Below are 70,268 nucleotides of genomic sequence, written 5' to 3'. Positions count from 1 at the left end.
ATTCAATCCTACACCTGGCCCCAGGGCTCTTAGCACTCTGTGGTGTCCAGGCTCTGCGTAAAGCTGCCTACTTAAGGAGCCCCACCTATATGGAAATACACCTTTACCAGAGGATCACCTGTGCACCTCCTCGTATACAGCCCCCAAAAGATGCTTTTTGTTGCTCTGATGCAGGCGAGAGTCCCCTTTCCCCCAGACCAAAGAGAGAACACTGGGAAATAAGGCAAGATGTCAATGTGTGCCATCCAGATCCAGCCATGAAAGCATCCGCGACGCAGGTTTCCTTGGGCTTTCCTTGTCCTGAGAGGCAAACCCAACCCAATTAATGCTGAAGGGGGTTCACGAGAGCCCGTGCCTGGTGCCCCAGGAAACCTCCGCGCCTGCCTGGCTGCTCCCACCGGGCCATGGCAATCCCATAAAGGCCAGGTAACATAATAACATCATTCCCTCAGGCCCTGGGTCAGGAATGCACTTAAGCACTCATTAAACCTTAGGCATATACTTAAATCTCCCAGGTCTGATTCCTTTAAGCCCTGTGTGCTTTCTCCAGGTGCTGAGCAGGGATGCTCACGCTTAGGGTGGGAAAATGTTGCTTCAGCCAGCTTATACCTCTGACAGGGGCTCAATACCCGAGCAGAGCATCTCTCATGGAGGATGCTGGTGTAGCTCTTCTACACAGGACAGAGCGAAGCAGGTTCGGCTCAACCGTTCCACTAACACGATCCATCGTGTAAGATCAGACCACAAACAACTGCCCAGACAGATGCTGCATTATTTATGAGAGCAGGCTACTGATATTAGGCACAGGGCCAAGAAGGAGGGGGAGTAGATGGCAAAGAAGATAAAAAGATAATATTTCTTAACCTCCAGAATAAAAGAACATGAGAAAGAGGGAGCAAACAGAGCATCTGGAGAATTTATGCCTACAGGAAAGACATCAGACATATGTCTTTTGTAAGTGTTTTCCTACTTTGCAGTGAGGGAAGGGGACCCCTCAGCACATCATATTATGCAATGTTTCCCTGCTCAGAGGTGCTGGGACTCCTCGAGAGACAGGCAAGCCCCGAGCGCTGCTGTACCGGTGCCCAAATTTGCTAAGCGCTGAGCCACAAGCTGCTGGTGAGGAGCTAGGGCTTTTTTGCTGAGTTTTCAGATGCAACAGCAGGACAGGAGGCAAAACCCTCGCTGCTGCTGTTCAAAGCCAAAGAGAAACCCAGCAGTGAAGCTTCATTCTGGGTGCCTCGCTCATGTCGTGGCCGCTGGAGCATCTTGAACCCCCACCTGCATACATGGGTGTATCAGCCTGTGGGGACCCTGGAGGCAACAGCCTGTCCCCAAGGAAGGCTGTGTCCAGCATGTCCCACCAGTGGCACTGCCGGGCACCCCAACCCAGCTCCCAGCACCCATCGGCTGCAGCAGAGGTGGTCCACGAGGGAGGTGCCCGCAATGCCAAGACATTGTGAGGTGACAGGTAGTGATGCACTGGCAAAGTGGCATTATTCTTAGACTTATAATAATATAATATTAATAATTATCAGTAATATATAATAATTATTATAGCTGACTGAAGCATTCAAGCAAGGGGGAGCAAATTCTCCTTCTCAGAAGAGAATCTGCTAATTTTTCTCAAACACAGTGGCTGCTGCTGCCACCCCGCTGCCACTGCTCCTACAGGGCTTAGCTCTTTGCGCTGCAGCCCGGCTGAGGCGGTGGTGGGTGGGCAACTGGGGGCTGCCATGGGTGCTGCCCCCTCCCAGCAGCTCCAGGTGCATGGCTGGGGTGCAGCGCAGCTGCGGTTCCTTCCACTGGTGGGCTGGAGAAACAGGCCACCGGGGTGGAGGCAAGGACAAAAAAGTCAGAGTAGAGAGGAAAAGCAGCACGGGGAGGTCTTGGTGTATGGTTTCAAACGGCTTTGGAGTAGCTGGAAATAACTGGAGGGGCCTGTTTCTAAACAACATTGTGCAGCTTTTTTCTTGCATCGGTGCAAACCAGATTAGGTTTGGGGCAGGCGAGGCTGGAGGAGGTGATGGGGAGCTGCACTCTGCTCGCTGCCATCGAGGAGGGGTCGGGCAGGGAAAAAGTCTCGAGGGTTGATGAACAGATTATGGGGAATTAACTCAAGGGCTGATGAATTAACCTCTGGGGACTGGAAACTGGGGCAGTTTCCCAGCTCTGTCGCAGGCATGAGGAGCAGCAGGAAACAGAGACGGCCGTGGACCTCACTTGCTCTTTTGACCCAGGCAGCTGTCTGGACACCAGGAGTCTCAGCACAGCCAGTGAGGGCAAGGACTAATTGCAATTTACATTTTTAGATGGGCAAGCTAATGTCCTGCTTCCCCCAAGGCCACCAGCTCCTCTGGAGCGCTCCCCCATGCAGCAACGGATTCCCTGCCTCTTCTCTCCCCACAAAAAGCCTCCCTTGGAAAACATTTCTGGCAACTTCTTCAGGTCACATGGAATTTGTCTCCATCCATTTTTATTCACACACCAGTTTGCTCACTCTCCTCCTTCCTCTACATGTTCTTCTTCTCCCCAGCAAAGCCCCCTGCCCAAAAATCCCAAGAGCGATGGTCTAATCCTGCTGACGGTTGTCTGAATGACGGTGTTTACACCACTGACCCAGCCACAGGACTGTGTTCACTCCACCTGCAGCCTCAGCCACCCACGTCCCTAAATCTGCCTTGTGAGGACCTGTCATCTCACCGTGAGCGCACAATCTTGCCGCTGCTGTCCTCCCGCTTCCTCCTCCCCATCACAGCCACATCACCTGCTCCTACACCAGGGTATGAGCTGTGCCCACGGGCCCATGGGCCCCACGTTGCCTTGGGCACCACAGCTCACCTTCTTCATGGTCAAAGAAATTATCCCTTCAGCTACCACGTATCTATTTAACTTTCCAACACTGCTGCGTGAAAAAATGAGTGCTTTCCGTAGCTGGCATCGTATAGCTAGGGATTGCATTGCTACACATCCTGAACCCTTTTCTCAAGGGTGTCACCCCCAAAATTCACACGAGGAGGTAGGATGTGTGTGTGAGAATAGAAACGACAGACAGGAACGATGCACAGATGTGTCGGTAGGAAGGGAAGGGGAGCGGGGATGGGGCAGCTTTGGGTTGGGGGTACCCCGACTGCGGTCACCCCCTCCACCACCAAAGCAGAGCCTCAGGCCGGATCCCCGCTGTGCACCCAGGGTGGTGCAGGAGGGCTCTCGCCTGCTGCACCCTTTAACCAAAGGTCTCTTTTGGGTGCTGGAGGTCCTCTCTCTCCCTGGGTGCCCTCTTCTCCTTGCCTGCACTGGTGCCATGGCAGCGGGAGCTGCCGCCACGTGCCCAGGCACGATCAAAGCGCTGTAACACAGAGTTATCTCCGTGCACATTAAGGACCAGACAAGCCCATCGCATTAACGCGCTGAATGCAAATTTTGGGGTTTTAATTAGCTGACAGGGTAACATCGCTAAATCTTTAAAAGCAATCTATGTGTGTTTAAAGGGAGGGGGGAAGCGCTTTGAAATCAGATGCTTAGAAAGAATAAAAGAAAACAGAGCTCGAAAACATTGTATTGCTTAGTATTGAACCAAAAGTATTTTTGGAAAAAAATCTATCCTGCCTCTAGAAGTCAGATCTTGGAGGCATCAGAGCTCACAGTCGCGGGAGGCTCCAGCTTGCCAGGGCACTAGGAATTGCAGAACAGGTAGGTAGGCATGAAGCGACATCCCTCAGAGGAAATCTTCCCGGGCGCTGCTGGACCACTGCCTCCATCACCTCCTGAGCTCTCCACCACCCGCACGTCTGGCACCAGAGCCCGCCGGGAGGCTGCCCAGTGTCACGAGTGCTACACCAGTGCCTCAGGAAAGGCTTTCATCCTGGTTTTGGTACCTTCCCAGGGATGGGCTTTTTCCAGTGTAATAGCTCATTTATTCATGTGTTCCTCATACATTAGTGACTGAGGGATCAGTTGTGCCATCCACCATAATTAAATGTATCAAATCAAATCTCGGCTGTTATTACAGATGAGGCAGGCAAGCTTTTTTTTTTTCTTCTTTTTTTTTTGCATTGAGCATATAAGAAAATAACTATATTAAGATCTACACCCAACAGGATGCACACCTGAAACTGGAAGCTGCACTGCAGAGAGGCTCAGCAGATCAAAGGGTTTTCTACCTTCCTTGAAGCTGTGCTTGAAACAAACAACTATTTTTTTCAAAATCCTGCATTTTATTTAAAGCTAAATATGCACTGATGTCTTGCTTGTTTATTTTCAGTTGCTAGTGGTTTGCCTGCAATCAAAATAAGTCTTTTCTTAACCCCTTCTTTGCAACATCACTCGAGGGATGGGAGCTGTATGTGTTCTCAGGTCAGACCCTCATGGTGCCATGGGCTCATTCTGCCCAGGACAGCCCTGAAATCTTTCATGCAAAATCCTAAGCTGCATTTTTGGGATGTGCTTTGAGCTTTTACTGCTGCAATGCCTCATTGCTGTTGCTGAGCTGAATTTCATTGGCTCACAAGGCTCTGCCGGAGGGAGCCCAGCCCTTGATGTAACCTTGTACAGTTTGATTTTTAGCACCAAGTCCCATTTTAGGCAGAACCCATTAAAATTGTTACGTGATACCACATGAATCTCCATCTGCCACATCACATGGTGAATGACATGTCCTGACAGTGCGCTCCATCACCACGGGACCTATTTTTAAAGCACTGGTTTGAAGTTGTAAAGAGCATCAGTGATTGGCACGTGGCTGAAACCATCTCTATGTCCAGACCCCAAAGGTCTTGACTCTTTTATTTGACCTGTCTTGGGAGGGACTGCACCACTCGCTATTTTGCAGGGCTTCAAGTCCAGGGGAACATCAGCCTTCACCTTCATTTTTGGTTGCAAAGGCTTCTTTGAAGAGTCATGGCTTCCCTGGTGTGTACCCCCTGCACAGGCTGGCTGTCCCCATCAAGTTGGTGGACTTCTTGCTTGACTTCAGCAAGCCTATGCCGAGAGTAGCGTTTGTTATTATTAACAATTATATTAATGATATATTAACAATTGCTATTAAAGCTCCACAGGTTTTCACCGGGAGCGGTGTGTGGTTATTAAATTCAAAAATAACCCTACTGATAGCTCTGCTGGGGGAAAGGCTGTAGGTTAGTACAGCCCATATCAGGCATCAGAGAATCCACCTGAGCAAGCTGCTGAAGACCAGGCTTTTAGGTATACTGAGCAGCTTGCTACTGAAAAGCATCTCAAGCTCTGATTTACACTTCTACTCCATTTTCTTTCCAAGATTGTTTATAAAAATGATGGAGGATAGAGAGGGTCTGAAATGCAGCCTCACCCTCGTGTGCCATGTTTCTCCAGCATTTCGCTCCAGGTCCTTCTCTTGCCTCCTTGCTTCGCCTTTCTCATTATTTACTATTACTATTATTATTATTATTGATTTCCATTTCAGATACAAACTCCAGCCATGCTGGAGCCGCGGCATGGCCTCCAGGTGCCCTCGCAGAGCAGAGGTGTGATGCAGATGCAATGGGGGGAGAAACAGATGGGAAAAGGGAGGGTTGGCTGGTGTCCTTATCAGCTACAGCAGGGCAAAGCTTGGGGGCCAGACCATCCGCCAAACCCCCCAGAACAGGGGTTTGGTGTGTTCCCGTGTGACACCTTCTTTACATAAAGAAAGTATAACAAAGGGAAGCAATAAATGAAAGTTTCCTCCTATGCAAGGGAGCAGGGTGAGTCATGGAGCACTCAGCTTTCATTCAGACAGCTAAAAATGAGGAGAAGCTGTATGTGTGGGTCCCAGCCCTGTCTAGACTCCATAAATGTTCTCAAAAGGAGGATAACAGGCAAAGCAGGCGAAGGGACAGGCTCCTTTCTCTATAAGCATCCCAGTAATTAAGCAGAGACATCGTTAAGCTATGATGCTCTGGCACCTCAAAGCTGCACTGGTGCCTTGCACTGACCTGCCCAGGTGGGAAGCAACTCCTCTGGTGTAACCCACGCTGCCTTTCCCTTCGGTCTCCGCAGGACACAGCCAAAAGGCTTTCCTGATGATGCCTTAAAATCAGAAGCCACCAAATAACACTGCTGGGATGGCCCAACGGCACAGGCACCAACCACCCGGGTAGGTACCAAGGTCCCGCTGATTTCAGTGCAAGTGCTCAAGAGATGTCTGCAGAAAGCTCAGCCCTCTGGTTTGGAAAAGACAGCAATTTCATGCACCACAACAAAGAGAAGTAAAACTGATCCACAAGATCCACAAGAGGGAGGGAAAAGAAATGAGTCGGCCTCAGGAGTCCTAAACTCTTCTTTGACCATCATGTGCAAAGCCGCCACCGTCTCCCAAAAGGCTTGCACAGGAGTCCTGTCTGCTGCCAGGAGGTGCTGGTGGATGAGACCTAGGAATGGGATGAAACCTGCTGCCTTTGCAATTTTGCCAAAAAATCAAGGAAAATGTTTAGAGCAGCCTGTTCAATGGGGTAGCAAGGTTGGGCAAGGCAGAGGTAGGCACAAGGGTGCTGTGGTGGCCCCCCACAAACCTGTCCCAACCATGGGGGGACAGTTTGGGGTAAGAAGAGGTGAGGTCATATATCCAGCACATGGAAGAGTCTTTGTCAATGAAGAAATGAGAAGATGATGGGTTTTAATTCCATCAAAATGCATTTGTTTCTATTTTAGCAGATTCCTGTCGACCTCTGGGCTACAGAAACAAAACAGTCCAGTTTAAAAGACAAATCAAGTGAATCTTTTGCTGTCTTATAACATGACAGACATTTTGGCAATTACATGGCTTCAAATAGTCATCTCCATGAGCAGGAACAGAAAACATCCAACCTAAAGAGGTGAGCAGCCTTTACTTTAAGTCATTACTGACTGGTGAGATCCACTGTGCCCTTATTAAAAACTAGAGGGCAAGCTTAGCGTTTGCTTACGTACAGCCTCCTATTGCTGCTTCAAATCACGGCACAATTCCAAAAGCAATCATTTTTCCTCGAAAAACCAGCCAGGTCTGTGTGGCAAGGCTGTGTATCTATGCTGTCGTAAGATTTCCTCTGCGTAAGAGGGGGAGCCCTTTTGACCCAAGGGACTTTGCTTCCTACGGAGGAAACGAGGAGAGAACAAAGTTCACTGGGGCTAAGAGCAAGTTTGCACAGACACAGGCCCGCCCGTGTGCAAGGAGGGGACACACAGCCCCGCCAGCCCATCGCCAGGATGGCCGGTGGGAGGTGGGATGTAAAACCACGGCCCAGGCTGCCGCCTGAGGAACCGGAGGGTTTCCTAAAGCGCTTAGTCACTTCTGATGACTTCTGCATCAGCTGCGGGCTTAGGAGTGACTCATCCGCATGGGGCTGGAGAAGCGCTGAGGAAGATGGCAGGGAAGCATCCACAGCTCTGCGTGCGCTGGCTGCTGGACCTGGCGCCCAAGTGGCAGCCGGCAATACTCAATAACTGCGTGATACCCGAAGTGGTAAGACACAGTGATGCAGTGGCATGGCAGATCACAAAGGAAGAAGCCAGCAAACCTTTGTGATGGTTCCTTTTTGCTCGGATGCCTTCAATTGAGCACAAAAGGGATGCTCGCTACAAGCAGCCATGGGACCTGCTCAAATGCAGCAGCTGATCCAAAAAGATATTTTCACCAGGACTTCACATTTACTCTGTTTCAAGGTTGTCTCCCAGCAGAAGCAAGCCGTCACGGCACCGCAATTTGGTGCAGACCATTAGGGTAGCCCCAACCACAGCATAGCCCTGATGCTCTTGGACACCAGCAGCCAGGGAGAGTAGAGGCTGCTCTTGTGGTTGCTTGTTTTTCTGAGATCCTGTGGGCTATTTTGGGGAAAATGACTTGGTTCCTGCTGCCTACAGCCAGCTGCAAGGCTCTGCTATGAGCATTAGTTTCTATCACCCTGGTGTTTGGGTTACTGGGGCCACCACTTTAGTGCCTGGGGCAGCATCTCTGCTCACATCCCCATATCCATAGAAGTCTGGGCGGGTATCAAAGGGAAGATGGACTGGAGAGAAAGAGGTCTGGGGAGGGGGAAATCAGGATGTGCTCCTCTCGCCTTCCCACCCTGCCAGCCAACAGAGCAGAAAGCAAAAAGGCACAAGGCTGTGGGAAAGGAAGGGAGTTCAAGGGTATGTGTTGCATTCACTCTGCTTTCCCATGCTGTCTGGAAGCGGACAAGCAGCAAGACGAGACTGCCTGCTGTTCCGTGGGGAGAGGACACCCATTTCCCCCCCAGAAGTGAGAGCGGTTACCCAGAATTTTGAGAAGCAGAAAAAACGTGCAGCATATTCGCACGCCTGCCTGGCATGGATTAGTGATGGGGGGCAGCAGAGCCCTTGGCAGAACGGGAGGGACGGGAGAGCAGCCCCTTTTATTGGCACTGGCTGCTGTATTCCCCCACTTTCAGAGCAGAGAGTTGAGCAGCCGCTGTCACCGGGACTGCAGGGAAGCATCTCAGTGCCACTTGGCACAAAGGGAGGGGAGCGGGTTCATCCCCGGGCGAGTCCTGGAAGGAGCCCGGCTCTACTTGTCAACCTTTTTATTTTGCTTCCTTTCAAGGGAAGGAGGGAGGCAGGACCAGGAAAACTCGGTCTGAAAGGGAAAAAAACCCAACCAAACCATCAAGCAAGCTAAAGATGTGGAGGGCTTGGCAGAGACCCAAAGCACAAGAGCACAGAGACCGTGAGAAAAATGTCAGTTTACTGTCCAACTGGATGGAAATCAGATGTCGTGTTGGGACTTCACAGGACTTGTAAATGAATAAAGGACTAGGCAGGAAAGGAGGGAAGATCCAGCCGGGCTGGAGGAGGCAATCCAGCAGGGCCTTGATCCCAATATGGTTAATATCTGTGGGACTTAATTCTACAGGCAGCAGTAGGCTCCTGTCATGGTGTAAATCCTTCACCAATGGCTAAATCAGATCTCCTGAGAAAGAACAGTGGAGACTTCAGGGCTTTGATGTTGTAAGTAGCTGAGGAGGAGGAGGAAGGCATGAGGATGGGGAAGAAAGTCATTGCAAGCCTTGTGGAAAGCTACGGTGGGCAGAGCCCGGCTGGAATGGAGAGCCGCTCCAGTGGCACTGAGCAGCACCCATTGCTCTTCCCAGTTCATCCAGTGGGTGCTTGGGTGCACAGCCTGGGGATGCTGTGGTGTCTGCTGGGCATGGATGACCCTGAAGCCCAGAGCAGCAGGAGGAGGACAGAGGGGTGGCGGAAGAGATGTGACATTGCCTGGGGATGGCTTGCAGCAGGATGGGCACACACAGCCTTCAGAGCTCGAGCGACTTTTGCCATTCAGTGCGCCATCAGACCACATCACGTGCACTAGTGTTAATGGAAGAAGTGCCCACGCTTTAATTACACACATGCATGCACAGGTCCTGCCCTGGCTATTTCCCTCAGGGTACCACTAGATCCAGCATCTCCCTCTGGACCTCTTGTTTGCACCCACCTGGGAAAAGGTGAAACTGATGCAAGCAGCAGCTGGGACAGCCTTCGTAAGCCCTGTTTCAAGCATGACCAGCAGGGAACACTTACAGGCTTCTGCTTGGAACTCCTCACTGCTGCTCTTAGCCCAACACCCGTATGGGACCTGGCTCACACATGCTCCTGCACAGCCACTCAAGCAGTCCACGATGACATATCGCCAGGGTGAGCGGGCAGCTGGATGGTGGGCAGTGGCTGGAAACACAGTGTTTCAGAGCATCGTTTCTCATGCACCTCGCTCTGCCTGGTAAGCAGGGAGAAAAGGCTGGTCCCACCATTTCCCAGCAGCTCGCTGCGGGAAGTTCATTGGTGCTTGCCCTTGGGCTGGCTGTCAGCATGGGCTGGGAACGCAGCCACTGCACTGAGATCCGCAGGGCACCTTTCTGGAAGGGAACAAAGCCGTGCTCCTTGCACAGGAGTGTGGCGGGGCTCCCTCATAGCTAGCCATGGACCAGGGCCCTGCTGTGCAAAGAGCTATAAATACCAATAATGCCCCAGAATGCTCAGAGTCCCACTTCGGCATGAGATGGGCATCACATCTGCTTGCTGGAGAGTTTTCCATGTCAATTGATGCAGCAACATCTCCTGCTACCTCCACCCTGTGCGGGTTGTGGCCATGTGCAACCTCTGTTGTTAGCACTTGAGTGCAGCACAAGGAGCATCGTTCCTGCGCAGTAGAGGTCCTCCATCTCTCTGGGGAGCAGCCCTAGTACAAAGGGACAAACACGTTTTAGGACATGGCTTATGATACAAGTAGTTATGGGAAATCTAACCACAGGCGAGGGTGGTCACCCCAATAATCAGCTTCAATCCGCAAAATTAAAGATGGCTTTAAAGATTTAACAGCTTCATCAGCATCCTCAGTTGCAGCAAGCACACAGCCATGGTGAGCATGTTTGCTCCACAGTGCACGTGTTGTGCACTACCTAGACGCTGGCTGGTGGCAAGAAATCCAAGCAAGCTGAGCGCCCAGTCTTGCTATTTAGCAGAGTGCTCCTTGTTTGTCCTCCTTCTCCAAAATATGCAACAGCACCTAGATTTTAAAGCCAGAGTAAGCAGCTAGCAAGGATGATATCCAAGGAAGCATGGGGTGGACTTTGCACCCTCTTTGCTCTTCCTCGTGGGGTCCCATAGGGAATCCCGTGGGGGTGGAGGCCCAAGGAGGGGTTACGCTTACAGGGAGGACATTTAGCTGAGCCTTTCTTCAGGTCAAGGCATGCACAGGGACATGCCTCCTTCCAGAGAGGAACCTGGGTGCTTTGGAGGCAGGGAGGGGAAAGGGGAAAAAGCATAAACTATTAGAAAATGCAATTGGGCCCTAATGGGATTTACTTTGTGCCTATGGTCTCCCCAAAGCAATAACACCACCTAACAGATTGGAATTCATTAAAGGTAGAACAAAGCTTGAGGGGAAAAAAACCCCCCACCTTTAGGCAGAGCAGAGGAGCCCATGCAGTGTGCTGCCAGGCTCAGGAGGGGAAGAATGTGCAGCAGAGCAGATTTTGGGCACGGGGAATCAGCTAAGCAACCAGTAAGCAAAGAAAAAGGGCGTTTCTCAGGCTATTTCAGTGCCACCGAACTGCACGACTGGCCAGAGAGGATGCTATGCATGGTATGGAACTGGCAGGTCTCTGCAGAGGTCTGGTCACATCTGTGTTTGGGGCTGCAGGAACCAGAAAGCGTCAGCACATCCCATTACCATCAAGCCAGGAGAAGTTCCCTTTGCCCCCCATGCTCAGGGGTAGGTTTCAAGAGGCTCATTGACACACAGGCTGGAGAAACAGCCTGATGAGCAGAGACACCTGGATTCCCTTGGTCTTGGGGGGGGGGGGGGGGGGGGGGGCACGGTGCAGGGGATATGCACAGCCAGCAGCACCCAGGGGGTGGCTGAAGCTGCTGCAAACACCACAGCTGGCTTTTGGGGCCAGGGCAGCATAGTGCCAGCCCTCTGCAAGTGCAGTGCCCTTGGAGGTCATCATGGGAGGAGGCTTTCGCATGCAATGGTGGCATCAACCCCACAGGTTTCACCCCACCTTCAGTGAGGTGTAAGGGACTGTCAGAGCACTATCAAAGCTTGCTAGCTGCAACAAGGCTTTTACCAGCACATCCCAGGTTAACTTCAATAAGTAGTTCCCGTGCTCTGCCCTGGCATGGCCGCCAATCCCCCACAAGGTTTCAACAGTTTGTGCTGTTTCTTCAGCCTCTTCAGGCCAGTCCACCCTGCTTCTTGCCTCTGCTACGTCCAGAGTCTTCTTTCTCTGGGCTTTTCTTCCAGCCAGCCTCTCCTGACCCAGGCCCCCTGCTCTGCTTCTCTTGGGGGCCTCTCCTACAGCCAGGGTGTTCTCTCTCCTCCCTCTGCTTCTTCCAGGTCTCTCTTTGTCCAGTGCTCCTCTTCATACAGTCCTTAGAGCTATTTAACTACTTAGCAGGAACCAGCCACAGCTGCACCTTATCCACACCAGCCAACCCACCGGCCCTGAAGCCAGCCCACAGCTGTATATTATCAATGCTAATTAACCTAACCCAGCTTCATTATTGTATAATTCCTTTGCAACGGACAGAGATACTGGAGGTGAGTGAGGAGGCAGGAACATGCAGAAATGTTCAGAGTGGGCAAGCGAGCCCATAGCTGTGACCAGTGAGGGCATTACGGTGGGGTCGAGCCTTAATATAACCAACCAACCAACCCTACTCACCCCCCAACAAACAAACAAAAAAAAAACCCCAAACCAAAACAAGCACACACACACCCCCCCCAACCTGCAACTGGGCATCCGGACAGCATCTTCGTGGCCGCGTGGCCCTTGGCCAGGGATGGCTGGGATCGGGGCTCCCTCTAGAGGGTTTTGCACAGGCAGCAAATGGCCATGGCCGTGGCCTTGGGGGCGGGATGCGGTGGAACCCCAGGGCACAGGCCTTCCTGCCCCTGAGGTTCTGCTTTGCACGAGGTGGCTTTCAGAGCATCCCCAAATTGCCCTGAGACAGCACGAGCATCTTCAGCTCTGCCAAGGGGGGTGGCAGGGGCAGACACTCAGTGTGCCCCTTGGCGTTTGCCAGCAGAGCGGCCACCTGCCGGGGGGCACTGGTGCTATGTGTGGCAGGAGCTGCCGGCCGGCCCTCCGGGAAGGCTGTGGCACTGGCAGCGCTGATGCCATGGGTGCTCCTGGTCAGACAGAGGTCTCTCAGCAGAGCCTGTGAGGTGACGTATCTGGCAGCCACACATCGCTCGGGTTTGCAAGAAGGTTGGTTGTGTCGACTGTTTAAGCCAGGATTTGGGGATAGGGGTGTGGGAAGCGACTTTGCTTCATTGGTGCCGGCAGGGCTGAATCCATGCCTGGCAATCCTGCTGAGGGGCTGGAATGATTTAGGGCCAAGCACCGTGTCCCGAGCTCAGAGGAGCAGGACTACAGCCAGAAGATGCTTAAAGACAACTGGCCTGTGCCTCCAGGGGAGGAAAGCTTAGATGGGCAAGGGAACCCAGAGCAGGGGTGACCACCATGAGACACTGCCCACCATGAAGCTCCCAGTTTCAGGCACCAGGATAAACTCAGCGTCAGAGCGGTGCTGTGCTGCTGTGAAGGAGCAGCCTTGGAGGGTGACCCAGGCACCAACTGGTGCAGCTCATCACCAGCCGGGCTGCTCCTGGCTGGGTGGTGGTGGCAGTAATTTACTGTTACTGACGTGTCCTTGGCCACCTATGGCTGCTCCTGTGTCAAAAGGTGTTTTCACTTTCTAATAAACCTGCTCGACAGCCCTCTGAGATATTTTGTCATAAAGGGTGATCGTAAAGCTTAAGTTTCATTGCTAATAGCTTCATTACAGCACAGACTGCCCAAAGCAAGGAGGCACTTCAAACACTTCCATTCAAAAAAAAAAAAAAAAAAAAAAAAGAGAGATGTTCACTCACCCTTGAGGTTTTAATTAGAGCAGCTGCAGGTGGCAGGTAGGCAGGTCTGCAGCATCCCGCAGCCTTTGCGAGGGGATCTCAGCTCTCCAGCTGCTCGGGCCAAAGCTGCAGATAGAGAGAGGTCATACATCAAAAAAGAGCATTGGGAAAGGGGGTTTGGGTGCTTTTAAGGTCTTGTGGAATGAAAATCCTCCCCTACAATGCGAGGTCCAAGCACACGAAGCAGCGGGACACCTGGAATTCTCCCCAGCTTCTTTCACAAAGGACTTTCTGTCAGCTACGGCAGAGCCAGGGGGGACCGTTTGGAGGCCGGGTAACACTTCGGGTTGCCAGCCGGCACGCACGTCCCAGCTCTTCGCTCGGGGGGGGACAGGAGGAAGCTGGAAAAGGAAGACCCACAAGAAGTCGCGCTCCTGATTTGCCCCCTCTCTGCTGCTGGGACCAGTTTCCCCCAGGCAGGCACCGGGAGAAGACAGCAGGACGGAGCCCGCCCCCCGCCCCCCGCAGCCCGGCTGCCCCACCAGCCCTCACTAGATGGTGCTCGACACCCGCCCTTGGAGGCCCCGCGGCAGCCACCGCGGCTCCCGCGCAGCGTTTGCCGCCGTAGGCTCGGGGGGAGCTGGGGGTGCGGTGGGTGGGAAGGGTCCTTCAGGCCAGGTTTCCTGCAGGGGTAAAGCAGCTGCGGGGTGGCAGCAGGGTCTGCAGAAGCAGCCGTCTCTCCGGTGGTGTTGAAATGCAACGGGAAGTGCTTCGAGGAAGAGTTTTTGCAGCCGGAGCGAAGGGCAAGACCGTTTGCCCTCTGCCTGGAAAGTCTTGGTTGCACTGGTTTGCCCTCCACAGAGGCATCACACCCCAGCAGAGGATGTCCAAGCCTGCCCTGACCAGGATTTAGCTGTAGGAGAACATGTCACCCCTCTCCAACCATGTGGGCACAGGGGTTATGGGCAACTGCTTCCCAAAGTGTCCTGGGAGCTTCAGCACCTTTGCTCACAGCAGAGGACCCCAGTGCTCGTGTCCCATCCTTCCCCCTTCAAAACCCTCCTGCAGCCAAAGCCACAGGCTCAGGCAAGTTGTCATATCAAATGAAGCGCGATCTCTGCTGCCTCGGCTGGAGATCCTGGTGCTGAGGCTAAAAGGGGGCTGAACGATGGGCTTTGCCCCTGTGGAGCGTCAGATGCTCTCCAGCACCCTCCTGGCATCAGCCTGGAGAGCCAGCCAGGACAGGGGACGCCTCTTTTGAGCTTAGCAAACTAAGCTCTTAAGTGGAGCTTGTCAGCCAGCTGATAAACACACTTAGAGAGTGTTTATCACCCTCTGATAGGGAATGTGGCGTGTTTATGTAGCGTGTGGAGGTGGAGAGGCTTTCTGACTGTGCAAGAGAGCTACCCAGCAACAGAGATGGGGCTGCTTCGGGTGGAGAAAGGATTTTCAGTGTTAAGTGACGACTTTTCTCACCTGGTTGCTGTCTCCTGTGTTTCCTTTGCTAAGCGGGGGCTCCTCATCTTGAAACCTCCAACCCACAAGTCAACATTTTTGCATTTATTGCCTTTTTTGATGCCTGCTCAAGGTTCAACGAGTTTTTCTGAACACCAGTTTTCAAGGCTAGCCCCCTGGAGAGGCTGCCTGTACTCCGTGCCGTGGATACTCTCAGCACACACCGCGTAAGGCATCTCCTTTGGCAAGCTGTCAAGAGCTTTCAGGAGGCTCTTTATTGCTCTGCACACCCTGGCTGGGAAAGCTGGAGCAAGCAGATCAGCTTTGTGACAGTCAAAGGCCAGTCCTCTGCTCAGACACGGGGTTTCAGGCACTGCCACCCTCCCAACCTTCGTTAGCACCATTTCAGTGTAACAAAATAATTGGGCCCAGCCTTAAAGGCAACTCAAGCCATATCTTAAGCAGGCATTGCTGCCACGAGGGAACGTTGGTTGGGTTGGGTTTTTTGCAAGGTTGCAGGTAGGTCTTTCTTCTAAAGCAACAGGTCCCTGGGTTGTCCAGGTCTCCCTGTGCACTCCCTTCCAGCCTTGGCACTGTCCAGGCCTCCTAAAAATAATTTTCTGTGCACACAGAGGAGAAGCAAACAAGGCTTGGGAACCACAGTCAAAGTTATGGGCTGTGAGCTCACCTAGCCTTGCGCAGGCACCACGTTCAACCCAGAGCAGGTCCTGGGTTCTGGTGCAGAGCTGATCTAAGGAACACAGATAATGTCTGGAGATGTCACTCGCAGCAACCAGCAGTGGCAGCAAGCTGAAGCCCCAGCATCACTTTGATTTGTGAGCGGTCGGTGTTGAAAGATGGGAGACCCTATCACAGTAGTGGAAGGGAGCTGCCTTTCTATCAGAGGATGGAAAAGGGAAAATAAAAAAAAATAAATACTTGTTTCACCAGCTGTGTTGGAGTCATTGCCCTGACCGTCTCCATCCCAACGCCGTGGAAGGCAGCATGCTGGCAACCATTCCAGTCTTGCCCGACACCAAGTGTTACTTGCCTTTTGAGAGGTGTTTGAAGATCAAGAGGATTACAGAGGGGTGTGAGGAGATGAGTAATGAAGAAACAGCCTTCAGGAGGCTGCTGGGACCAGCGAGGAAGCTATCCGAGCCTTTATACCAAGCCTTGCTTCTTCCAAGAGGCTCAGCCGCTTCTGCATCTGGACAGCATCAGTGGAAGAGGGCGAGAGTGAGAAGCTCCTTTCCCCGCTGGCTTCTCTGCCCTACACATCTCCATGGTTTAATCCCAGCTGGCAACTCAGCCCCTTGCAGGCGCTCACTCACTGCCCCCCGGTGTGATGGGGGAGAGTAAAAGTGAGAAAACTCGTGGGTTGAGATAAAGACAGTGTAACGGGTAAAGCAAAAGCCACGTGTGCAAACAAAGCAAAACAAGGAATTAATTTGCCACTTCTCATGGACATGTAATGGTTATTTGGGAAGACAAATGCCATCACTCCAAATGTTCCCCCCTTCCTTCTTCTTCCCCCGGCTCCATACGCTGAGCATGATGCCATATGGTATGGAACATCCCTCGGGTCAGTGGGGGTCAGCTGTCCCGGCCACGTCCCCTCCTAGCTCCTCATGCCTCCCAGCCTGCTTGCTGCTGGGGTGGGATGAGGAGCAGAAAAGCCCTTGGTTCTGTGTAAGCCCTGCTCAGCAAAAACATTGAATTATCAACAATCTTTCCAGCACAAATCCAAAACGTAGTCCCATACTGGCTGCTAAGGCAAAAATTAACTCTACTCCAGCCAAAGCCAGCACTTTCTCTACCTCTTGTGCCATACCCTTTGTGTCATGCTCGTGTTCCGCACTATCCAATACATCCTCATTACCCACCATGATCCTTCCCATCCTTTGATACACAGATACCATTCCCTTGGTCCATAGACCACCCTTGTGAAATACCTGTAAAATGTCCATAAATGTCCACAAATATCCACAAAATGTCCATGGAGCTCGTTTAGCCCATGGCTTTGGGCTCCATCTGTTCGGGAGGTCACTCAGGGCAGGGGAGGTCATGGGCTGCACGGAGTTACTGGTCACCAAAGCAGCTCAGGTCAGGTCACTGCTGTACTTGCACTGCTTCTTGTGAAGCCTGTCCTCATTGCTTCAGGTGGTTCCTGCTATAGTCATTCCTATAGCATGCAACTCAAGTCATGGGCTACTACAATTTAAAGGTATTTTTACCACAATCTCCACCCCTGGTCCCTTTGGACCAGCCCATAGGGTTTTTAACACTGCAATGAACTCCTGAACTCCCCAAAGGCAATATCATGGGAAACCCCACCAGTCTCATCCCAGAGATGCTCTAGGTCTTCCCTGGACCCCCTCTGTGACAGCCCCAGGTCCAAGGCTTGCTGGGGGTTGTTTCCCTGCCCTCAAGCATCAGCTAGCCCCGTTGGCTTGGCGCAGCCCATGAAGGTGTTGCAGCAGGCTGCCTGTGTGTCCCACCAACACATCTGCATTCCCTGAGGCAGGTGGGAGGAAAGCACTCTTTAACTTCACACTGGAGATGTTAGGTGGGACTAAAATTAATCTCACCAGCACTTGAGTTTCATGTAGCGTGAGAGCTGATGTGAGCTAGCCTGGGGACACTTCAGGGTACTCGCTTCCCCCCATTTAACAGACATGGAACATATAAGTGTTCATTAATATTGGAAAAAAACCCATCTCACTGCACTGTCATGCCAATTCAAATCATCTCGACTGACTGCAGCCAGCTCTCTGCACACATGAGTGGATGTCTACATGCAAGCCGCCCTCGATATGCAGCCAGCACATTAAAAGCTGGCAGGATTTTAAGGCAGGCTCCGTGGGGCAATACCTGGGGCGTGCACCCCAGGGCCCAGGCTGCAATTCCTGGCTGCTCTAAGACCTGCGTGTTTGTAATGCAGCAACATCTCTGCCTGGATTATGCCCCAGGGACAGATTTGCAGGCAAAAAACAGGGTGATGAGCTTGGCTGCCATCCCATGCAGAGACATGGGCACGAGCATCTGAGCCAGATAGCCAGGGCAGATCAGATGTTGCATCCCTGTATCATGGGCATTTTGGGGATGGCTGTTTGCTTTGCTTTGGCTCCTCTCTATACAAGCTGATAACGTGCAACTGGTATCACGCTCAAAAACTTGCTGCAGAGAGCAGAGAAATCCATAAGCAGCCATGGCTGGCTCTGCAGGATTTGATTTTGGTGTGGGGTCAGGAGGCAGCTGCTGCCTGGCATCAGTGTCCTCAATGCCACTGCAGGCTGGAGCTGCTCCAGCACTGGAGACACCTCAGTCTGGTGGCAGCTGTGAGGCCAAATCTCCTTCTGCAGCAGGGATACGGGCAGGAGCATCACATTGCTGAGAGTTCTCAGCCGTCATCTTCCTTCTCCCATTCTATGTGGTGCTGGTGCTGGAAGAAAAGGGAGAAGCATCAGATGCTGCAGAAGTCCTGACCTCATTGCTGTGCTGCCTGCATAGGCTTTGTGGTAATGCTGTGATAATTATCAAATGCTTCCTTTCCACTTTCCCAGCCAAGCAGCAGCATTATTGCCGTCGCCCCATTTCCTTGTCTCTGCAGCAGTGCCCTCAAGGACTGCCTTTGCATTTGGCTGAACAAGATGTTCTTGTCTGAGGAACCACAACAGTGTTTTTTCCTGATTTTCCACCCATCCTCATAAACCACACCAGCAGCTTTTCATCCAACTATTCTGAGTAGGGTGCATTCTTCTGGCTAGTGTTATATACAAGAATGACATGTCTGTCATTTCCCGTCATAAATACAGTATCCCCAAGCAGATTGGGTGGTGTCCTCCCAAGGAGAGGTCAGAAGCATCCAGACAGTGTCTTCTTGCATAGAGGTTGAAATGTCCACAGCATCACTGGTGTGTAGGGCCCATCCTGGGTATCAAGGAGCGATCAGGCAATAGCGCCCCGTGCAACACCTCTGCCTGCTCAGTGGGTGATGGAGGACACATGCAGCCCTAAGCCAGTCTGGCCATGGCAGGTCAGTGGCAATCAGTCCTTGCACAAGGGCTTGAGTAGGTCATGCATGAGCACCGATTTAATCTGTGCATGAACATCCAATTAATCCATGCATGAGGGCCCAATTAATTTGTGCACAAGAGCCCGAGTAGCTCATGCATAAGCACTCAATTCATACATGAGAACCCAACTAGAAACACATGAGCACATGATTAATTTATGCATGAGGGCCACATCAGTTCACAAATAAGCACCCAATTAATTTATGCATGAGCACCCAACTACTTCATGCATGAGCACCCAAACAACTCAAACATGAGCAAACCATTAATTCATGCGTAGGTGCTCAAGAAGTTCATGCATTAGTGCTCAATCTGTGCACACCTGAGCTCCCTCTTTGCTCATGCATAAGCACCCACTGAAGTCACGCACAGGCACCCAGTTAGTCCATGCATCGATGTCTGCACAGCTCATGCAACACTGTTTACCTGAGTACATAATCGCTTAGGGTTTTTTTTTCCTCATTACCAAACCAGTGACCAGAAGTTTGTGTTAGGTGGCAATAAATTAAATTAAGTAAAAATTCCTCCCCTGTCCACAAATAGCATTTTGCCGGCTGGTGTGGAGGTGGGAGGGGGCTGCCCTGGGGATGGGGCTGGTGTGGTTGGGTGCTGTGGCCAGGGCCTCTGCTGGCAGCAGTTGCTGTGTTTCAACAACCCTCACAGCTCCCCTGCGCTGTGCTTGGCGTGTGCTCTCTGTGCGTTTTCTGCTTTTCTTGTTTTGCCATTTAAATGAAGGCAATGTGGTGCTCGCACCCAAGGGGCGCTCACATCTCATGCGAAAGCAGGGACCGAGCCCTTAGCGCTCATCACACTTTGAAGACCGCAGGGCTACGCCTGCATTATTCTGAGCTACCAGGGCAAAGCCGTGCAACCCTCCTGTGAACGAGGACAATCATGCTCTTCTGCTCTAGAGAGCCTACAGAGCAGCAGGACTCCCAGGCCCACTGCTCTGCCTCTCACAGACCCAGCCGACGGCTACATGGTGCCTGTGGTGGTGACCATCTCCTGCCCCTGCCAGGAGACAGGCACAAAACCCAGCACACTGCTCTCTTCCAGCGCACCCAGTTCAAAGGATAAAAAATATTAGGGTATGCTGGGAATGGACCATGACTTTGTACCTGCTGTTGCTATCAGGCATGCAGTGGGTGGTGTCTTCTTACGATTTCTTGTCTTCTTCAAAGGCATCTGGGATGAGCTTTTGTCCAATGGGACTTTTCATACCAAGTCCATCGCCACACCTGGTGGGAACTCTTTCATGCCAAGGGCAGTAGGATGGAGCAGAAACACATCTGCAGGGGGCAAAGTGCCCCCTGAACAAGGGGACACACAGTGGGTCTTCTAGGAGGTTGCATTTTTGGCCAGGACCGTGGCCCAAAGCAGTGACAGCACACGTGTTTTCTCCATGCTGTTTTTAATGGGCTTAAGGTAAAGCATTGGGGCGAGAAGCCCAGGCTTGAGTTCCTGTACCAGCCTGGCACAGCTCTTGGACATCTCTGCTCGACCCCTCTGCTCTCCTTTCAGCCCTGGGGCCATCTCATGGCAAATGATTCCGTTATTCTGCTCCTGCAGAACACGTGGCAAAGTACACATTGTCTCCAGGGGAAGCAACAGCAACCACAGGCACAAACACACACACATTTTTTTTTTTTCTCTCTTGGAAGTAATTCATGCCATGGGTCACTTAAGCTACGTACTTCCCAGTAATGCCCATTTTTTTTTTAATCTCAAGTTTTTATTAGAACAACTTGCAGACAAACTGTCACCAGCTAATGTCACTGTTGCTTCCAGCATTCCCTAACCCTAATGAGTCCCACCCTGAGCAGGCAACATCCCCTTTTGGTTGGTTGAACATCACATTTTACCAGCTGTCTGGGCAAAAGTCTTCAAGACCCTTCCTCCCCAGAGAGGAGGGAGCAAACGCAGCATCCTTGTGTGGCTATTCATGGGGTTTGAGTCAAAGTTTCCAATGGGGAATGCCCATCATGCTATCACACGGCTGATGCATGCTCTGGCTGGCGTTCCAGCTCTGCCGGGAGCAGGGTCAGGCTCTTGGGCTGCTCCAACATTTTTTTCCCATGTTTTCAGCCCATGCATAAGTCCTGCCTGAGCCCGTAACTTTTTGCTGAGATGCCTTTGACAGAGGGAGCTGAGCTAATGTCCCGACAGGGGGCCGTCTTGGCTCTACGCAAATAAAATAAATATTTAGCTTGAAAACATCTAACAGTTTTCAAAGAGCCCAGGATGGCCCGAGCGTGTTTAGACTGTGTGCATAGCAAAGGGTGCTGATGCCTTTAATCATCGTCATATGTATTTGATGCTTTTATCTGGAGATCTTCACAGTCCTGTACAGAGAGGCTTGTCCTGTTCAGCTTTGCTTTACAGATAAGGAACGGGAGGTGCAGCCAGCGAGGGCTGGATTTGCCCCAACCCTCAAACCCCTCAAAACCAAAAAAGACGACGAGTGTTTGGGGCCGCTGCATTCCGAGCCAGCCCCCGTTGTGTTTCCTCTCCAAGGCCAATGCTCCTCTGATGAGATGCCTTGAGGAGTGACAAGGTACCAGCAAGAGTTTCATCCACATTCTGCTGCTGGTGGCCATGGTGGCCAGTGTGGCCAGTGCCACTTCTGCCTGTATCCCAGCATTGCTGACTGTATCTCGCCCTGCCCATTGCCCCTGGCTGCAGCCGGGCAATGGGTTTGCAGAATTGCTTTGAACTGCAGATGGAAAGCAATCCTGCTTTGCAACATGACGCAACATCTCTTCTCTCCAGCGGGCTCAGTTTTATTTATTTATTATTCCATTTCATAGATGCTTTAATATAAAGTAATTAGTACTGAGGGTTTTAGTACTCAATTAGTCAAGCCGAGAACAAATTAGGTCACAACACAATGTCTCCTCTGCCTGGGTGCTCTGGTTTTCGGGAGCCCGGCAGGAAAGGCTGTGCTGTGGAGCCAGGAGGATGGTGAGGAAAGCGCTGTGCCCTGGGGCTGTGGGCAGGCTGGTCTCTGGGGACCCTGCCCAGAGCACCGAATGCCCCCTCGAAGGAAAGCCTGCCCTGGTCCCAGCACCCAAATCAGCTGCTCTCACGGTGGCTGAGGAGGAGCTGGCTGAGCCCTAACCCAAGAAGTGAGGCATGTTTTTCTCTGGAAGCCACATGGGCTTTAATGAGAGCCTGCTCCAGGGCCTCACAACCCTATTTTTTCTAAAAAAATTCCTTTTGAATTAACACATTTGCTCTCTCTGTTCAAATGCATATTTGTCCTGACCCACAACTTCTTTCATGCAACATTCTTCTGAACCAGATTTTCCCAGGAACCTTTTTTTACTGAAAACAACTCTCTTGTAGCATCAGCAGCACCCAGCCCAGCTGATGCAGCCCTCTGGAGTAAATATTGCTGAACTGATGGGTCATCCTCAGATGCAGGCAGCCAGGCACAGAGCAGGGGCTGTCCCCAGCCAGGAGAAGGAGGCATCCCCAAGCACCCCTGCATTCAGCACTGGGGTGGTCCATCCATCACCTTGCTTGTCGCTATGCCCCCATTTAGCCACAGAGCAAATCCCTTCAGAGGGTGACAAGTATAAACCTAGTTTTTGGTATTAGAAAGCAAAGTATGTTGTCATGTCCTGGGTACCACATCATGCCTGGCTTTGCCAGCCCCATCCATCTTCCAGCCCCCCAGGGAGTTGAGGAAGCCCAGGCGACCCGGGTGGCATCCTGGGCTGGGCTATGAGACACCTGAGCATTTGCCAGGGCCCTGGATTGCCTTTTCAGAAATGACAATAATTTTTCAAGCTTTGGGTTTTTAAGGCCACCAGCTTTCCAAGAAATTTTAATCTGGTAAAATTCACCCAAATCCTATAATCACTCATGGAAACAAATGCTGGACTGATTATTTTTTGCTAAGAAGCTGGCAGGCTTCCAGCTTCATGAAATGCAGCTTTGCTGAAACTAAAAAAAAAATCTCTTGTGGGCAAAACTACGTATCAGTGTGTTTTGAAAACAAATGAAAACCAAACATTTCAGGAAAAAAGACAAAATGAAATAAAAAAAATCTTTATAAATAGCTTCAAGGCTATCTTTAGCCCCAAGGCTGGAAGAGGAAGGTTCACATTTATTTTTCATCTGTTTCTCTCCACCCCAGCTAAAAGAAAAGGGGGCAGGGGGAGTATTTTTAGGCTCCTGTTCCAGCTGCAGATGTGAGGAAAGCCACTTTCCCTAAAGCTGGCCGGAGTTCTGTGTGCTGGGACAGCTATGGGAACCTATGCCTGCCCCAGCTCCGGGGAGACAGTGCTTGGGGGGTGGCCTTTGGGGACCAGGAGCTTATTTATGGGTGGCCAAACAGGTGCTGGGGTTAGCTCAACATAATCATTTGGGGGCAGTTGTCAGGGAGGTCTGCAAAAGATTAACTGTGCGCTGCTGCAGTACCTCATCACTGCTCAGCAAAAAGCCTTTAAGCCTCTTCTGGCTGCTGGCTCCCCTGCACCACGTGTGAGGTGGCCGGGGACAGGGGCTCACACACCTCCTTGCCTGAGCTGCTCAGCTCTGGGGTGCACAGGTGGGCAAGGAGACATCTTGCTTCCTGATGCCAATGCTCTTCTCCAAACCTTTCCCAAACTCTTAATAACCTCCTGGACGCACAAGGACCAGAACTGCACACAGCCCTCAAGATGTGGGTGCACAGCAGCTTTAGAGAGGGGCGAGGGTATTCTCAATTTTAATCTTTTCCTAACCACCCCCGAGATACAATTTGCCTTTGCTGCTGCCACATGTGGAAATACTGGGGTGGGACTGGCTACCATAGCTCCAAGCTCTTGCATCCAAGTGGCAGGGACCAGCTCAGAGCACACCACTCGAAAGGTGACACGCAGCCTGGTTTTCCCCTTAGGCATCCTTTGGTACATGCCCACAATGTTATTTATTCATCATTTGCACTGCCCACCTTTGGTTTCCTAAGAGCTTTTTGCAATTCCTCAGTCAGCCTTCTCCTTTAGCGTCCTAAATAATCGTCCATCATTGAATTGCCTCTTGGGTTTTAATGACTACATTAGCCAGCCTAGGCTTAATGACACGTGCCCCCAGCAACCTCTCTTCCTGGAGAAAAACATCCCTTCTATTTCCCAGCTTCAATCACCTACGATGTCTTTTATGCCATAGTTCTTCAGCTTTTTAGGGGCCAGCGGCCACATAAAAGAAGTTCGTTTTACCTATGTGTTTTCCGAGTACTTTGGAGAACTCAGAGTAGGAGACATGACTTCCCTCTACAGAAGCCCTATTGACTTTCCGAAGCTAATTAATACATTAATTGTGTCATGTGGTATATAGTTCCTCATCATTTGGCCAGCACAGACACAGCAAAAGCCCTGAAGGCTTTGCTTAACCTCCTGTGGAAGGGCCGTGCAGACGCCCTGGTCCAGAAGCTCTTCCTTGGGAGAATGACAAACCTTCCAGAGCTTCCTGCACATCAGAGGCTGTCCAGCCTCACACCAACTGCCCACCCCACCTGGACCCCTTAATCCACACGCCAGGGGATTTAATACCGCTGTATTAAAGGCAGCAGCTTACAGGGAAGCTGCTGGGAGTTTACTAGCTGGGCCCTTGGGACGCAGAGCTTATAAAATGGAAGTTTAATGAACAGGGTGCTGGGCAGAGGAGTTTAAGTCGTACATAGGAATGTGCATCGTCCAAGTCTTCACCTCCAAGGTTGATGAAGGCGTGATGGGTGAGAGAAGCTGTACCCAGGAGCATCCCAGGGCAGGGGGGCAGCTGGCTCAAGCAAGGGACCAGAGTCACCACGGAGCCCAGGGGACAAGTGAAAGAGAAGCTAGGACAGTTGCACTAGATCTACAGAGTTAGTAGAGAAGTGGTGGAATTAGCTGATTTATCTGAAAAGAAAACACACCGGAGTGACAAAAATTACATTAGACTGATTTTTGCTCTTTAAGTGTAAACAATAGCATGTGTTATTTTAGAAAAAATTACCTTTGTAATAGTATTGAAAAATATTCAGCATCTGAATGCGCCTGTCATGTAGAGACACTGTCCAGACACCAGTGAGGCACCATCACCTCTTAGGTAGGCACAGGAACAGAGGCAGTGGCCCAACAACTCAGTCAATCTGCTTTTAAGCTTCCTAACACCAGCTCAGAAGCAGTGAAGCCACATGAGAAAGCGCTGATCCAGGATGAACTCGCCCTACCGGTTCAAATTATTATTATTATTTTTTTTAAATTCAACAAGTTTCCTTTGAAGCAGCAGGCTTTACCCCAGATCAGGTATCACCTCACCTGTACACCCAGCCTCCTGCCAGAGCAGCTACAAAGCCTGCCCAGCTGGAGGCACGCAGCCAGCGCAAGCTGCTGGCCCTGCACAGCCAGGGAAAGGCAGCCCAGCGCTCCCATCTGGCCCAGATCCTGTCTGATCCCAGGTGGAGCAGGAACAGCACAAAGCTGTGTTACTGTGGGTCCACAGGGGTGCTGACAGTGACCAACTTCACTCAGAATGTCAGGGAAAACCAGGGCAGAGACTCAGATACCTTACTGCATGCTGAAAAGCAAACATGTCTTCGGTTTCTGAAGCTACAACAAGCTGGAAGAGGTTTGAGGGCTTGCAATTGTCAGAATTATTCAGTGTCTCCTCTTCTCCCCCTTGGACATCAAGCATCAAAGCTGACACCACGAAGGTAGAGCCCCAGAGCTGTGGTACCTGCTCCCATCACAAAGAGAAGCAGGAATGGGAGCAGCCCCTGCCTGCAGATGGGCTCACGCCGCCGGGGCTTGCCGGTACCTAGCACTCGGTGGCCAAGGCAGCGCCGGACCAACGGCTCACCTTCACCCCTGGGGACAGCTCACTGACAGCTACACTCCAAGATAAATAAACTCTCCAGGATAGAATACGAACATCTGTTCACACAAGCCTGCCCAGCGGCTGTTGAGAGCCCATCCCTGCGCTGGTCCAGAATCAAACCTAATGCAGGAGGGTGCAGAGTCAAGGTGGGGCTGCGAGGAGCTAATCTAAAGGAACATGGCTTGTAGACGCAAGCCATCCGCATTTACAATGGAAAGAAATAGAGAAAAGCACAAGGGAATCAATACTGGAAGGAAGGACCAGCATACACCTAATTATTCCCTCCCCCCCCACCCCCCCACCCCCCGCCCTTTGAAGTATCTGTCACATTACACCAGAGGTCTCAGGCCACTGTGCCTGATGGGTCTGGGGTTTCTGATGCTTCCAGTGGTCTCCGACAGTGTCTGCACGTGACTAGTCCCAGCCGAACAGCAAAGATCAAGCAAGTCATTGCCAGCAGGACAACTAGAAAAGAAACACAGAATGTGTCAGCACAACATCAGGGTTGTATTTCAGAGTCCAGACTTTCACTGGTATCCAAACTCACCTGATGCTTCCAGGTCAAGGGATGTCTAAAAGGGGGGTGGTGGTGGTGCTTTTTCTTGGAGTGTGTTATTATTTTTTTTATGAAGAATCATGCATGAGTTTGAGAAAACCACATTCTTGCCCTACCAGTCAAACAAGCCGGAGCACTTAGAATGAAGTTTTGCTGGCAAAAACATACCTCCTGGAGGAACACAGCTGCCTACCGGGGATCACACATACCCTCAGCATTCCTGGTGGCCGCAACCATCAGGTGATGGGTCTCCAGTGCCCTCAGACCCCTGACAGACAAGCTCTGCTGGGTCCTGGTTGGGTGCTTTTAGGCACCGCCAGGCTCCAGCTGCCCTTACAGCAAAAGGGAATGCATACTGGAGTGGTCGCAATGGTGGTGCCAGCCTAAAAATTAACTTTAGCCACTTGTATGTGGCAGCAGGAAGGCTGAAGGGTGGGAACTTGCTCCCTCCCGCCGGCCCTGAGGCAAGGGTAGGCATCTCAAAGTGCTGCAGCAGGATTCACACAGCTCGGTCCCTTTCATGCCAGCTACTCATGATGGTACAGCTTGCACCAGACTGTGACTGTTCAGTATTCGGATGGATTAAGCCCTTTTACAATGGGTGACTGCACTCTGCTACAGTGGCCTGCAGCAACCAAATAATCCCAGGAAAACTTGTTAAGGCTAGCCCGAGCTCTGCATAGGAAAGCAGCACGCGCAGCGTTTTGCTTTGTGAAATTTAGATGCAACCCCTGCTTGGGTCAGAAACGGATGCACTACTGTCTCCAATACAGATCCCAAATAACGTAGGGCAAATGGAAATCCACAGCCTCTATCCCAGCACTGCCTCAGATGGAGCTACCAGCAGAGGATCCAGGTAGATGATGGAGAATCACAGGGCAAACCCATTGCACCGGGAAGCGAACCTGGGGCAACGCAGGGTTTAAACCCAGTCCCAGCACTCGTGGACAGTGATTTCTGCCCTACTCTGCTCTGCAAAGTGAATACCTTCTAATGAATCCCTAGTTCTGCTTTTTATAAATAACACTACAAGAGGTAATTCTGTCTTTCTGCCCCTCATACACAGGGAAGATGTGGCCTTTTACAGGAGTTGGAACCAGTCCAAGAGATTCACCTATAAAAATGCCATTCGTCGTTGGGGATGACAATGAGAAGTTCTTGCACGTGCTGCCAGTCAGAGCTATTATGACCACTGGGTAGATTGTCAGGTTATAGTGGACGTACTTGTCAAGAAAGAAGTTTTCTAGATAAAACCTGTGAAGAAAACAAGTGACCAAAGTAAGCATTTTCTCTGTGTATTCTCCCCCCCACCCTGGAAAGTTTAAGTAAGGAATTGGACAAAGAATGGGTTGGTTTTTTTGCAGGCCAGTTTGTACCCAAATCCAAATTTGTTCATTTACTAAGATTCAGAAGATTAATAAAATAAGTTCTCTAGGGTAAGTTCAGGGAAAGAATAAAGGCACGTTTCGTGTGTGTTCTGTAGGAAGCCCTCACCTGCAAACCTAGGGCAGGCTGGGCTTATTATGCAGGTCCCAGCATCTGTCCCTGGCACGTTGCAGGTGCTTATGGCACTGCTGAGCGTCAGGGAGGAGAAACCTCTGCCCAGGCTCCCTGTTTGTCTGCCATGGATTTTACCAGAGGCCTCTGTACTCAGCGTTGGTGCGGGGACAGCCTAGGAATGAACTGGGGCCGTAGCCAAACCCATTTGAAAGAGGTAGAAGGGGTCTTCCAGGCTTGGTGGGAACCCATGGGGCTGCTTACCATAGTACTAGGCCAAGAGCAAGGATGCTCAGCGAAGCAGTGGCTGCTGTCTCGTGGGACACGTTCCACTTGTAGGTCAACACAACAGCCAGGTTCAGCAGGGTGGCAATGGTGGTCCACGTTGCGTAGAGTGCCAGCCCGTTCTGGACCTGCCACACAGCACAAGATGACAACGGTGGTGAAGGCAATTCCTGCTTGCCTTGTGACCCACAGGTCCTTGGGCAGCAGAGCCAGCCTTCTGGACCTAGCTGCAGGCAGAGTCCCTTAGCATGGGGAGGAGCTGAAGCCTTGGAGTCCCCAAAGTACCCCAGAGATCCATCCCAGTGGTGGCTGCAGAATTCCCTGTACAAAGCCCAGCCACCCCAGCAGGGCTTTGCCCCTTGCACCCAAAACGCCCACTCTGCCTGGCCGCCCAGCCCAGTCGCTGCAGGCTGCTGTGACAGGCAGAGGGAACAGCTTTTTTGCATTCCAACTACCTCCCAGAAAACCTCTTTGCTACACAGAACCTGCCACAGGCAGTAGCAAGGGCTGGAGTCACTCCTGGATGAGCACAGGTAACCCAGCTATTCCCATTCCCCTGTGTACTGGTGCCTCAGGAAACACAATACAAGATGCAGAGAATGGAGCCCACTCCCAGTTTGTGCCAAGAGATGCAGGCTCATTTCCAGCAGGGCTGGTAGGAACTTTTCTGTGCAGAGCCCCCCAGCTTCACAGGCTCCCCCTCTGCTGAAAACCCTCCCAACTCCCTGGATGGGGAAGAAGGGACTGGGGGAGCAGGTTTGAGCTAGGAAAGGGGCACAAGGAGGGAACCAGGGAATGATGGAGCATGACTATGTTTCTCTTATTTCCCCTGTGCAGTTTGCCAAAAACAAACACCCACTCCTCTAAGGGGTAGCAATAAAGCCATTTTCTTCCAAGCTTTGGGAAAACTCAGAAAGGCAGCTGCATTTGAAACCTTGACCAGTGTACACTTCCCCATATAAAGAAATCTATAACTTTTTGTAGTCCTATACCAGGGACATCCCCAGCTACAACAGAAGCCACGCTTAGCAACAGCTTCTCCCTCGATAAGAAATATTCTTTCCACCCCAAACACAAGTCTGGGCTGAAGTTTGCATCCTTTGCCGAAAGCCTCATTCTGTAGCAGCTAGCAAAATGCAGGGATATACCTTGCTCTGGATCATTCCCATGATATCCAGTAGGAAAGAGATGCAACGAAGCCTGTGCTGTGTGCCCCTGCAGCAGGCACAGGTTAGGGCAGAAGTTTTCCCTTACTGATCTCCTGCCATTGAATCTTTCATTCTTGATACCTTCAGCACTGCACAGAGGGTTGTTTTTTTTTTAGCATATACCAACAGCACAGCTTGCCAAATGCCACCTACTAGGACGCGGATGAGCCAGAGCTCAGCTCTGTGACCCTTTGCGAACCAGGAGGAATGGATGCTCAGGGCTCGGTGTGAAATGAAGAGGGAGGCACACGTGGTCAGAGTGAGGGCTGCCAGGAACACCAGGGCTGGGAAGAGGTATCTAGGACAAAGAACATGCACGTACACAAGATAAAACACTTTTCAGTGGTGTCACAATGCCTTCATTCACAGCTTTAGCGTTTAGCCTTTACTGTCTTTAAGTCAATCGGCCTTTAATTAAGGTAATCGCTATGCGTAGCCCTCATTTTGACATACTACTCTTTTACTCTGTTAATCACAAAGCTGTTTTCCCGACTGCAACTGATTTCTTCACCCCTTGACAGTGGTGCTATTAAAAGCCCTTCATGTGACCATGATTAAGCAAACAATCCAAGGCAAGGAGCTTAACTGTATTTATGAAGAGGCATGGCTCCTGTCTTACCTGCGGAGGAAAAATCATGGAAGAACAGCAGCTTCAAGGAGATCTTGGGCTTCAATAACTGACTCACCTCACAGGCAAGATGACAACATGGTGTAAATACCCCAAATTTTTGAAGGCTACCTGTTGCCAAGGCCTGCCGTAGGGTTTTACAGGTATGATTAAGTGTTCACACATAGGGGAATGGGCAAAATGGAGCATTGGGGCAGCCCCAGCAGGAGGGTTGGGAAGCATTTGTAACAAAAGTCCACTTACTCTCGGTCCCACAGGAAAAGCCATCCAACATTGAGGCCATTATTCAGAATCCACACCACATAAAAAGGTATTGGCAGCAAGTCTGGCTTTATGTAGACACATCCAAGTTCATTCCTGCCAGGAAAAAATGGATACAGAGAAAGAAAAAACAATGCCTGCATTGACTAAACTTCCCTGGACTCATTTTCCTCATGCTGACAGGGACTCTACATCAGAGTTCAATATTTCAGCTTAAACCAGACTGTTTCTGCTCTGCATCCTTCTGATGCAGAGACGCTGCAGCTTTCCCCATCAGGGTGCTGTCCCACAGTATGGAACTTCTTGCTGGTCTCTGCACCACCATAGATTTAATGGGTACCAAGGGCTGCTCCACAGATGCTGCAAAGCTTGTGCCACTGGTAGCAGTAGCAGTGTCATGGTCATGGGTTTTGGTCCAGCTCCCAGGGGAAAAGGCTTATGGGATCATAGCATGTGTATGTATGTATTGTGTGTGTGCACATACATGTATATGGACTTCGTTACTTCTGGACAAACATATACATCGTTCTTCCCTCAGCCTTCAGTGTTGGCCAGTATCAACTGAGCAACTTCTTATAAGTCACATGAAATCATCAAATGCACGAGACTCAAGCTAAGCAGGTCCCTAGTCCCCCTCGGCAGCAGAGCTGCCATGTCAGTCTATCCCACAGAAGGCAGCACAGGATACTGCAGATACTGCACGGTACTGCGTGCGCAGTTATCAATCCCATAGCCTCAGGAAAAGCTTCAAGCCCGGTTCAGTGACCCGAGACTTCCCAATGTCAGTTCTCTGACAGAATATAAACTCAAAGCATTCGCTCTATAATTAATCGATTTCGCCTCTGTGCATTCTCAACATCTAGAAGCAGGTGAGCGCAGCTACTGGGTAGCTCTGCCAGATGACATGAATCAGTGGAAACCAGACCTCAAGGAACAGTTTGTGTGCTTGGTAACCTGTCCACACGTTAGAGCAGTTCCTGCACCTCCAAACTGCTTCCCAGCTTTGGATGCTGAGCCTCAGATATGCTCCAGCAGCAGAGCTTTGGTGTGCCAGGTCAAGAGGAAGGACAGGGGACTTACTCGGACTAGAAAACCCAGAAAAGTGGGTAAGGCTGAGCTACAGCAGGGAAGAGCCTCATTTATACTGTAAGCAGGGAAAATACCTTCGACAGATCCCTGACAAGGCGTAGAGAAGCCAGGCAAGCTGCCAGGCATAGATGACATTCCAGATGAGGAAAGTCCAACCAGCTGGGGTGAAGTCAGTGTTGTACTTGGCTGAGATGTTTCCAGGGGTTGTCCTGAACAGACCTGCAGTGGATGAATGTTATTGCAGGCAAAAGTGTTACTACATACCAAGGATGGGGAAAGACTGTTTTCCCTCACCCTGCAGTCGTCCACCCCTCAGTGGATCTGAGGGAGACGACAGGATGCCCTAGGTTCAATCAAGCCACGAGCTGCAGTTAGCTTGCCTTTGAACACCTATTACAGGATCACTGTCCCTGTGGGGAACCCTAAGGGCCTTCCCTCTCCTACAGAGCCAGGGAGGAGCACAATACCCATTCCTGACAAATTCAGCTGGGTAGTATCCAACCCAGCACCCCTGCCCTCCTGAAACCCACTGCAGCTGCCTGAACAGCTTCCACCAAGGCAGCGTACACAAAGCCTGTCTTTCACCCTCCGCTGGATCCAGGTTCACCAGGAACAGGACCATTTCTTTGGATTTCAAGGGACTGGGCAGGGCTCAGGCACCTGGCTGTAACACGTGGAAGATGCACCAGCTACCTCCACCTTCCACAGATCAGGGTGTATTTAGAGAAGCAACGAGGTAACAGATCTACCCATCTAAGGCACTTCATATCGTTAAATGATTAATGCATGGAACCCACCTCTAACAAAGACCATTTGCCTGCCTTACCTTTGAATGCCCCAGTGGCATTTCCAGCATTCAGTATCACCATGACTGTGAAAGTAGCCAGAGACAGAAACATCACCAGAATCTTCAGCTTGTGTATAGCATCCATCTTACCCTGCAACAAACCAGAGGTATTGTTTGCCTGTCCTAATGTGTGCCTGGGTTCGTTCCATATCGCAGGGACTGTTTCAGAAATGACATTGTAAATACCCCAGGTTTGACTGCCGACTTTTATTTGTGGTGTTTCCGTAATGACTGAAGAGGCCTTGCCTGAGCTAGGAGCATCTTTCTTTGAACCAGCATCTTCCTGACAACAGTCAGTGCCAGCAGCCCAGAACCAGGGCAAGCAACTGATACTTCCCCAGAACACTCTTCAGCAGCTCAAGGATTTCTTTAGGATCTTTAGTAGTATCTTTGATAGTCTCTCACAGGTTTTTACAGCTGAAAACTCTCCAGATCCATGAAGTTATCCAATGATCTGGGGGAAAACCTGTCTTAGTGCCTCAAATCCTGTTAACGACCTCTACCAGCCCCTACCACTAATGGCTAAAGAACCCCCATCCAAGTTTCAGATGGAAAGCAAACATCTGGGGGGGCTGCCCGGGTTCTGGATGGCCCCGACCCACAGAAGCAGAGCAGCCTTGCCAGGCTGCGGGAATGCTGCGGGAAACCATGGGGTGCCCAGCTAGCCCTGCTCTGCCACCTTCCCTTACCAGCACAGTACAAGAGACGTTGCTCAGGTTTGCCTATGGATGTATTCCAAAGGTTTCAAGGTCTAAATAATAAGTGAGGACGTGTAAAACTTATCTGCCATCACCACCGCAGTTTTACTGAAGCCAGCAGGCCTATCAATTTTGCCCACTTTAATGTTTTCACATTTCCTTCCCAAAGTCTTGGCTTTGCAGCTGAGTGCCTTTTAGTTCAATACAGCTTTTCATTTACATCTCTAATCCTGTAACTCCTACAGAATAATATCTTTTCATGGTGGTATTACCTCCTCGTCTGCTGGCTGCAAATGAGATTTAATGCTTTAGCAGGTCTCAAGAACTTTATAGATTGTAAAAGCTACATACGATGGTTTTTTCAAGGATTGTAAGTAGTGACTTGAGCTCTCTCAAGCTTTCTCCATTAGTCCAGCATTTGCTCTGTCAAGGAAGAATTTTGTGCCACCTATAAGAGTAAGCATATGTGCATGCACACTATAGCAAACAGCTTTATTTCCCCTCGCAGCTCAGCACTTGAGCTGTCTTCTCTATGCAATGGCACTTCAATGCCTTCCAGAGTTGGCAGGAATAACAACCGAGCTGCTCCAAGGCACTCGGCATTGGGCTAAAATTCCAGCTCCCACTTCAGTGCACGGTTTATAGTTCCAGGCTTTGTTCATGGATCAAGCTGCAAGTAGACACTTCACAAGGAAATGGGAGGGGAGGTGCCTTTCTCTGTAAATCCATACAAGCTTTTCCCTTTCCCGTTACATCTACACAGAAAAATCACCCTTTTTCTAAAATTAAAATCCTATGTGAAAGAGCTCATTTAACTCCAGCTATCAAATCCCTATTAGGCTTATGTCAGTCACATCCCAAAACAACGTGTCTTCAACAAATGACTGAAATTCTGAAAAGAAAAATCTACTTGTACTATTAAAGATATAATTTCTGACTCCGGAAATAACTGCCTTGCAGATTTTGGAAAGCCAGGAAAAAGCAGGAGAGGAAACATCACTTGTCCTATTCTTATATCTGTTCCTTGAACACTGCCTTTTGGCCACTCTAAACCAGGACATGGGACTAGTGGATCTCACTGTCAGGCCAAATCTACGTCCTCCTGACAGCCCTGTAATTGAATTCAACACATTTCTGTTTTATTAGCATATTTGGGAGAGACTTGATTACACACTTGGGAGAAGCCCACGCCTGCTTACGGAAGCCCAGGAGGAAAGCTGCCTTTTCAAACCGGTCAGTGATTTCAAGACTGTCTCTCACCTCCTGCCTCCCTCTAATTTATCATCCGCAATATTTCGTTGCCTGCAGTTTCAGCCACAACCACCCTTTAGAGGAATCAGAAATATTACTCACAAAGATCCAGGAGGGCTTTTTGGCAGTGCCTTGCAGCTGTAGTTCAGCTACCACCAGCGCCGGGGAGGCTCTGCCGCTCAGCCTTATCTAAAGAGATTTTATACAACTCGCAGCAGATAAATAACCATGCAATATTTATTAAAAAAAAAAAAGATAATCACAGTAGTTTGGCATGCTTTCCGTCTGAGCCGCAGCCTCCAGTTGGCTGAAGCCTCCCAAAAACAAGCACTTATGCAAGAGAAGCGCGATTACTTAACGAGGGACTTTTATAACAGCTGGAGCAGAGCAACGCACGCTCCCGACTTGCTGGCAGACAATAGCACGTGGGTGCGTGCTCTCGCCTGCTTTGTGCTTCCCAGCTCCACCAGGAGGGAAACCCAGCCCTCCCGTGCCAAAGGCATCGCACAACGGGAGCCAGGGTGGGAGAGGGGACAGCCGGGGCTTGGGGAAGCTGGAGATGCAAGACACGGTGAGCTCTGGGTCCTGTGAGCAATAACAGACCTTCCCACAGCCCCAGAGGGAGCTGGAAGCTGCAGCCCTCTTTTATATTTTTTTATAGCGTTAGATGTTGCAAGACACAAGTAGCTTCTCTTGCACGGCAAGCGCATGTATAGTAATCCTGTGTATTGATACCTCACATCTGTTCCTTGCAGGCTGTGCATACTCCATTGAAAATCCACAAATCTGCCCTCAGGACTAGCCTTTAAGTAATTCCTAACTCTGATGGACTCTAGAAACCCCTGGGAAAACCTTCCCAACATCAGAACCGTCAGGGAAGTATAGGTGATAAAATGACCCCAAACCTGAAGTGCCAAATAGACTTCTATAGGATTATTTTTGTTTCCCCCCAACGAGATTGGGTTCAAGCATATTGCACAAGTAAATTTTTGTTCAGATATAGGAAAGGATCCCGCCCCTCCCTGCAAGCCAGTCCCACGGAGTCAGAGCAGCCACACTGGCTCATCAGTCTCCACCTGCACCTCTCCAGTCTCACCACATCCCCTCTTTTCACTTTATATATTTCCCCCTCAAATGTAAACTGTTACAGCCAACTAAAAATACGCTTCAGCATCAAAATGTCATTTATCTTGTGCAACTGCAGTGCCTACAGGTGGGCAGCCTTGCTGGGCTCTCATCAAACAGTGACAAAGGCAGTGACTAAACAAGCCTCTGGCCTCACCCACTGGAAGCACCATCACTGGGCTGGGGACGGACCCTGCTGGGGCTTCCGAGGAACCTGGGATAGGGGTACAAAGCCGACATGAACTTGGGTTTGCCAGCTGGGAGGTAGGACAGGGCACCCCGCCAGCGCTGTCACTGCCTACCTTATCAGCGTGGGTCTGAGGTCCGCCCTTCGACGGTATCTGGTGGGGAAACCAGCGGCTTACGCGTGATAATTTCACATCAGCCAGACAACGTGTTGTGCCCCACACTGATCACAAACAAAACCTGCTTGTACATAACCAGTTCCCTGAAGAAAACTAAGGCCTGACCTCATGGTTTGGTGGAGTTAGCATCTTTTCCTCCTGTTTTTGTTTTGTGCACCCCCCAGATATGCACGCTGTGACCCCCCCCCCCATCTCCTAGAAGCCACCTTCAAGTTACACGTTTATAAGCACTGTTACACCAAGCACGGGCTGAAATACAAGCCTGACAGATACATCCATAGTATGGCCCTCTACTCCTAGTATATTAACATCCACAATGCACTTTTTTCACACTGGATCACATCTTATTCATGGGCCACTTACGTAGTGTGTATACGCATACAGATGTTTTTATTCAGATAGCCCGAACAACCTCAGCAGAGTATCGGACATTTTCATCCATCAAATGGGTAGTCTGAAATTCATCACTTAGACAGCCATGTTACATACACCTGTTAGGCACAGCTGGCCAGCTAGGTCCGCGCTGACCCAAACCCAGGGTAATTTCTGCACGTGGGAGAACCCATGCACCTTTTTCTGTCCTGTGTTCTTGCTGGTTATTTCTTAATGCATCTGCCCTGTTGCAGCGAGACGGCTGGGAGCGATGCCACCACAGCAGTAGCCTTGTCCTTGCACTGCAGTAAGCCAGGCAGAAGCTCTAAGCCCACATTCTGGGTTTCAAAAGTTCTTTTTTTCAGAATAAATTGTGACACAGGCCTTGGATAAAATATTCAAAATTATTTTATCATGCAGCTTTACAGAAATTCCCTAAAGAATGTTGGTAGGATACAGAGGAATGTACTTAGTGCTTATAAATGTGTTAAAACCCAACAGCCCTTGCTTTGCTGGGCTGCACAGCTCTGCCAGGATGGGACTGCTTGGCACAGCCCCCGCTCGGGGATACCCATGTCAAACGGAGTGAGCGTTTAGGGAAATGCCCTACCTTTCCAGTGTCCCTTCGCCAAAGGGCCTTTCAGACTTCTGTCTTCCACGTGGGAATCTCCATTGAATATCCTCGCTGGCCCACTGAGGAAGAAAAATGATATTGTCAGGTGTGTGACAAATGCCATACAGACATTCCAGCCACCAGCCGCTGCCAGCGCTGGTATGCGCAGAGGGGAGCACGCCCTGACCCACATCCTGGAAGGGTGTCTTGAAATCAAGATGCTCAGGCACAGGGCTGAATGAAATAATTGGAACCATTTCCACCCCGCAGCCGGTGTTTCGTGTTTCAAGACAAGCTGCTTTGAAGCAGATGCAAGTTTTATCCACCTGGGTCACAATAGCTGGGAACTGTTTCACTCCAACAGTTATTTTACCATCATGGCAGTTTCCCACTGATAAGAGGAATATACACATATTCCCTGTATCACCAAAAACCTTTAAAGACAGGTCTGTCTTTAGAGCCCTCATTTGTGATTTCCCAGAGAAGAAAAAGGGAAAAAGAATTGCTTTCCAAGGATCTGCCATGCCCATCCCTCCCCACGCACACTCCCTGCAGCACTATGGTGTGTTCCACTGGCATCAGTGCACCCCAGGCACCAGTCCACACACAATAGTGGGACCAGTTGCAATGGGACCACAGCTCCACTATCACTACCCCGTGCACTAGAAAGCTGTGTAAGCATTTACAAGGTGCTGAGCTAGCATGAGCAGACTTTGTGCTGGAATTAACACTGTGCTGACAAAAGGAAGTTTTGTTGTTTCATTTTTTTTTTGTTTGTTTTAAAAGATGAATTCTCCTGCTAGCAGCTGAAATAAGACACTCCAAGGACAGACAGCTTGAGTTCCAGCACAGAAAGTGGAAGCCAATTGCTTTCTCCCCACAGGTACCTACTGCTGCGGAGGCCCTGCCCTTAAAATAAACTCATTTTGCACCATGCAGGAACTGAGACAAGTTCATTTGTGGGCGGCTCACCAGCTTCATGGCACATGCTGTCATCAGCGGGAAACTCCAGAAAGCAAAGTACCAAAAAGCCACTTTTCCTCACCAAGGAAAGCTCTAATGTCACCTAGGACAGAGCTGTTTCTCTCTTATCTGGACATCAGCACAAATAGGTGAACAAAACTAGTGCCAGGATAGTGGCTACATTTGCTTCCAGCCAAGTGACCCAAAATAAAAGAGCCTGTGAAAAGCAGAAGGGCTTGACACCCGGGCTAAGGTAGCATGCTGCGTGCCCTCACCTGCACCAAACCGCAAGACAGGCGCCCCCGCCGACCCGACCACCTCCCTGGCCAGGCAAGAGCTCAGCAGCAACAGATGAGACCACCAAAGCCTTTTTGCCCCCATCAGCAACGTCTGGTTTAAACCCAAAACGCATCCTTGCATGCTCAGAGCTCCCATTTAACCCTCACAGCCTCTTGCTTTAACCACAGCCTTTCCTAACGTGCCAGGCAAGCTGTGCCCAAGGGGCAGCGACCTCACTGGAAATAATTTTCAGGCCAAGTTCAGCAAATGTTGACAACCAAATGTATTAATCTCCTAACAAAGCTCAAGCATCCTAATCCTGCAGCAGGTTAATCCGGGTGCCTTCAGTACCAGGGATTAGCCCTCCCGCGCTGCTGGAGGGGATGGGGCTCGACCGGAGGCACTAGGATGGGCACACGGTGGAGAGGGTCTGTGTCTGCAGTCCCCTCTGTGTATTTTAAGGAGAATTGTCTGCTTTTTGTTGCTGGAGAACAGAACAGATTCACCCTTTGGCAGCAAGGAAATTTCCCTAGGTTTAAGGGAGCAAGAAGGTTCATAGGGATCCACTACCCACTTACTTTCAACCACATTAAGGCAGCTGTCATGCTAAAAAAAATCATTGACTGTTCTGCAAACCTTTTTGCCAAGTTCTATGTTAAGGACATTGTTGTAAGCATTTAAGTAACCCAGAACTAACCCCTGCCCCACTCTTGTGAGAGAAAGAAGCGGGGGACACACCGAACCCAACAATGCGCTTCTAAGCTCACTTTCATGAGACAAGCAGAAAGTATTCTCCCCAGATGTTCTCACTTACTGGTTATGCCTTGGTACGTTTCTCTTCTGCACAGGCTGGCCGGGAGCCAGCAGTGTCCACAGCACTGCAGCAGCAGCGCGGCAGCGCTTGCGGGAGCTGCCGGGTACAAGACCCCAGACACTCACCTGCACAGCCCCCCCTTCAGAGAGGAGGGCAACAGCGGAGCTCAGCAGGGGTGAATGAGGACACAATTATATGGCCAATATCTTCCTTCTGTAAACTTTATTTTCTTCAGTCACTGTAGCAGTAACACACAACCCGTAACATCCATTCAGTACTCTGCTTGGCCAGCATCACTTTTGTATCATTATGGATGTCAAAATATCACCCTCCTGCCTAGCTTTTCTCTGCACTCTGTCACCCGCAAAGCATCAACACCCCCCCACCCCCACCCCCCCATCTCCACAAGAGCAAAAGGCACCCAGGAAAGCAGCCCCTTGCGCTAGAAGCAGACCTCTGCAAGCCCTCAGTGGCTAGAGATAGCCATTTTGCAGAGCCCATGTGGCCACCCAGCACAGTCAGGGACAGAGACAGGTAGGAAGGGAGAAAAGGCACCTGGATTGCAGTCAGAGCACAAGTTTTCCAGACTTGGGTAAGAGCAGAGAGCTGCCTTCGTTTTATAGCTGCAGCATCCAGGTCAGCAAGAACCTCTCACGCAGAAAGCCTGCTTCGAAACCTGGGTGGCCTGATTTTCTTTATAGCATTTTTTGTGGCGCTTTATATGCTTAAATGCAGCAGTGTCACCTATAATTGCCAGCATTCGATGCAGCTGTCAAGTGGGCAACATGGATCTTGAGCTGAGCACTTAGAAAATGAGAAACATGGCAAATATTTTGATTGCAGTAGCTTTCCTACAGGAGGGCAGCACAAAGCTTTAACAGACAACTTCAATTTGCAGCAGTGGAGTGCCTGACTTCAGCATGAATACTCCTTTAACATAGCAATTTTGCAATCTAATTATCTAGGGTTTTTTTTTAAAGGCAACTAAAGTATATATAAAATGCCAGCACATGGATATATATCACCTCCTACATGAATCATTAGCAGAGATGGAACATTTAGTTCCATCACTGTGGGAAATTAGTGGAAGAAAGCTCACTGCAAGACCTTACAGACAGGGAAGGTGATTTTTAATAAAAATAATCCAATAAGTTGGTTCTACCCACTCCTACTCTCCCATCAACACTTCCATGCAGAGCTGTATGCATCCATCTGGCCAGGATCATCTGTGTGCAGCAGGAAGCCCATGGGATAACACCATCACAGCCTCACTGTGCATCCTGGACTCCTCTGGTTTTGGTGGCACCTTCTATACCCTTTAGCAGTGGATACCATGACCTTGTACTGTCCTGCCTCACCCCTTGAGAGTTTCAGGCAAAATTGAGCCTTTGGTTATCTTTAGCTGGTTATTGTAGAGTACTATTGGTCATCAACTTGTCACCTTATCCAAGGCTTCTGTTAGTTCTTTGTCCTCTAGTTTTTTGTGGGAAGTGCATGAGCTGGCTTTGCGGCCGTTGCAAGCCGCTCCTTGAACCCTTTGTGTTTGTCTGGGGTGCTCAGCCATGCATTTCCATCCACACTAATATTCGTGCTCCTGTTAAAAGCCTCCACATCAGACAAGTCTTAACCATGTGCAATCCTAGCACAGCCAACACGAGCTGAAAGCTGGTAACTTTCTGTGGGCCAGAGCAGGGAACAACCTTGGCAACATATTACACAGGTTTTGGCTGGCCATATGGAAATGCAATTATTGAAAAATTGTGTATATTGTGGCACATTTTAGACAGCAGTCCCTCTAACTGGTTCTTCTGTGTATGTTACCATACAAACTTCACTCACCCACTTTTCCACATCCTGCATCCTTGCTTGTGCATCCACTTACCTGTCCTAATTCTCCTTATTCAACACAATTGCCCCATCCCCTTCCTCTTAAGGAAAAGACCATTTCTCCAGGCTGTTTCTGCCAGCCTCTATCCTTTCCTACGTAAGGATTTTCAAACCTATAACTCAGAATTATTTCACTACTTTTCAAAGGCAAAAAACCCACAGCCTTTGCTGCATGTCGATCCTCCAGCTGAATTTCCAGACTGCCTTTCAGAACCTGGAAGCGTTACACATAGCAAACACTACTGCAGTCAGAAATTTAAGACAAAACATCAGTTTTCTCCTAAGATTAGTCAAAACCAGCAAGACCCTTTCTGCTATAACTTCTCAGAAACAAGCTAAGCCTGAGGCAAGTGAAGCACAATGGAAAGTGGCAGCAACAAGGGAAAACTGCAGCCAAAGAAGAAATTTTGGTTAAGTCAGAAGTGAAGCAAGGCAGCTCTAGCAGGAAGCATAAGAAAGCCGTAACTGAAAACAGCATTGCCATTTTTGCCTACAGTAAATGCGTTTATTGTTGGAGACATGTGTGCACACGCACATATCTAGATCCTCACAGAGCACTTTGAAGCCTCTCCAAGGTCATGCAGTAGACTGCTTTTCTCATTCAAGCTGGAGACCAAATGTGCCCATGGAAAGCCAGCTGAAGACAAGGGCCTTACACCTCAAGAAGGTGAGATGCAGCTTCTCGTGGCAGCTTTTTTCAACCTACAAGAGTTCCCAGGCCCTGCCACGCAGTGCCCAAGACCTCCTGCTCCTGCAGATGTAGATGAGGATCTGCCCCAGCACATCTGGTGATTTGGGGTAGCCTCTGGTTTGGACCTGGGATGCTTGAGGTGCCTTAGAAGAAAGCTTGTTTTTTGGAGGGACTGGAATTCCTCCCTGGGGTAACATCAGGAGGTGTCTAAAGAACAGGCGTTCAGAAGGGTCAGCAGTAAAATCAACCACCCCTTTTTGAAACCCACTGGCAGCAAATTGACAAGGGCTGATTGATGATGAGATTGTCAGGAAAAGCCTCTGAATATCCCAGCCCTGCGCTCCTTGGAGAGGCACCGTCAGCTCTGCAACATCAGCCTCTCACCATATTTTCCACTGAACACCAAACACCTACATTGCCTTAGTCCAAACACTCTTCAGGGTTATTGCGGTGTTACTTTTTGCAACTCAACCTTCAAAGCAGGGCCTGCTCGTCCTCCTTTTCTTCCTTCCTACTAATTAAGTTTTAGGGAAAGCTATGGTGTTAACAGTTTTAATCTGGTTATTCTGTCGAGGCTTGCCAACAGTCAGAATCCACAAGCCTTGGTAGAGCCATCACTGCAGGCTTGCTCTCGTGCCTGAGCACTGCAGCTTCCAGGCATCCCAACGTGCCACCAGCACAGGGCTTCGGGACTCTCGGTCTAAGGCACCTTGCTGGCATGTAGCGGGGGCCAGGCATCATATGGGGGGCTGGCTGTCAGTCTCCACACCTCTCACCAGCATTAGGGGCTCGGACTGTCACACAAGTTGAAGCATAACATCACTTATTTTGTTTTAAAGTCTGTGGAAGTGACAGTCAGGTCACATAGATCTACACAGTATCATTCTCACCAAGTGTGCATATATATAAATATATATTTAAAGACACAGAAAGGCTATAACTGCAGCCAGATTATTTATAAACTGTATAATCTGCCACTCTACCACATGGCCCCGCAAAGCTCCTGTGTATAAACAACAGCAGATGTAAGACCCACTTTGAACAACTGTCTGTGAGCAACTGGGAGTTGAGGAGAAACAGGGCTAGTACTAGTTGCAAAGACTTGCTCTGACCACAGATACTTTCTCAGAGACCTCACCAACAACGTGAGAAGCAGAACGCATGAATTCCACCTCTAAAATTAGGAAATGCACCCTGAAAAGAGCAAACCCCGACAGCAAGGGTTGGGTTTTTTCTGCTGTGTAAAATAGCCCACATGTGACGTGCAAGACAGTTTTCCTTAACACAACAGTGAGCCACAACAGCTCCAGTGTTTTCCTTCCTAACAGATCCATCCTTCACAAGTGCAGTTCAAACCTGCCTGTTACCGTAATAAAATATAGTACTAACAACTAGATCCATCCTTCGTGATGACAAAAGGACTGTCTGTCATGGCTGGATCACATTGTATCAGTGTGGGCTGTAAATCTCCTCCGATTTTACTCCCCATAAACAGGGCACTTGCCCAACCAGAGAAAACTATTGGGGCAGAGATGTGCTCCCCAGGCAGGTAAGTGTTTTCAAGGAACACATCCCTCACTCAGCAGGATTCACACAAGAAGAGCCCTGGGTGATAGGGCACAGCAGTGAAACCTTCTTTTGCAATACACCCCCTACAACAGTGAGCAGAAGTGTTTCAAGGAAGAGGCATCACAATCACTTCATAAAACTCATCAACATTAAAAGCCATTATGCCATGGGCTCGTTCCCTACACACACCACACTGAGCATGCTCTGCTTCCAAAGGCGGATCCACCTGCCAGGTGTTTAATACGTCAACCCCTACACTCAACAGAAAAGGAAATCAGTATTTAAAACCAATCAACCCCCCTCAAAGTCCACACCAGCTCCCCTACTTCTATCATCCTGACCATCAGCACGAGGCTACCCAGAGATGCAGTGGGATCTCTGCAGGTCCTAGTGGTTTACTCAGACCTCTGGGTGCACAGCACCAGGCCAGCCCTGCTACACTCCTGCCCTTCCAACCCTCAACAAGAGTCAGACTTGGGCCCCAAAGTTCGTGGTGTCTTAAAATAAAAGTGCTTGGAAAATAGCTCTGACCATGGCAGCAGGACGAGTGCTACGGCGTCCCAGCTCCACCGCCCGGGCGGCTGCACGCCTTGGAGAAGGCTAGGGCTTGTTGCTCAAAACTGCTCCTTCCCAGCAAGATTTCATCATCAGTCAGTCAGCAGTTTGCAGAGATGCTTCAGTGAAGCGATTTCCTCCGCAGCACTTCAGAAAAGCCGTGAGACCATCCTGAGAACAGAAAAAGAATATACATATTTTTAAAAAAATAAAATCAGTGGGCTTGAGCCTTCACAAGCAAAAACCAGCTTGTAAGCAGAAACCTGCAGACAGCAAGGAGGCGAGCAGGCTCAGGAGCCCTGTGGCTGGCAAGCAGGGGCTCCTGACAAGCCTCGATCAGAGGGTGGCTCAGTAGGCTGCACCATCTTCTTATGAGCAGATAAATCAGTTTATGGTCATAAATGCAGACCTGTTCCCCTGAGGAAAATGTTAGATGAGGTCGCTTCTGAGACAAATATAAGCAGGGGAAAATATACATCCATATAACAAGAACTTCTGTTGAAAAACCCTGGAGGAGATAGCTACCGAGGGACAAGAAATGGAAGAGTAACAAGAGCACTTGCCTTTCTCAGGGAGCAGCACTGCCCCCAAAGGGGGGCATGGAGACCCCAGCAGGCACACAGAGCAGAGCTGGGTGCCAGCAGCAGCTCCTCACAGCAGCCCCAGGCACAACAAAAGGGTGCTCCAAGGCCAGGGCTGCAGGCAACCTAAGGACCACCCCAAAAGGACCAACCCAACCCACCTGCAAGGCAGCCCAAGGCTGAGCTGCAATGGAGCTGCTGGGCAGGGGTGTGGGTGTGGGTCCCAGCTGAGGCTGCTCAGGGCCGTTAGGACCTATGGGTGCCCTGGGGTTTTTTTCAGGTTTGTGCTGTGGAGCCCCACAGCTGCAGGGGTCTTGGTCTGTTTGTCTGGCTGTTGTGACAGTCACGACTGTCAGGAGTTACAAGCATCGGTGCCAGGGTTTGCACCGGGGGTGCCTGAAGGTGGACAGATAGAAGCTGCACCTCCTCTTCCTTTCTGATTTAAAATGCTGCAGCCAAGAATGAAAGAGATGTGGTGGGTTTTTTTTCCTCAGTGCCACGTAAAACTTGGTGAAAAAAGAAAAATTATGGACTTAAATGTTCTGTGCCTTGAAAGGCTGTCTGAACTGTGGCTTGAGGGGTACAGAATGGCCCTGCATGCAGAGCTGAGGCAGTGATGACCTCCAGTTTGTTCCTTGCTAGTACCTGTAGACTTTTTTTTCCTTTCCCCCTCCTTTCCTCCCTCTTCCCCCCACTTTTCCCCTCCTTCCCACCCACCTTTCCCCCCCTTTTCCTTTTTTTCTTTTTCTTTTTTTTTCTCTTTTTCTTTTCTTTTTTTCCCTATTATCTCTCTTTTCTCCTCTTCTTTTCTTTTTTTCCTATTCTCTTTATTTTCTCTTTATTTTTTTCTTTTGTTTTACCCTTGTTTCTTCCCCCCATCTCCATTCAAGGCACTCCCTTGGCACCAGCATCCCCTTCCCTGGTCCCCTGCAACAGTCCCTCCCTTCCCTAATACAGCTTGCCCCAGGGCAGCTCTCCTCTCCCAGGAAAATGAGCAGGACATCCACGGCAGTCTGGGAAGGTCGGGTTTGTCACTGCTTCCCGGCCTGGGCCAACACCCCCCACAGCGGCACACGGGCGGTGCCAGTAGGTGCTGTCTGAGCTCAGCTGCTGGACTGAGCGGTGCTGGGGGGATTGTGCTGGCCCAGGGCTGCCTTCCAGCGATGGGTACCTGGGCACGGGGGCTGCAGCAGCACCCCCATCGCAGCACCCCCATACAGCACTCCCATCGCAGCACCTCCATTGCAGCACCCCCATTGCATCTCCATCACAGCACCCCCCATCACAGCACTCCATCGCAGCACCCCAATTGCAGCGCCTCCATTGCACCCCCATCGCAGCACCCCCATTGCAGCACCCCCATCACAGCGCTTCCATCGCAGCACCCCCATTGCATCTCTATCATAGTGCCCCCATCGCAGCACCCCCATTGCAGCACCCCATCACAGCACCCCCATCGCAACACCCTCACCGCAGCACTCCCATTGCATCTCCATCACAGCACCCCCATCGCTCCTCCATTGCACCCCAATTGCAGCACCCCCACCGCAGCACCCCCACTGCAGCACCCCCACCGCAGCACCCCCATCACAGCACCCCCACCGCAGCATCTCCATCGGAGCACCCCCACTGCAGCACCCTCACCACAGCACCCCCATGCATCTCCATCACAGTACCCGCATCGCAGCACCCCCACCGCAGCACCTCCATTGCATCTCCATCGCAGCACCTCCAGGTGATGGCTGCTGCCTTCCTCCAGGCTTCAGGCTGATTTTCACTTTCACTTTCACTAAATAAGCAGCTTTACTGCAGGTTGCTCCTGAAGCTCTTCTGTGACTTCTCCCCTGAGGAAGGCAGCTGGGCAATGGATCAGGCTCCCACCAGCACAAGGAGCCAGTCTCTGCAAGTGCTCGAGTCAAAAATCAGCACTGGGGTATCAAAGCGCTGCCTGAGCTGAAAGCCATGGATATAAGAGAAGGGAGAATCTTAAAGAGAAGATGCACATGTATGTATGTAGCATCCAAAAATGTCCATGACCACTTCAACTCAGCCTCATTAATACAGCAAGTTTTCCAAGGTACATTTAAACCAGGAGCAGGAGAAACGTCTGCCACATGCGTTTCTGTCCTGGAGAACATGTACTGGTGGCGTAACCAGCTGCTGGCCTCAGAGGCACAACTGATCATCTCTGCCTTTGCAGTCTGGCCTGGAGCAGGAGGAGGGACAAAGACGGAGAACCTGTGAAAGCTTGCCTTACTGCTTTGGCTGGTGACATGGGCAGCAGGGAGCACCTGATGCTGCAGGAAAGCGTTGTTTCACCTCTCCATCAGCATCGCCGGCACCAGCTTCTATGGCTCTTACCATCACTATCCATCAGCCTGCCGCAACAAGTAGCCTATGCTCAATGCTCAGCCTGGCCAAGCCCGCACTTCTGTGGTGCCAGCAGCCCTCCCTCGCCAAGGTTGCAGAGGGACCCCCCTCCCAGCCATGTGCATGTGTGCCCCCCAGCCCCTCGCGACAGGCACTGGGGGGCTGGCAGCTGTGAGGGAAGGGTTTCATCAGGTCCAGGTGAGGGAAGCCATGGCGAGAGCCAAGCAAAGACTTCGGCTGTGCAGACACAGCAATACTGGACCTGGGCAAGGGAATCCAATGGTCAGGGCGGTCCCCGGCATGTTCCTGGCTTGTGCAAACGAACGTTTGTCCTGCAGGTTTCTGGGCATCGCTTGGGAATTAGCACAAGCCAGGAAGAGCTCCCAGGAGACCATGCAGAGTCAGCCATCACCTGTTGACAGCTGAGAGGGTGGAATGGTATGGACACAAGGTCTCCTCCACCAGCTGACCCCAGCACCAGAGAAAAGCCCTGGGTGTGATTAAGAACAGATGCGGCCTCAGAAATCTTCCTTTCTAACCTGTCTCAGCTCCAGCCCCCCTCTGCCTTTTTTCTTGCTTGCCACAGCCAGCCAGTTCCCTTCTTTTCCACCATTTAGTGATTCCCTGCACAGCAGCACTTGCCTGTTTTCTGCCTTCTTGTTGTTGTGTTGCTGCTAGTCCCTTTGCCCCATGCCAAGGTGCTCCTGCAGGAGCCTTTGGGGCGGAGGCTGCATCCCTCCCCCAGCACAGTGCCTGTCTGCAGACCCATCCTTGCTCACCCTGAAGCTTTAGTGGGATGAAAACGGAAACCACATCGTCCTGTAGCAACCTGAGCGAATGCTAAATAGGTCCTCTTCTTGTGGCTGGAAGCAAAACCTACAATTTCTATTTACATGTTTCTAGAGTCACCCCTTGCCATGGGTTGCACCTACTGCTGCTCTCAGCAAAAGCGGGTATTGCCCAGGGTGTGAGCAGCAAGTTCCCTGCTGGCGGTACTAGAGTGTGTTATTTCAGCCTGGAGTAGAAATACCTTCCTGTTTTGAAAGCCTCCCTGATGCAATGTAGTAAGTCATCAGTAAATGCTAGGGCAAAAAAAAAAAAAAAAAAAAAAATCTCATTCGCACCATTTTAACTTGATTTGCTTCCTGGGGTTAGCTAAACGCCTGCAGGCATGCAGCGCTGTGCTCTGGGAGCCGCAGGCAGAGGAGTCTGTTCTATTGCACAAGCTCAAGGTTACGTTCTGACCTAAACCAGGAAAGGGATGTCACTTGTGTAGCCATGATTTCTCCTCATTTGCTAAGACAGCTTCTACCGCAGCTGTAGGAAAAGAAGGGAAGTCAGATGGGTGGTGCAACCTCCAGAGAGCCCATGGAGATGTTGCGAGCACCTTGACCTCCAGAGCTGTTGTGATAGCTGGTGGGGCGTAAGGAGGACACCACTCAGCATAGCTCTGCACCCAGGTGTGTAGCTGTGAAGGTAATAGAGTCTGAGTATACCCATCCCGGGGTCAGTGAGAGGGATAGAGGAGAGATCCCTCCCTCCACTTTGGCACCACCTGTTCAGAACAGAACATTTCAAGGCTATCCCTCTCGATCAGCAGCCTTTTGGGAGAACAACGGCTAAACACTGCCTTTGAGGAGTCCGTGCCTGGCTTATCTCATCTCTGCATACCTCAATACAGCCTCTTCCTCCAGTTGCATGGCTCGGTTTTCAGAAGCAGGCGTTCACCCAGTGTGGGTCTCCGTGACAGCATGGGTCTGCGTGGCTGCAGGTCCCGGCTGAGGCTTCATGGGTGGTGACGGGCAGGCTGGCACAAGGGTGACACAGGTTGGAAAGCCAGAAGCCCCAGTGGATGGTGCAGGGTGCATATTGCCATGACTCCGTCCTAGACCACTGACTTTCCTGACTGGAGAAAGCTGGGAGTCCCAGGTTAGCCCAGCGGGGGTGGCAGGGAGGCAGGGAGCGGATGGGTGGGCGATGCCCCAGCAGGAACCCTTTCCTGTAAGCAAACTTTTGGATTATTACAAGGACAAGGCTCTGAGGAGCAGACTGGCCTCCCACACATGCATTGTGCAGGTTCCTGATGCCGGTCTGGCTTCACCAAATGCCAGACCATAGGCAACGGTGTCCCCCAGAGCCATGTCGGCCGGCCACAGGGCTGTCCGGGTGGCCACTGGGCCACCCTCGGCTTTGCCCTGTTGGGACTTTTTGTCTTGTTTATCCCACTGCAGTTGCTACCACATAGACATGGCACTGGAATCCACTGGCTGGGGCATAAACGGGAGTCAGGAAAACTGGTTTCTCTTCCCATCTCTGCCACTGATTTGCTGTATATCCATAAGTAGTTAATTAAGCCTCGGCTTTCCCCACTTTAGAACTGTGCTAATTACGTTTATCGCTCTTTGTGAAGAGCAAGGGCTTGCAGACATTTGGATAAAAATCCTCAAAGAGCCAAGTGCTGTTAGAGATAGTTAAAATAATCTTGGCCCTCCCTGAATTTATGAAAGTTGTCCTGTTCCAGTGACTCTGTTTCATAGACAAAACAGAAAAAACAGGAGCATAATTACAGAGTGACTCCACATTCTGCTGTGGGCTCTGCCATGACACTATTTGGCTAATGCCAGCTCACCAGCAGCCTGCTAGCCACCTGGCCCAGGTCCCCAGGCAGCCATCGGTGTCGCAATGGTATGACCATCACTGTGAAGCAATGAGGGTTTTTTGCCATGCTGTGCTGGTGATTAAAAAGCACTGTAATAGCTTTTAACTTCTGAAATAACAGTGCAAATTACCGGGCTACAGGGATCCTGGCAGCGCACAGACGATGGGTTTCAGAACAAGGGGAAAAAAATAAGCTATTTGAGTGTAGCTGTGAGCTCTACAAAGGAAATCATTTCAGTGTTACTGACATTTAGAGTGATAAGCCACTCCAAGGGCCATCAGAGACTTCACAGACAGGGCCAGCGGGCAAACCCCTTGTCTCATACACTGTGAGGTCCCTGCTTCATTTGCTACATAAGTCCCACTCCTCAAGGCTTACAGAGTCTCAGGGGCGCAACTCACTGCTTCCCAGCTAATGGATATTAACATGTGAGCAAGCTGTAATCTCCGTATCAACAATATTTAATAAATTAAACAACGCTGGGGAACAATCCTGGGCCTGGGGAGCAGCTCTGTGCTGTTTAATTCCTTAGGAAAATGCCTGGTTTGAGCCAGCCATCCCCCAGATGGAGCCCGAACAGCCGCAGCAGTCAGCAGAGAGCACAGACCCTCCTTGAAGTGTGTTTTGTGTGTCTGCTCTGCTCTGGGAGCTCAGGGGGTTCATGATATGGGCAAAAACCTATAGGAAGGGTCTCACAAATCACATCTCTGTCATGCTTTTGGATGTAAAGAAAGGAGCTGCGTAGCAGAAGGGGTTAATCACACAGGTCAGATATGCTGCTCTAGAACTTAAAAGCTCCAGAAGAAGAGGGAAGTATCTGCATTTGCAAATGTGTGTGAGTCTGTGTGGGTGTGAGTGTAAACATGCACATACAGGGAGAAAAACCTCCAAGAAAATCACAGAATATCCATCACCAGATTACAAGGAAAAGAGATGCCAAGATCTTTGAATTAATTATTCTCAGTGAATCATTCCTACAGTTAAAAGCCATACCAGCATTTCCAGAAAAACTCTTAGTTCAGTGTATGTAAACAAATGTAAAGAAAACAAAACCAGCCAAGAAAGCCTGCAGATAAAAGGCTTGAGATAAATAAGATTAAAGCTGTTTATTGGAGACTAAGCTTCTGTGGCTTTGACATTTGTAGCTGAGTTTCTACAGACCCTCCAGCCTCGACCTGCTGGCCTCAGCCCTGCTTAAGCCCAGGGAACCTCGTACCAGGACTCCCCTGGCTGAGCAGGCTTTGACCCCCCACAGGCACACATTTAGGGGACACCAGCTGGACGTTTGGGCAGGTATTTAACCGCTTTGGGTCTGGGCTTAAATACAAGTTACAAGCAATAATCTGCATAAGTGCTTTGAACTTGGGCAGCGATCCCCAAACCACACATGCATGTGCCCACCCCCTGCCCCCTTACTTCTCCCTTAGCCTGCTTCATCCCTCGCCAAGGATGCCAGCATCTCACCTTCCCACCCCTGTTTCCTATCAGGACCTCAGTCTCCTCCACGTCCACATCATACCTGCTCCTCACATGTAGTCCATGATTTTTAAATCTTGAACCAGTAAGCTTTCCAAAATAGATGAATAGTCTAAAGAATAGCTGGGACGAAACAGGGCAGAAGCTTTACAACATGTTTATTTTACTTAACACCCCAGATTTACAGCTGATGAACTCACCGGTAGTCATCTATTGTCCTTACCCTGGTTGAATGAATAGTTTTACCTGAAAATGGGGCCAATGAATTAAAGCTGTCAACCTTAATTATCCCACAGTTTTAAGTGGTATTCAGGTGGTGATAGAAAATTCCCATCATTTCTAAGCCTTTCTTTTCCAGGGAACTATGGGGTGAGTGTGTCTACCAGAAAAGCACACTCACAGGATAGGTAAGGAGCACATCAGGGGTCCGCAGTCGCCACCAGCCCGATTCTTCCCAATAAAACCAGTTGTGGTTTTCACGCCCCATGCTATTGCATTGCTGCATCACGGCTATCGTCATCCTGCACCTGCGAGAGATCGTACCAGCCAGAACACCACGTCTTTCTCATAAAGTTTTCCCCTGACAAGGATTTATTCAGGCCCATTCCAAATGCTGAAAAAGATTAAAGATTCTTTGAAAAGATGTCACATGTCCCAATACAGCCAAAAGAGGCGAGGGGGAAAGGAAGACCTTGTGCAATATGAGAAATGGGCTGATGCATTGCACCCAAACCACCTCAGTTGGAGAAGCTGCTGCTGCAAGTGCCAGCTGCCAGTGGAGCGGCGCGCCAAAACACTTCTGAAATGTGACTGCAGTTGTAGATGAGCAATAAGAAAATATGTCACATGCCAGTGCAAACCTCTGCTAGCCAACACAACGTGATGAGGGAATGAGAACCAAAGCCTTGTGTCGTTGGCTGGAAGAGAAGCCCTTGGTCCCCTGACACACCTGCCACCTAGCTAAGTGTGAGACAGAAAGGGAAATAAGTGTGTTGCTTCTCCAGCTTACAGTGAAAAATCCTGCATTGGTGGATCTGAAGCTGTTACTCCAAAAATGAAAATCTGGCCTGGCTACATAAGGCTCCTGCCATGTCAGTCCAGCGCTGCTTCGGAGGACGCAGGACACGGCTGTGCCTCCAGCTGGGAGGCCAGGGCTTTAATTACTGCCTCTGCGGCCGACATCACTGCCAGCCTCGGACAAGTCATGACATCAGCTGGCGAAATCTCTTTCGAGTCTGTAGAATTAAGCCAGGTACGTGCGGTCCCCCACCCCTTCTCCTGCCTGCGCAGGTGCTTCGCCCCCATGGCAGAGCCACTCTCCTGCGCTGGGTGGTTGTACAGTGCTAAGCACGGAGGCAGAGGGATGGGCTGAGATCAAATACTCACTGGTGAATACTAACTGCTTGGGTCTTTATCCCTCCCTTGGTTTCACGTTTTTCCCTTGCAGGCTTTGACTGTGAGCGTCACAGACACAGGCATGGGGAATCCAGGGAAAGCCACACACCCCATTGGGCAAGGCACAGTGGCTGAGGGACCTCTATGCTAAGCAGGTGGCAACACCGCGTTGCTGCTGGTTGGAACCCCCGGCTGCTGCTGCCACACTGAACTGCCAACAGAGAAGTGAAGACCGTGCCAGCTGAGCACCGTAAGGCAGAACCAGCATAGGGCACAGTAGTGAAAAGAGCTCCGATGACCAGTTCCCCAGGGCTACAAGAACTCATCATATGTCACGATTTCAGGGAATTATTTGTCTCTCTCGTAAACCTCTGCTGGCCTTCACTAGGCCATGGCAGCACTTGAGGCTGGTCTAGGTTCTGCCAATCCTCCTGGGGTATGGTGGTTCTGGCAAGACCAGCCTTCAGACATGCCAGGCCCTGGAGAGCTGGAAAGGCTGGAGAAGAGGTAGCCTTAGTGCAAGGAGATTGGGTAAGGTCAGTTGGAAGAGGATGAGATTAGATGACACTTGAGCCCAGTGGAGATGCTCATGTCCCTAATGGGGAGCACCCTCAAGTGCTGCGGGACCTGGCAGGCGGGTTTGCGAGGCCGCTCCCAACAGGAGCCAGGCCTGAGGCCTGGAGAAAAGCAAACACACCACGGACTGATGAGCAGCGCGAGGAATGGAGACCTGGCTGAACCACCAGGCCTGGGGTACCGAAACTAGTGGGACACTGGGAAGCAATGGTGAAGCCCAAGGAAAGAGGCACCGCTGGAAGGTGGAGGGAGGTGGTCCTTGCCCCCTGCCCTGTCGTGCTGGGGCTAACCAGGGCAAGGCATGGGTGGCCATATTGTAGAGAGATCCCAGCCCCCCCCAGGCTTGACCCACTTTCCATTGGGAATGGAGTGTTGGTCAGTTGGAGCCAGCAGCCACCAGAGGCGGCAGGAGGGAGCTGTGCTGGCACGGAGTGGCGCTGGCACGAGGCAGGGTTTGGCCAAACAGCGCTGTCCTGGCACCAGCGCCCTATTTCCCATCCTCGCTATTGCCGGCTGGGCCACATCCTCTGTGCACGGCGAGGGTGCTGCTGTCCCGGGCAGGATGGGCCAGGCCAACTGCTGCAGTGGCTCCAGGTGGGCTCCCCCTGCGGCCTGGGGACACACGGGCACGGCCGGACCCCGCAGCAGTGGCCTTTCTCATGCCCGCTCTGCTCTGCTCTGCTCTGCAGGGAGGCTCTCAGCGACGACGAGGCAGTGCTGAGCACGGACGTGCGGCTGACCCAGGGCCGCAAGCGGAGTGAGAGGCGCCTTCTCCTCCTCCCGGAGGAACTGGTGGTGGCCAAGTTGCAGTAAGACCCTCAGAGCCCACCTGCTTTTCCCCCAACCCTGGCCTGGCGACCAGGACAGGGACACCCTGGCACCCACCCCGGGCCCCGGCACCTCGCTGCTGGAGGCACCAGTGCCCGTCCCAAGGGCAGGGGGGGGACAGGACTCTGCCTCTGGGGACCCCAAGGAGGCCACCTCCACCTCACTGCCCACGTCTCCCCTCCGCAGACGTGGCACCACCCTGCGCCCACAGCTCCGCGTGGCCCTGCACGAGCTGTGGGTGCTCAGCAGCCCAGAAAGGGCAGCGGGACACCAAGAAGAGGAAGGCAGCGATGAGGGCAGGACCTCCCTCATCCTCGCCTGGCCCACTGGCTCCTGCGTTGCCGACTTTGGGTGAGTCGTGGTGCCACGTCCCATGGCCGGGCAGGAGAGGTTCCCAGCTGTGCCCACGCCACCCTGTGAGTGGCTTCTGCCCCCCGTGCAGAGCCTGGCCAGGGGACAGGCAGCACGCCGGCAGGGAGGGATGGGGGCATTGCCACCTCCTGCATCCCCTGGCCACCTTTTGGTCCCCAGAAGGGAAGGGCAAAAGCATCTGTGTGGGCAGGGTGGCAGGACAGAGGGAGCCAGGGCTTGGGCAGCACCTCTGCCCCGCCCCGTGGGGCTCCATCCTGCCCCTGTGCCCTTCCCCACGGGGTAGGGGTGCGCAGGCACCCACCTCTGCCCACGGGCTGGGGGCTGCGGGGCCTGACGCTGTGTCTCCTCTCTTTCTGCAGCTCCTGGGCCCTGAAGGAGCAGTGGGTGGACACGCTGCTTGGGTAAGCCGGGGGGATGCTCCCAGCTGGCCGGGGGAACACAGCTCCCCAGCTCTCCAGACAAGGCAGAAGAGGTGGCCTGGGGCTCACCCAGCTCTTTCCCTGTGCCTTCCCGCCCCACAGGACACCAGAAGGGCACAAGAGACCTCGAGTCACCCATGTGCCGTCACTCAGACTCCTGGAGAAGGAGCTAAGCCGCCGCTGTGCCGTGAGTATCTCTCTGCTCCGGGCTCTGTCCCCGAGCAGTGGTCCTCCAGCCGAGCAGCTGAGGCATCGCCGCTCATCTTCTTCCCCTCCTTCTCTCTCGCCCAGTGGAGGACGTTCAGCGCCAGGAGCCTGGAGAGGCTGGTGGAGCGGCAGGCAAGGGTGAGGATGGCTGCCTTTCACCCGCCTCTGGCTGTGCCGGGGTGCCAGGGATGTGGAGCGAGGCAGGGGAGCTTGTGCCGGGGGGAGGGAGAGAGCATCCCACGGTGCCTCTTGGGCAGTGGAGGGGGTCGGGGAGCCACTAGGAACACTGGCATGGCCTCGCCGGTGGCACTGGTGCTAAGCGCTGCCGCCTTCTTGCAGACTGATGCCAAGCAAGGGCCTCCCGCGGCCAAATCGAGCAACGGAGAGGGACTTTGCCGCTCACCAGGTGAGTTTTGGAACAAAAGGCCACCTCCTGCAAGCAGCTGATCTGTGTTCACTTGTCCCTGGAGCGTCACCGTGCAGGCTGGGCAGCCCGAGGGAGGACATCACCCGGATGAGCAAGGACATCCACTGGGCAAGCGGCTGCCGGATCTGGCTCTGGGGGGACACGAAGCCTCTGCTGCTGCCCTGGTGGCACGCCGGCTCTCGGGAGCTTCCCAGCCACTGAACCGCAGCCACGGCTGCAGCTGCTGGCTCCCTGCCCGTCCTGCCGCACTGCTCAGCACTGGGCGGCAGGCCGGGCAGGCTCCGGGACCGCTGGCCTGGCAGTCTCCATTGATGGCCTCTGGCTCTCTTTTGCTTTGCAGCAGGAGGGAGCAGCAGCAGCAGCAGCAGCAGCAGCAGCAGCAGCAGCAGCAGCAGCAGCAGGAGGGGGCTGCCCTGGCCCTTGGCTCTGCGGCAGAGCGCGGCCGTTGCCCAGGCACCGGGGCAGGCGGGCTCCAGCTGTGGCAAGGCGCTCTTTGGGCAGCCCCTGGCAGCCCTCGGTGGGGAGGATGGCGCGCTGCCCCAGCCCCTGCAGGTAAGCCAGCCTGCACAGGGCTTGCCCAGCCCTCCCTCCGCATTTTCCGTAGAGGTGGTGGGTGTCCCGGGGCTCCGGGGACAGGGGGCTGGGCTCTGGGCAGATGCTGCTGGGGTGGCAAAGCCTGCAAGAGCAGCCCCACAGCCACCGCCTTCTGCGCACAGGCAAGGCGCAGGAGTGGCAAAGGCTGCTTGGTCCATTTCCAGCAGCTGGGTTGACAACAGGGCTTTGATGTGTGCAGGTGAAGGTGCTGCTGCAGTTTCTGGTGGTGAACTGTGGCGAAATCTTTGGGGAGGAGAGAAGTGGCCCCCCCTGCCCAGCAGCCCAGGAGTCGCTGGCCACCAGGCAGAGATCTGGAGGTAAGAGGCAGTGGGACTGAGGGGTGTCACAGGCTGGCATGCTTGGGATGCCAGAACCTGCAGCATCCTTTCTGGAGGGGCTGGGCATCCTGTGTGGTCCTCTCAGACCTGCTTGTCTCATGGCCTCTGCCCCTGCCTCTTGGCGCACAAACACTTTGCTCAGCAAGGTGAGCTGAGGCCTGCAGGCCGGGCACGGGAGGGTGAAAACAGAAGCGCTGGAGGGCTGCCGGTGGGTTTTGCTGGAGCTGGGTTTTACCTCCAAGAAGTCACCTGGCTGCAAGGGCTTTTTCTTTCTAGAGCTGCATTTGGAAGAGCCAAGTGTTTGCCCAGACACAGAGGATACCGAGCACTGGGCAGAAGCCTTGCTGCAGGCATGCCCCTCTCTGCTCAGTGTCCTCGAAAAAGCTGGGGGAGATACGGTGGCGGAGTCTGCAACGGGAGAGGTATGTCAGCCCCGCAGCCACGGTGACAGCCTGGCTTCTGCTGTAGGAGGGCAGTCTCTGAGGAGGCCACGTCGCGGCTGTGCCTCTGCCCGGCAGCAGAGCCGGGCTGCGTGTGGCTTATTCCTCCAGCCCCCCCAGGCTGATACATAGGAAGGGGAAGTGGCAAGGTGATTCTCAAATGCACTAGGCATCTGCTTGAGCAAACAAAAGGCCCACAAAATAGCTACAAAAAGACAGAGGGGGTCAGAGGGGTTTTGCCGGGGCCCTACTTCATTGTCTCCATGTCAGAGCTTCAGCCAGTCTATTTTGCAGGGGCGCAGATGACTGTGCGCAATGTGGCCGATGCAAACCAGCCAAAGGGAGCTCCTCTGGACAGCCAAGGGAGCAGTCTGGCCAACAGTCGCTTCCCGCTCCACGTTGTCCCTTGCCACCTCCCAACTGCAACATTTCTCTTGTAGGCACCTCCAGCTTTGCCTCCAAGCACCATCAAGAGTGCAGCAGGCCCCCTGGGGTGTCCAGTCAAGCTGGCCAGCCTTTCAGAGGAGAGAAGGTAAAATGGGCTCGCTTTGGGTCAAATCAGAAGGGACTCCACTGGAGGGTGGCTTTCCCCCTAACTAATACCACTGCGGGATGGAAAGGTCTGCAGGCTCCCTCCAGAACAAGGAAGGCAGAAGGCTAAGGAGAAGAGAGGCCTGGGGAGAGGACACTAAAAGCTGCACGGAAAAGAGGAGGACAAAGATAGGAAAACTTCTGCGGGCTGGACCAGCCAAAAGACGCACGAAGGTGCGGAAGATCAGGAGGTCCAGGTGTGTACCAGGCGCTGCTGCCCATCTTTCTCAGCTCTCAGCACTGCTCTGCGTCAGTGCAACTCGCTGGCAAGGGAGGGCGAGGGATGGTGCTGGGCAGGGTTTGGAACGAGCTCCGTGGTGGCAGCCCAGGGGCTCCCCAGGGAGCCCTGCTGCGTGGCACAGGGGCACTACGCCTCTCTGCTCCCACGCAGGTCTCTAGGGGCATTCCCCATGGGGACAAGGCGCCACAGACAACCCCTAGCCGATGGCAGCAACGGCTCTCTCTTCTGGGCCACAAAGGGTTCCTGCTGAATGCTGTTCCCCACAGAACGGGGAGCAGAGTCCTGCCTCTTCCTGCCCTCAGGGACTTAGCAGAGCTTTCTGACTCTCTCTTTGCAGGTGGAGATTCATTTCCAGCAGCTGAACCGCTCTGCCTGTTGGGCCTCCGCAACTGTTGTTTCCAATAAAATGTTCTCTTCTCTCTTCCGCCTGTGCCTGCCACGGGAGTTTCTGCTGTGGGGACCTGTCGTTTGGGCATGAATCCGCGGGGAGGAGTTTGGGACGGCCCCTTCTCCCAGCGCCCTGCCCAGTGGGCATTAGGGCTGCCTTGAGGTGCTTTAGGTGTGAAACCACATCACAATACCACACAGAAGGCTGCCACCGGAAGGGACCCATGGAGAACATCTGGTCCAACATCTGCTCAAACAGGTTGCACAGCCGCAGCATGGCTGCTCTGCTACAGACAGAGCCGGGACCTTGGGTTCCTGGTCCCGTTGACTCCGCTGCTTCCTACCATATGACTAGAGCGGGACAACCTCCCAAAGCCTGTCTACTTTTCAGAGGCAAATCCCCTTACCAAAAGCAGTCTGAGGTCTTCAACTAACTCATGGCCGCACCACGCCACAGAACTCTAGACACTTGTGGAGCGGCTCTCTTCTAGTCCTCAGAGGGAAAGAGGACGAGAGCCACCAGAGCCACTTCCTCCCGAGCCACGAGAAGCTCTTCTGAAATGCCAGGGGTGTCCGTCAGAGCAGTGGTCTTCCATTTTTGGCCGACAGACCGGGGGCATCCAAAGTCCGTTAAAGCTAAGAAAACCAGCCTCTTACCCGTGGGCTTCAATTTGCCACCAAGGAGGCCGAGCGGCTCCCCAAAGCCTTTTCAAGAGTGGCAAATCAAGAAAGCTGGAAAATTGCTCCCTCAACATTCTGCACCAAAATTCTCATTTCACCTCCCTCTCTGGGGAACGAGATAGGACAGCACCATGAGCCACGGCGCCGTGGCTGCAGGCATAACCCGCAGCCTTCTCACTCAAGCTGCTCATCAGATGAATAACCTGGATGAGTCTCCCTTCATGCTGAGTCTCTCGGGGCTCAAAGAAGCCACAGCTACAGAACTGGAAGTCTAATTCTGTGTGTCCCCTTGGGAAGTGCTTTCCCGTAAGGTCAAACAACAGCAACTGCTGAGTCAACACCACGAATAGCGTTGCGGTACCAGCCTTTATCCCCTTTCAGAATTCTGTTCTAGAGAAAAAAAGGGAAAAATAATATTAGAATGTGCACAGTTCCATGGGAGAAGGTGTCCCCTGTGTTGCAATGCCTGTGTGTGCCTGCACGGGGGTGCGCACAAGGATATTGCCTTGGCCCTGCTGGGTCACAGTCATCACACCTGACAGAAAGGCTTCACAGCTCCCCAGTACCCAAAGGTTTTGGGAAAACAGACAACAAAGGTGAGGAGCCAGACTCCACCGATGCCCTCGGTGAGGGGAAGGCCACAGCGGCACCCCGTGATTGCACCATCAAAGGCCAACATCAGGCGTCCCTGGGACTAGCCTTTAGCCGCAACACCGGAGGAAACCAGGCTTTGCTGGCTCCACGGCTTGTGCCGTGAGTTGCGGCTCCCGCAGCAGTGTCACTGCACTGGGGACCTGGGCTGTCCTGGGTAGACGAGCACGGCTTTGTTCTCCTCCGCTCCCTCACCCCCACCTCCGGTGCAGGCTCGGCAGACACTTGCCCCGCTTCCCCACTGACCTGCTGAGACACTTTCCCTCTCAGCACCTCTGTTTCCTCTTCTTCAAAATGCCCACTATGACCTCTGTGAGACACTTGGATGTCCACAGATGAAGCGTGCTACGGCACACCTGTGCGTTCTCTCTATTTTAAACTCTAGGTAACATAGGGCCGTGGGGTTTTTCTTTTGGTTATTCACCTTTATGAGTAAAAATGGAAATCAATGAGCCACTCTGAAAAACAAACAAACAAAAAAAACACAAAAAAAACCCCAAAAAATAAAAAGAGAAAACTCTTTGGATCAGCTTTCTCTTTCGAAGATAATTATGGGAAGGAAAGCAGTTTTGAAACAATGGACGGCAAAGTGTAATGCTTAAAACTACAGGGCAGGGCATACTTGTCCACCCCACGGTTCACTGCTGCAATATTCCTCTTCTCTTCCGTTTTCTAAGTCACGTACAAACCATGCTTCCAAAATCAATTCTTTGGCTCCGAACCGCTGCCCCGTGCAGCAGGACGCCTGTCAGAGCAAAGCGTCACTAACGGAGGATTCCTCAGGGGATCCGGATGGGAAAATGAGTTCAGACTGCAACAGGTCCGGAGCGAGAAGGCAGCAGCCCCCCCCAGGCTCCGCCCACTTTCCATTGGGGGTGGAGCTTTGGTCTCTGTGTTGGTTGTTAGGGACGGAGTGTTGGTCTTTGTGTTGGTTGTTGGGGACGGAGTGTTGGTCAGTTGGAGCCAGCAGCCACCAGAGGCGGCAGGAGGGAGCTGTGCTGGCACGGAGTGGCGCTGGCACGAGGCAGGGTTTGGCCAAACAGCGCTGTCCTGGCACCAGCGCCCTATTTCCCATCCTCGCTATCGCCGGCTGGGCCACATCCTCTGTGCACGGCGAGGGTGCTGCTGTCCCGGGCAGGATGGGCCAGGCCAACTGCTGCAGTGGCTCCAGGTGGGCTCCCCCTGCGGCCTGGGGACACACGGGCACGGCCGGACCCCGCAGCAGTGGCCTTTCTCATGCCCGCTCTGCTCTGCTCTGCTCTGCAGGGAGGCTCTCAGCGACGACGAGGCAGTGCTGAGCGCGGACGTGCGGCTGACCCAGGGCCGCAAGCGGAGTGAGAGGCGCCTTCTCCTCCTCCCGGAGGAACTGGTGGTGGCCAAGTTGCAGTAAGACCCTCAGAGCCCACCTGCTTTTCCCCCAACCCTGGCCTGGCGACCAGGACAGGGACACCCTGGCACCCACCCCGGGCCCCGGCACCTCGCTGCTGGAGGCACCAGTGCCCGTCCCAAGGGCAGGGGGGGGACAGGACTCTGCCTCTGGGGACCCCAAGGAGGCCACCTCCACCTCACTGCCCACGTCTCCCCTCCGCAGACGTGGCACCACCCTGCGCCCACAGCTCCGCGTGGCCCTGCACGAGCTGTGGGTGCTCAGCAGCCCAGAAAGGGCAGCGGGACACCAAGAAGAGGAAGGCAGCGATGAGGGCAGGACCTCCCTCATCCTCGCCTGGCCCACTGGCTCCTGCGTTGCCGACTTTGGGTGAGTCGTGGTGCCACGTCCCATGGCCGGGCAGGAGAGGTTCCCAGCTGTGCCCACGCCACCCTGTGAGTGGCTTCTGCCCCCCGTGCAGAGCCTGGCCAGGGGACAGGCAGCACGCCGGCAGGGAGGGATGGGGGCATTGCCACCTCCTGCATCCCCTGGCCACCTTTTGGTCCCCAGAAGGGAAGGGCAAAAGCATCTGTGTGGGCAGGGTGGCAGGACAGAGGGAGCCAGGGCTTGGGCAGCACCTCTGCCCCGCCCCGTGGGGCTCCATCCTGCCCCTGTGCCCTTCCCCACGGGGTAGGGGTGCGCAGGCACCCACCTCTGCCCACGGGCTGGGGGCTGCGGGGCCTGACGCTGTGTCTCCTCTCTTTCTGCAGCTCCTGGGCCCTGAAGGAGCAGTGGGTGGACACGCTGCTTGGGTAAGCCGGGGGGATGCTCCCAGCTGGCCGGGGGAACACAGCTCCCCAGCTCTCCAGACAAGGCAGAAGAGGTGGCCTGGGGCTCACCCAGCTCTTTCCCTGTGCCTTCCCGCCCCACAGGACACCAGAAGGGCACAAGAGACCTCGAGTCACCCATGTGCCGTCACTCAGACTCCTGGAGAAGGAGCTAAGCCGCCGCTGTGCCGTGAGTATCTCTCTGCTCCGGGCTCTGTCCCCGAGCAGTGGTCCTCCAGCCGAGCAGCTGAGGCATCGCCGCTCATCTTCTTCCCCTCCTTCTCTCTCGCCCAGTGGAGGACGTTCAGCGCCAGGAGCCTGGAGAGGCTGGTGGAGCGGCAGGCAAGGGTGAGGATGGCTGCCTTTCACCCGCCTCTGGCTGTGCCGGGGTGCCAGGGATGTGGAGCGAGGCAGGGGAGCTTGTGCCGGGGGGAGGGAGAGAGCATCCCACGGTGCCTCTTGGGCAGTGGAGGGGGTCGGGGAGCCACTAGGAACACTGGCATGGCCTCGCCGGTGGCACTGGTGCTAAGCGCTGCCGCCTTCTTGCAGACTGATGCCAAGCAAGGGCCTCCCGCGGCCAAATCGAGCAACGGAGAGGGACTTTGCCGCTCACCAGGTGAGTTTTGGAACAAAAGGCCACCTCCTGCAAGCAGCTGATCTGTGTTCACTTGTCCCTGGAGCGTCACCGTGCAGGCTGGGCAGCCCGAGGGAGGACATCACCCGGATGAGCAAGGACATCCACTGGGCAAGCGGCTGCCGGATCTGGCTCTGGGGGGACACGAAGCCTCTGCTGCTGCCCTGGTGGCACGCCGGCTCTCGGGAGCTTCCCAGCCACTGAACCGCAGCCACGGCTGCAGCTGCTGGCTCCCTGCCCGTCCTGCCGCACTGCTCAGCACTGGGCGGCAGGCCGGGCAGGCTCCGGGACCGCTGGCCTGGCAGTCTCCATTGATGGCCTCTGGCTCTCTTTTGCTTTGCAGCAGGAGGGAGCAGCAGCAGCAGCAGCAGCAGCAGCAGCAGCAGCAGCAGCAGCAGCAGCAGCAGGAGGGGGCTGCCCTGGCCCTTGGCTCTGCGGCAGAGCGCGGCCGTTGCCCAGGCACCGGGGCAGGCGGGCTCCAGCTGTGGCAAGGCGCTCTTTGGGCAGCCCCTGGCAGCCCTCGGTGGGGAGGATGGCGCGCTGCCCCAGCCCCTGCAGGTAAGCCAGCCTGCACAGGGCTTGCCCAGCCCTCCCTCCGCATTTTCCGTAGAGGTGGTGGGTGTCCCGGGGCTCCGGGGACAGGGGGCTGGGCTCTGGGCAGATGCTGCTGGGGTGGCAAAGCCTGCAAGAGCAGCCCCACAGCCACCGCCTTCTGCGCACAGGCAAGGCGCAGGAGTGGCAAAGGCTGCTTGGTCCATTTCCAGCAGCTGGGTTGACAACAGGGCTTTGATGTGTGCAGGTGAAGGTGCTGCTGCAGTTTCTGGTGGTGAACTGTGGCGAAATCTTTGGGGAGGAGAGAAGTGGCCCCCCCTGCCCAGCAGCCCAGGAGTCGCTGGCCACCAGGCAGAGATCTGGAGGTAAGAGGCAGTGGGACTGAGGGGTGTCACAGGCTGGCATGCTTGGGATGCCAGAACCTGCAGCATCCTTTCTGGAGGGGCTGGGCATCCTGTGTGGTCCTCTCAGACCTGCTTGTCTCATGGCCTCTGCCCCTGCCTCTTGGCGCACAAACACTTTGCTCAGCAAGGTGAGCTGAGGCCTGCAGGCCGGGCACGGGAGGGTGAAAACAGAAGCGCTGGAGGGCTGCCGGTGGGTTTTGCTGGAGCTGGGTTTTACCTCCAAGAAGTCACCTGGCTGCAAGGGCTTTTTCTTTCTAGAGCTGCATTTGGAAGAGCCAAGTGTTTGCCCAGACACAGAGGATACCGAGCACTGGGCAGAAGCCTTGCTGCAGGCATGCCCCTCTCTGCTCAGTGTCCTCGAAAAAGCTGGGGGAGATACGGTGGCGGAGTCTGCAACGGGAGAGGTATGTCAGCCCCGCAGCCACGGTGACAGCCTGGCTTCTGCTGTAGGAGGGCAGTCTCTGAGGAGGCCACGTCGCGGCTGTGCCTCTGCCCGGCAGCAGAGCCGGGCTGCGTGTGGCTTATTCCTCCAGCCCCCCCAGGCTGATACATAGGAAGGGGAAGTGGCAAGGTGATTCTCAAATGCACTAGGCATCTGCTTGAGCAAACAAAAGGCCCACAAAATAGCTACAAAAAGACAGAGGGGGTCAGAGGGGTTTTGCCGGGGCCCTACTTCATTGTCTCCATGTCAGAGCTTCAGCCAGTCTATTTTGCAGGGGCGCAGATGACTGTGCGCAATGTGGCCGATGCAAACCAGCCAAAGGGAGCTCCTCTGGACAGCCAAGGGAGCAGTCTGGCCAACAGTCGCTTCCCGCTCCACGTTGTCCCTTGCCACCTCCCAACTGCAACATTTCTCTTGTAGGCACCTCCAGCTTTGCCTCCAAGCACCATCAAGAGTGCAGCAGGCCCCCTGGGGTGTCCAGTCAAGCTGGCCAGCCTTTCAGAGGAGAGAAGGTAAAATGGGCTCGCTTTGGGTCAAATCAGAAGGGACTCCACTGGAGGGTGGCTTTCCCCCTAACTAATACCACTGCGGGATGGAAAGGTCTGCAGGCTCCCTCCAGAACAAGGAAGGCAGAAGGCTAAGGAGAAGAGAGGCCTGGGGAGAGGACACTAAAAGCTGCACGGAAAAGAGGAGGACAAAGATAGGAAAACTTCTGCGGGCTGGACCAGCCAAAAGACGCACGAAGGTGCGGAAGATCAGGAGGTCCAGGTGTGTACCAGGCGCTGCTGCCCATCTTTCTCAGCTCTCAGCACTGCTCTGCGTCAGTGCAACTCGCTGGCAAGGGAGGGCGAGGGATGGTGCTGGGCAGGGTTTGGAACGAGCTCCGTGGTGGCAGCCCAGGGGCTCCCCAGGGAGCCCTGCTGCGTGGCACAGGGGCACTACGCCTCTCTGCTCCCACGCAGGTCTCTAGGGGCATTCCCCATGGGGACAAGGCGCCACAGACAACCCCTAGCCGATGGCAGCAACGGCTCTCTCTTCTGGGCCACAAAGGGTTCCTGCTGAATGCTGTTCCCCACAGAACGGGGAGCAGAGTCCTGCCTCTTCCTGCCCTCAGGGACTTAGCAGAGCTTTCTGACTCTCTCTTTGCAGGTGGAGATTCATTTCCAGCAGCTGAACCGCTCTGCCTGTTGGGCCTCCGCAACTGTTGTTTCCAATAAAATGTTCTCTTCTCTCTTCCGCCTGTGCCTGCCACGGGAGTTTCTGCTGTGGGGACCTGTCGTTTGGGCATGAATCCGCGGGGAGGAGTTTGGGACGGCCCCTTCTCCCAGCGCCCTGCCCAGTGGGCATTAGGGCTGCCTTGAGGTGCTTTAGGTGTGAAACCACATCACAATACCACACAGAAGGCTGCCACCGGAAGGGACCCATGGAGAACATCTGGTCCAACATCTGCTCAAACAGGTTGCACAGCCGCAGCATGGCTGCTCTGCTACAGACAGAGCCGGGACCTTGGGTTCCTGGTCCCGTTGACTCCGCTGCTTCCTACCATATGACTAGAGCGGGACAACCTCCCAAAGCCTGTCTACTTTTCAGAGGCAAATCCCCTTACCAAAAGCAGTCTGAGGTCTTCAACTAACTCATGGCCGCACCACGCCACAGAACTCTAGACACTTGTGGAGCGGCTCTCTTCTAGTCCTCAGAGGGAAAGAGGACGAGAGCCACCAGAGCCACTTCCTCCCGAGCCACGAGAAGCTCTTCTGAAATGCCAGGGGTGTCCGTCAGAGCAGTGGTCTTCCATTTTTGGCCGACAGACCGGGGGCATCCAAAGTCCGTTAAAGCTAAGAAAACCAGCCTCTTACCCGTGGGCTTCAATTTGCCACCAAGGAGGCCGAGCGGCTCCCCAAAGCCTTTTCAAGAGTGGCAAATCAAGAAAGCTGGAAAATTGCTCCCTCAACATTCTGCACCAAAATTCTCATTTCACCTCCCTCTCTGGGGAACGAGATAGGACAGCACCATGAGCCACGGCGCCGTGGCTGCAGGCATAACCCGCAGCCTTCTCACTCAAGCTGCTCATCAGATGAATAACCTGGATGAGTCTCCCTTCATGCTGAGTCTCTCGGGGCTCAAAGAAGCCACAGCTACAGAACTGGAAGTCTAATTCTGTGTGTCCCCTTGGGAAGTGCTTTCCCGTAAGGTCAAACAACAGCAACTGCTGAGTCAACACCACGAATAGCGTTGCGGTACCAGCCTTTATCCCCTTTCAGAATTCTGTTCTAGAGAAAAAAAGGGAAAAATAATATTAGAATGTGCACAGTTCCATGGGAGAAGGTGTCCCCTGTGTTGCAATGCCTGTGTGTGCCTGCACGGGGGTGCGCACAAGGATATTGCCTTGGCCCTGCTGGGTCACAGTCATCACACCTGACAGAAAGGCTTCACAGCTCCCCAGTACCCAAAGGTTTTGGGAAAACAGACAACAAAGGTGAGGAGCCAGACTCCACCGATGCCCTCGGTGAGGGGAAGGCCACAGCGGCACCCCGTGATTGCACCATCAAAGGCCAACATCAGGCGTCCCTGGGACTAGCCTTTAGCCGCAACACCGGAGGAAACCAGGCTTTGCTGGCTCCACGGCTTGTGCCGTGAGTTGCGGCTCCCGCAGCAGTGTCACTGCACTGGGGACCTGGGCTGTCCTGGGTAGACGAGCACGGCTTTGTTCTCCTCCGCTCCCTCACCCCCACCTCCGGTGCAGGCTCGGCAGACACTTGCCCCGCTTCCCCACTGACCTGCTGAGACACTTTCCCTCTCAGCACCTCTGTTTCCTCTTCTTCAAAATGCCCACTATGACCTCTGTGAGACACTTGGATGTCCACAGATGAAGCGTGCTACGGCACACCTGTGCGTTCTCTCTATTTTAAACTCTAGGTAACATAGGGCCGTGGGGTTTTTCTTTTGGTTATTCACCTTTATGAGTAAAAATGGAAATCAATGAGCCACTCTGAAAAACAAACAAACAAAAAAAACACAAAAAAAACCCCAAAAAATAAAAAGAGAAAACTCTTTGGATCAGCTTTCTCTTTCGAAGATAATTATGGGAAGGAAAGCAGTTTTGAAACAATGGACGGCAAAGTGTAATGCTTAAAACTACAGGGCAGGGCATACTTGTCCACCCCACGGTTCACTGCTGCAATATTCCTCTTCTCTTCCGTTTTCTAAGTCACATACAAACCATGCTTCCAAAATCAATTCTTTGGCTCCGAACCGCTGCCCCGTGCAGCAGGACGCCTGTCAGAGCAAAGCGTCACTAACGGAGGATTCCTCAGGGGATCCGGATGGGAAAATGAGTTCAGACTGCAACAGGTCCGGAGCGAGAAGGCAGCAGCCCCCCCCAGGCTCCGCCCACTTTCCATTGGGGGTGGAGCTTTGGTCTCTGTGTTGGTTGTTAGGGACGGAGTGTTGGTCTTTGTGTTGGTTGTTGGGGACGGAGTGTTGGTCAGTTGGAGCCAGCAGCCACCAGAGGCGGCAGGAGGGAGCTGTGCTGGCACGGAGTGGCGCTGGCACGAGGCAGGGTTTGGCCAAACAGCGCTGTCCTGGCACCAGCGCCCTATTTCCCATCCTCGCTATCGCCGGCTGGGCCACATCCTCTGTGCACGGCGAGGGTGCTGCTGTCCCGGGCAGGATGGGCCAGGCCAACTGCTGCAGTGGCTCCAGGTGGGCTCCCCCTGCGGCCTGGGGACACACGGGCACGGCCGGACCCCGCAGCAGTGGCCTTTCTCATGCCCGCTCTGCTCTGCTCTGCTCTGCAGGGAGGCTCTCAGCGACGACGAGGCAGTGCTGAGCACGGACGTGCGGCTGACCCAGGGCCGCAAGCGGAGTGAGAGGCGCCTTCTCCTCCTCCCGGAGGAACTGGTGGTGGCCAAGTTGCAGTAAGACCCTCAGAGCCCACCTGCTTTTCCCCCAACCCTGGCCTGGCGACCAGGACAGGGACACCCTGGCACCCACCCCGGGCCCCGGCACCTCGCTGCTGGAGGCACCAGTGCCCGTCCCAAGGGCAGGGGGGGGACAGGACTCTGCCTCTGGGGACCCCAAGGAGGCCACCTCCACCTCACTGCCCACGTCTCCCCTCCGCAGACGTGGCACCACCCTGCGCCCACAGCTCCGCGTGGCCCTGCACGAGCTGTGGGTGCTCAGCAGCCCAGAAAGGGCAGCGGGACACCAAGAAGAGGAAGGCAGCGATGAGGGCAGGACCTCCCTCATCCTCGCCTGGCCCACTGGCTCCTGCGTTGCCGACTTTGGGTGAGTCGTGGTGCCACGTCCCATGGCCGGGCAGGAGAGGTTCCCAGCTGTGCCCACGCCACCCTGTGAGTGGCTTCTGCCCCCCGTGCAGAGCCTGGCCAGGGGACAGGCAGCACGCCGGCAGGGAGGGATGGGGGCATTGCCACCTCCTGCATCCCCTGGCCACCTTTTGGTCCCCAGAAGGGAAGGGCAAAAGCATCTGTGTGGGCAGGGTGGCAGGACAGAGGGAGCCAGGGCTTGGGCAGCACCTCTGCCCCGCCCCGTGGGGCTCCATCCTGCCCCTGTGCCCTTCCCCACGGGGTAGGGGTGCGCAGGCACCCACCTCTGCCCACGGGCTGGGGGCTGCGGGGCCTGACGCTGTGTCTCCTCTCTTTCTGCAGCTCCTGGGCCCTGAAGGAGCAGTGGGTGGACACGCTGCTTGGGTAAGCCGGGGGGATGCTCCCAGCTGGCCGGGGGAACACAGCTCCCCAGCTCTCCAGACAAGGCAGAAGAGGTGGCCTGGGGCTCACCCAGCTCTTTCCCTGTGCCTTCCCGCCCCACAGGACACCAGAAGGGCACAAGAGACCTCGAGTCACCCATGTGCCGTCACTCAGACTCCTGGAGAAGGAGCTAAGCCGCCGCTGTGCCGTGAGTATCTCTCTGCTCCGGGCTCTGTCCCCGAGCAGTGGTCCTCCAGCCGAGCAGCTGAGGCATCGCCGCTCATCTTCTTCCCCTCCTTCTCTCTCGCCCAGTGGAGGACGTTCAGCGCCAGGAGCCTGGAGAGGCTGGTGGAGCGGCAGGCAAGGGTGAGGATGGCTGCCTTTCACCCGCCTCTGGCTGTGCCGGGGTGCCAGGGATGTGGAGCGAGGCAGGGGAGCTTGTGCCGGGGGGAGGGAGAGAGCATCCCACGGTGCCTCTTGGGCAGTGGAGGGGGTCGGGGAGCCACTAGGAACACTGGCATGGCCTCGCCGGTGGCACTGGTGCTAAGCGCTGCCGCCTTCTTGCAGACTGATGCCAAGCAAGGGCCTCCCGCGGCCAAATCGAGCAACGGAGAGGGACTTTGCCGCTCACCAGGTGAGTTTTGGAACAAAAGGCCACCTCCTGCAAGCAGCTGATCTGTGTTCACTTGTCCCTGGAGCGTCACCGTGCAGGCTGGGCAGCCCGAGGGAGGACATCACCCGGATGAGCAAGGACATCCACTGGGCAAGCGGCTGCCGGATCTGGCTCTGGGGGGACACGAAGCCTCTGCTGCTGCCCTGGTGGCACGCCGGCTCTCGGGAGCTTCCCAGCCACTGAACCGCAGCCACGGCTGCAGCTGCTGGCTCCCTGCCCGTCCTGCCGCACTGCTCAGCACTGGGCGGCAGGCCGGGCAGGCTCCGGGACCGCTGGCCTGGCAGTCTCCATTGATGGCCTCTGGCTCTCTTTTGCTTTGCAGCAGGAGGGAGCAGCAGCAGCAGCAGCAGCAGCAGCAGCAGCAGCAGCAGCAGCAGCAGCAGCAGGAGGGGGCTGCCCTGGCCCTTGGCTCTGCGGCAGAGCGCGGCCGTTGCCCAGGCACCGGGGCAGGCGGGCTCCAGCTGTGGCAAGGCGCTCTTTGGGCAGCCCCTGGCAGCCCTCGGTGGGGAGGATGGCGCGCTGCCCCAGCCCCTGCAGGTAAGCCAGCCTGCACAGGGCTTGCCCAGCCCTCCCTCCGCATTTTCCGTAGAGGTGGTGGGTGTCCCGGGGCTCCGGGGACAGGGGGCTGGGCTCTGGGCAGATGCTGCTGGGGTGGCAAAGCCTGCAAGAGCAGCCCCACAGCCACCGCCTTCTGCGCACAGGCAAGGCGCAGGAGTGGCAAAGGCTGCTTGGTCCATTTCCAGCAGCTGGGTTGACAACAGGGCTTTGATGTGTGCAGGTGAAGGTGCTGCTGCAGTTTCTGGTGGTGAACTGTGGCGAAATCTTTGGGGAGGAGAGAAGTGGCCCCCCCTGCCCAGCAGCCCAGGAGTCGCTGGCCACCAGGCAGAGATCTGGAGGTAAGAGGCAGTGGGACTGAGGGGTGTCACAGGCTGGCATGCTTGGGATGCCAGAACCTGCAGCATCCTTTCTGGAGGGGCTGGGCATCCTGTGTGGTCCTCTCAGACCTGCTTGTCTCATGGCCTCTGCCCCTGCCTCTTGGCGCACAAACACTTTGCTCAGCAAGGTGAGCTGAGGCCTGCAGGCCGGGCACGGGAGGGTGAAAACAGAAGCGCTGGAGGGCTGCCGGTGGGTTTTGCTGGAGCTGGGTTTTACCTCCAAGAAGTCACCTGGCTGCAAGGGCTTTTTCTTTCTAGAGCTGCATTTGGAAGAGCCAAGTGTTTGCCCAGACACAGAGGATACCGAGCACTGGGCAGAAGCCTTGCTGCAGGCATGCCCCTCTCTGCTCAGTGTCCTCGAAAAAGCTGGGGGAGATACGGTGGCGGAGTCTGCAACGGGAGAGGTATGTCAGCCCCGCAGCCACGGTGACAGCCTGGCTTCTGCTGTAGGAGGGCAGTCTCTGAGGAGGCCACGTCGCGGCTGTGCCTCTGCCCGGCAGCAGAGCCGGGCTGCGTGTGGCTTATTCCTCCAGCCCCCCCAGGCTGATACATAGGAAGGGGAAGTGGCAAGGTGATTCTCAAATGCACTAGGCATCTGCTTGAGCAAACAAAAGGCCCACAAAATAGCTACAAAAAGACAGAGGGGGTCAGAGGGGTTTTGCCGGGGCCCTACTTCATTGTCTCCATGTCAGAGCTTCAGCCAGTCTATTTTGCAGGGGCGCAGATGACTGTGCGCAATGTGGCCGATGCAAACCAGCCAAAGGGAGCTCCTCTGGACAGCCAAGGGAGCAGTCTGGCCAACAGTCGCTTCCCGCTCCACGTTGTCCCTTGCCACCTCCCAACTGCAACATTTCTCTTGTAGGCACCTCCAGCTTTGCCTCCAAGCACCATCAAGAGTGCAGCAGGCCCCCTGGGGTGTCCAGTCAAGCTGGCCAGCCTTTCAGAGGAGAGAAGGTAAAATGGGCTCGCTTTGGGTCAAATCAGAAGGGACTCCACTGGAGGGTGGCTTTCCCCCTAACTAATACCACTGCGGGATGGAAAGGTCTGCAGGCTCCCTCCAGAACAAGGAAGGCAGAAGGCTAAGGAGAAGAGAGGCCTGGGGAGAGGACACTAAAAGCTGCACGGAAAAGAGGAGGACAAAGATAGGAAAACTTCTGCGGGCTGGACCAGCCAAAAGACGCACGAAGGTGCGGAAGATCA

General features: G+C 53.3%; 1 protein-coding gene and 1 long non-coding RNA gene across 2 annotated transcripts; both read right to left on the bottom strand.

Moving 5' to 3' along the window:
* Nucleotides 1-24,760: 24,760 nt before the first annotated feature.
* LOC308064294 (uncharacterized protein) lies at nt 24,761-36,552 on the bottom strand. The gene is made up of 10 exons (XM_080388537.1): nt 36,536-36,552; nt 35,491-35,529; nt 34,166-34,252; nt 32,094-32,205; nt 31,342-31,486; nt 30,161-30,274; nt 29,443-29,587; nt 28,061-28,209; nt 27,414-27,553; nt 24,761-26,208 (listed from the first exon to the last, which is right to left on the bottom strand). The coding sequence occupies exons 4-10, from the start codon at nt 32,197-32,199 to the stop codon at nt 26,087-26,089; spliced, it is 921 nt and encodes a 306-aa protein (XP_080244663.1). The 5' UTR covers nt 32,200-32,205; nt 34,166-34,252; nt 35,491-35,529; nt 36,536-36,552; the 3' UTR covers nt 24,761-26,086.
* A 64-nt stretch (nt 36,553-36,616) lies between these two features.
* On the bottom strand, nt 36,617-54,387 carry LOC308064295. Its single transcript, XR_013928330.1, has 3 exons — nt 45,554-54,387; nt 43,331-43,467; nt 36,617-38,832 (listed from the first exon to the last, which is right to left on the bottom strand). It is a non-coding gene; the product is annotated as an uncharacterized lncRNA (long non-coding RNA).
* Nucleotides 54,388-70,268: the final 15,881 nt, after the last annotated feature.

The sequence above is a fragment of the Falco punctatus genome (genome assembly GCF_963210335.1).
Source record: "Falco punctatus genome assembly, chromosome: 5".
NCBI lineage: Eukaryota > Metazoa > Chordata > Aves > Falconiformes > Falconidae > Falco > Falco punctatus.
Note: the sequence above shows the minus strand (reverse complement) of the source record. Positions and strands in the feature narration are given on the sequence as shown.

Excerpts from the sequence above, each read along its gene's own strand:
- LOC308064294 (XM_080388537.1), bottom strand. The coding sequence starts at position 32,199 with ATGGATGCTATACACAAGCTGAAGATTCTGGTGATGTTTCTGTCTCTG. Across the intron at positions 31,487-32,093 it reads TGCCACTGGGGCATTCAAAG|GTCTGTTCAGGACAACCCCT; the intron begins GTAAGGCAGGCA and ends CATCCACTGCAG. Across the intron at positions 27,554-28,060 it reads GCTCTTGGCCTAGTACTATG|GTTTTATCTAGAAAACTTCT; the intron begins GTAAGCAGCCCC and ends TTTTCTTCACAG.